General features: G+C 44.8%; 1 protein-coding gene across 7 annotated transcripts; it reads right to left on the bottom strand.

Annotated features, from left to right (window-relative positions):
• Positions 1–35221: 35221 nt before the first annotated feature.
• Positions 35222–65877, bottom strand: IL18BP (interleukin 18 binding protein). Of its 7 annotated transcripts, none has more exons than XM_063950888.1 (6): positions 65827–65877; positions 52685–52803; positions 51378–51449; positions 48884–48940; positions 38409–38538; positions 35222–37030 (listed from the first exon to the last, which is right to left on the bottom strand). In XM_063950888.1, exons 2-6 carry the CDS (start codon positions 52794–52796, stop codon positions 36820–36822), a joined length of 582 nt encoding a protein of 193 aa, XP_063806958.1. In that variant the 5' UTR covers positions 52797–52803; positions 65827–65877; the 3' UTR covers positions 35222–36819. The 7 variants fall into 7 exon arrangements, with proteins under 7 accessions (XP_063806958.1, XP_063806959.1, XP_063806952.1 ...); XM_063950889.1 differs by lacking the exon at positions 65827–65877 and adding an exon at positions 55363–55412; XM_063950882.1 differs by lacking the exon at positions 65827–65877 and adding an exon at positions 54431–54487.
• Between the last annotated feature and the right edge of the window lie 6212 nt (positions 65878–72089).

Here is a 72089-nt window from a genome sequence, read left to right as displayed (position 1 = left end):
ATTGACTTTAACGCTGTGTCAACCTTACGGTCTGACGCATCCTTTAAAGTAGTTACGTTAGGAATTGGTAAGATTGTCTTCTTTGACAACCTTCCTAGGGAAGCATCCACTACCGGTGGAGTCTCCCACTTATCCATTACACCCTTAGGCAGGGGATAAGTTACCTGAAACCGTTTCGGAAATTGAAAGTGTTTGTCAGGTTGTTTCCAAGCCTCCTCCATCTGAGATTGAAGGGATTTAGGAATGGGAAACACTGCTGAATGCGGCTTTTGGGATTCGAACAAATCGAAATCTTCCGGCTCCCGGATTTCCTCTACCTTAAAGTTTAGGATCTCCTTTACCGCGTCAATTAACGAATCCAGACCTGAGATTGCCGTGTCCTCCTCTGGAAATCAGCGTCTAGGTTAGATTCAATTAACTCACGTTCCTCTGTTTCAAGAAGAAGAAGACATACTTCCTCCTCTGATTCCGGTATAATAGAGAGAGTTCTTTTAACAGTCTTGCGCACACTCGTTTCTGCGTGTGCGGGCGGCGTTAACTTGATGAGAAATTCCTCCATCGTCTTTGAGAATCCGGCAGCCCATTCCGATTGCTGCTTGCGCGATTCCGCCATCTCCTTGGAGATTCTATTAGCAAGGTTGACTTCCCATGACCTAGCCAGAGCACTGTTCCCGGGTGGAGCGTCCTTGTCTAAGCAGGAGTCGGACACCCCGGAGCTACCAACCCGCGTGCTCTTCTTGTTACATTTCGTACACACATAACAGGTCTTGGAAGTCTTGGTTGCCTTAGACATGCTGTTTTTAAACCCCTTACCAGGGTGTTACGCAGCGCTCTCACCCTTTAAACTAGGAAGAGAAAGACTGGGAGATGATGGAAGCGAAGGTATTGGATCAGGCTGGATTACCTGTCCCTTTCTTATATAAAAGGAGCAGGCCAAAATATTTTTACATTAAAAATAAAATAAATAAAAAATAAATAAAACACCAGCAGACTCGCAACTCTCACACCCCAACTGTAAATCAGCTACGATGTCAGAGTTGGTATCCCTTGCTTCCGTGTATTTTTGTTCAGGATCTTTGAAACAGAAGTCCCTTGAAAATATAATTTGTAAATTTTGATTACTTTTCAGTAGTGATGAGCGGATTCGGTTTTACTCGGTTCTCAAAACCGAATCTTATTGGCTATCCAAAACACGTGACATCAGTGAGCCAATAAGATTCGGTTTTGAGAACAGAGTAAAACCGAATCCGCTCATCACTACTTTTCAGGAGATCCTCATATACTGTATATAATATATATATTTTACACCAGCAGAGGGAGCTGTTACCATAACGATCTCTCTACTAATATTAATATGTGCACTATCCAGGCAGTGCAGCAGGGGGAGCTAGTTCTTTAATAAAAAACCTTCCCCTATGTACTTTACTGGAGGGAGGGGGAGGACCCATCCTTTACCTCAGACTGGCCCCATAAATGATATTAAACATGGCCCCCACTAAATGTCTTTAACAAAGAGCCTGCAGCAGTGTTATTTTTTTTCTTTCTACTATGCTATATCGCCGCACGCTGCATTGATATTTCTCTGACTCTCACCCGCTGCCTGCTGGCCGGCGCGCGCCGGGACCATTTCCCGTAGCGGCGCCTGTGCTCCGCTTCATCTCCGCTCTGCAGCGCGCCGCTCTACCGTCTCTCCCTGCTCACAGGGAAGACAGGCTGAGTCCCGCGCTGCACTCGGCTCCCGCGCGCCGGCTGCTGTAGACAGCTTCTAGCAAGAGGGGATTTAAACTCCAATCCATTACAGGAGACAATAGAGAGAGATAGAGAGAGAAACAATTAAATAAGGAAATAGAAAAAAAAAATATCTACATGAAAGACCCTAGCCTAAGCTACCTCTTCTCTTCGACCAGTACTCACTATTAGAGGACTTGGAGGATCTCCTGTGGAGAGATGAAGGGATCTTTGTCTCTCCAATATAAAGCGGCCTTGTCTCCCTTTTATTAGGTGGACGCAGCACACTGGTTTAGACGTTTTAGTCAGGAGCTCAATGCTCCACGTGCTGTACCTCCAGCACAATTTTTCAAACTGAGGGAGGAGGGATGTGAAGGGGGAGGAGCCAGCTGTGCAGACCATGCTAATTTTAGATTGTGCCACACCTCCGGTTGCAAGCTTCACACCCCTACTGTATAGGACTCCAGTGTCCCCTAGTGGATGAAAGAGAAATGGGATGTAGTAGAGCATTTAGATGCCGGGATCCCGACCGCTAAAATGCAGACGGGGCTGAGGGCTATTCCCAGTCGTGGGTGTCCACGACACCCATGCAGTAGGAATAGATCCTGTGACGATCACAGCAAGCCCGCAAGGGATTTCATTGCACTCACCCCCCTGCCGGCATTCTGGCACCCGAAACATTCTACAGGTTTGAGATGCCACCTCTACATTTAATTAAGGGTGGCACAGTGGCTAGCATTGCAACCTCAGCACTGAGTTTGCTAACTCAACAGTGTCCTATCTGTGTGCAGTTTGTATGTTTTCCCACACTCAAAACATTCTGCTAGGCTAATTATATTTGGAATAAATTAAGTTGTGTGTGTTTGTGCGCGCGCACACTTGTGTATAAGGGAATTGTGACTTGGGGGCAGTGTGGGTGTGAATGACATGTCGGCACACCAGTGAGGCAGTGTGGGTGTGAATGACATGTCGGCACACCAGTGGGGCAGTGTGGGTGTGAATGACATGTCGGCACAGCCCTGTGTAAATTGCTGTTGCTATATAAACCGTTAAAATAATTTACTTTTTATTTACATTTAGACGTAGTGAATAAATTTGCCGACTTCCCGAGATTTAAGGTTAATAATTCTCCTACATTTTTAAACCGCTCCCCGTATGGTAGTAGGTGAGGTCATGTGTTTCTTAGGTTTAAGAACGGGGTGCAAAATGTGTAAATATTAGTTCATTGTTAATCTGTAAGAGTGGGTGATGTCTGTTGCAACAACCAGGTTCAGTGATATAATGGGAATCAGGAAGACTTGCACAGAAATGCAATAACAACGTATTTAGAGAAACATGTATATAAACAGATAAAGGATTAAGCAGCTGGAACACTCGGGCTTTCCCAAGGGTTAATGTCCTGTGATGTGTTGTCTCGGAATGGTCAGGCAGTTTCCAGGAGTCCCTTCCGATGATGACTCCGCTGCAGTTGGATCAGCCCCGGCTTAGAACTGAGTTTTCTCTGCATCCCCCCAGTATGTAGGCTTACCACACCTCTACCCCATCTGCGTCACCCCTGTCTGCCTTCCCTCCCCTTCAGAAGGTAAGCTCTCACGAGCAGGGCCCTCTGCCCTCATGTGCTTTTCCCTCTTTTTAGGTCTTCTACTCCAGCGGCACCTAGCCCTCTGCGTCTGCCACCCTGATTATTATTTTCAGTGTTCTGTCCCTGGATGTAGCAATGTTAATATACCATGTATTTGTCCTACATTGTCATGTGCTGTAAGTCATTGTTTCTGCTGTGGGGTACACTGGGCTCCACAAGGAAATGGACAATGGGGTGTAGAGTAGGATCTTGATCCGAGGCACCAACAGGCTCAAAGCTTTGACTGTTCCCAGAATGCATAGCGCCGCCTCCTATATCACCCCGCCTCCCTGCACAGGATCTCAGTTTTGCAGTAGCAGGCACTTAACAGAGGGGCTGCTCCAGGCAGCCCTAAGAAGAGCTTTTTTTCTGAGGAAAAAAGTGAAGACTTCAAGGGCAGCAGCAGTGTTACATGTCAGTGGACATTCACGGCTGCTGCTGCTCCGGCTCTCCCCAGCGGCGCTGTACACTCCCGAGCCCTGGTTGCCGGGTACCTACAGCAGGAGGCTCCGGTTTTCATCTTGTCAGGCACACACGAAAGAGTGCACTTAGGGTTTCCTAGTACAATTACCCTGTGATATACATCCAGTTCTTACTGTGTACTGTTATATCCAGGGCTTAAAGTGGTCCTGGAGAGGTGGGGGAACTCGTCTCCCACATGACCCCTCCCGCTTAGCGCACGCCGAAGGTGCGTGCTGCAAAAAGGGGTGTGGTCTCATAAGGAAGGGGCGTGGCCACACAAAAGTACCCCCAATTCAAAATACTGTCTCACAGTAGCACAATCTTCTGGGGGCTGGGCACTATGGTCAGCTAGCAGCCTGGGGATGGAGAAGACAGTAGCGGATACCTTCACAGTGTGGTGCTCTACATGGCTGTGCACCTGGCGTAATGGTCGGAACGGCCCTGAGTACATTGCTTGTGATTAATATTACACCACACAGTAGGATTATACAAGCAAGCAAGCAGCAAGCCTAACTCTGCTACTATGGCCCTGCACAGTGGCTGCAACACATGTCCCACAGGCAGCTAACTAGCTCCAGTATACTGCCCACCCTATGAATATTACTTTTGGAGCTACTAGCATTTACTTGAATTCATTCACAATCTGCAAGCCTGCTTCACTATCCAGTTCATGTGACGCAGTAAAGAAGAGAAAAGTGGAGGTGTGCTGTGAAAAAGGAGGGAGAGAAGAACACATACAATATACACACAGACACACATTGGAATTGTGGAGGAAAAAGCAGAGGCTAGAATTTAGGAAACAAAATGGCAGGCAGAGAGAGAAGGGAGTGTGCCAGTCAGAGTGAAGAGGGGTGCTGTGTGGGCACTGCCACTCTTACCTTAGCCGTTGCCAGGATGATCCTTTTCTTGAGACCGGGCTCATGCAGCTGGCGCTCTGCTCCTCGGTCCCCAGGTTCAACATGCTGGCACATGGGGGTGGTGACTTTGCTGGGCTGTGTGTGCGGGGTGCTGTCGCTGGGTGGGCTGCGTGTGGCGTTTTCCTGGCTGTGGCTGGTAGAGGGGTGTGTGAGTCTCAGTGACTCAGAGTCCCAGCCGCTTGTAACTGCTGCCGTGTAAAGAGGCTGCTGCTGCCCCCAGCCAGGAGAGAAGGGGCGCGATGGACTTAACGCCTCTGCTCCTCCTGTAAAGGATCCGGGCATCCATGCCTAACAAATGGCAGCGGCGGCGCTCTGCACAGTGCAGTCCTCTACGCGGCATAATGGTCGGGCCGGCCCTGGGTGAGCTGCTCTGATCCCCTTAGCATGCCTCACCCAGGGAAGAGCTGATACAGTGACCAGAAGCGAGAAGCCGCCGGACTTTGAATCTGGCGCCGATTGTGCGCCATTCACGGCACCCGGACCACCAGCTAATGAGAAGCTGCCACTTGGCAGCTTCTCATTGGCTGGCGGTCCGCGAGCCGTGATTGGCTCACACCAGACTTTGAAAAAGCTGCCTCTTCTTTAGATTGGTGCTGCAGCTGGTCCGCGAGCCGGGATTGGCTGGCGGCTGCACCCAACTTCACAATGCAGCAGGGACCTGATGCTGTGGCCGGGCGGAGGCGGAACTGGTTCCGCCTGCAATTAGAGGTGACGGAACGCAGTTCTGGCCCACTTTAACCACTGGTTATATCTATTGTTATATAGCTGTGTAAGCTAGTCCAGTGCAGTATTATTGTTGATCTCGTGTCTTTCACTCAACCTGCTATCCCTATATTCTATAACCTGAGGGGGCTTGGTGCGTCAGGTTTTATCTAATATAGGATTTTCACAAAGATATACTGTATTACGTATTTTTCTCTGTGATTTAGTCACCATATCTCTCCTTTATCTCTGCTCGTGCTGACTACACTGCGCAGGGGTTTGGGCTAGAGGTATTGTGCTGCTGACAAATTGTACTGTGTTACCGGATACTGCAAGTTATATCATGTCTACTTCTGAGGGTAACAGTTCTGGGGCTGAACACACTGCCGGTGTTGCTGAAGCCGCAGATACCTATGAGGAGAATATAGCAGCTTTGGGCTCTGGTTCTGGGGGCTCCTTGCCCCCCAGTGGGACGGTGGCAATGGGGGCAAATAATGACCCGCCGTGGGCTGCTTTTTCCACGCTTCTGCATATGCTAGTTCATAAACTAACACCCCCTATGGGACCCCCAATGCCGGTGCAACCGTGTGTGGTCCTTGCAGCTAACCCACCGTGGGCGGACGATTTATCTGCTCAAATAAAGAAGTTGAACCAGTCCCTGACTAATAAAAAAGTCTGACCGTCGCTCGCCTACGTCCAAGGGGTCCTCTAAGCGAGCGCTTGTCTCCTCACAATCCACTGCTGTCACTGACACCTCGTCGGATGAAGACGGCACACTGATCCCACAGGTTCTGATTCAGATACGGCTGATGGGGAGGGTGGTTCACATGTGGATGTTCCTGATCTTTTGGAGGCTATTAAATTAATTTTACAGATTACGGATGATCCCGAACCATCCGTTCCTCCTAAGAAACCAGATAGGTTCAAGCGTCAGAAGGTGATTAAACGAGTTTTACCTCACTCTGACCACCTAATTTATATACGTCAGGAACCCTGGGAAAACCCGGGTACGCAGTTTGTTCCTCAAAAGAAGATGCTGGCTCGCTATCCCCTCGCGCCGGAGCTGTCTAAGAATTGGGAAACGCCTCCTCCAGTGGACTCACATGTGGCTAGGATGGTGGTTTCCTCAGCTGTACCGGTCACCACCGTCACGTCTCTAAAAGAGCCTACGGATAAACGTGTGGAGGGTTGTCTGAAAGCGATTTACACCCTCACGGATGCTGCACAAAGGCCCACTATTGCAGCTACATGGGCTGCAGAGGCCATTGAAGCATGGGCCTTGGAGTTAGATGCTGAAATCTCCTCTGTCCATGCTAGACAATGCTTGTCATATATTGTCACAGCTTCTCGTTATATTAAAGAGGCGGCTTCTGATGCCGGCATCCTGGCAGCCAAGGCCTCTACTACGTCAGTCCTGTCTCGCTGGATATTGTGGCTGAGATCCTGGTCTGTGGATCTGGACTCTAGAAAAACCCTGGAGGTACTCCCTTTTAAGGGAGATATTCTGTTTGGGGAGGATTTAAATAAGATTGTGGCTGACTTGGCTACTGCCAAAACTGCCTGTCTGCCAAGTACTGCTTCTTCTGTGTCGAAGGCTAATAGTACTTCCTTTCGCCCCTTTCGTCCTTCAGTTAAAGCAAAAGGTCAGGCGTACAACAAGCAGGCCCGCACTTCCAAACCTGGTAAGCCTAAGCCCAAAAGAGCCTGGGCGGCCCGTCAGCCATCTTCCAAGACAGATAAGCCTGCCGCATGACGGGGCGGGCCTCCCTCTGGGGGATCCCAGGGGTGGGGGGCCGGCTTCTAGGGAAGACCACTTCAGATGCCTGGGTACAGGAAGTCGTCACTCGAGGTTACGCCGTAGCCTTCAGAAACCGACCCCCTCATCGAATTTGCCAGACAGATGTCCCGTTGGACAAGACAAAGGCAAACACTCTACATTCGGTGGTACAGACCCTCCTGGATACAGGAGTCGTAGTACAGGTGCCTCTTGCGCAGAGGGGCCGGGGGTACTATTCTCCGCTGTTTCTAGTCCCGAAAACGAATTGGTCCTTCCGGCCCATTCTCAACCTCAAGGCATTGAACAGGTTTGTGAAGGTTTCCAAGTTCCGGATGGAAACCCTTCGCTCTGTAGTTCTGGCATTGGAACCTGGGGACTTCATGGTCTCCCTGGATATACAGGATGCTTACCTGCATATTCCTATAGCAGTGTCTCATCAGCAATACCTGAGATTTGCGATTGGCAACTGCCATTACCAGTTTCGGGCGTTACCTTTTGGTTTAACAATGGCTCCGCGAGTCTTTACAAGAGTCATGACGGTGGTACTCCGCCGTTAAGGGGTCAGGATACTGCCGTATTTGGACGACTTGTTAATCCTGGCAAATTCCCCAGAACTTCTCCTGCGTCATCTAGATGTGATGGTCCGGTTTCTGCAAGCCCACGGGTGGCTCATCAACTGGAACAAGTCATCCCTGATCCCTGCTCAAAACATGGTGCATCTGGGAACACTATTGGACACTCACAACCAGCGGTTGTTCCTGTCTCAGGAGAAAGTCCTGAAACTTCAGGACAGGATTCGTTGCTTCCTTTCTCGTCCACAAGTGTCGATACATTCGGCGATGCAGGTGCTGGGCCTCGTGGTGTCAGCATTCGACATGGTGGAGTACGCTCAATTTCACTCTCGCCCTCTCCAGAGGCTGATTCTAGCCAAATGGGACGGCCTGCCTCACCGGATCAGGTCTCAAATGATCTCATTGACTCCGGAGGTCCGTCTGTTGCTGCTCTGGTGGCTCCGGGACCAACAACTGTGCAGGGGCCGTCCGTTCTGGATATCCGACTGGGTCCTGTTGACGACAGATGCCAGTCTAAGAGGTTGGGGCGCGGTGCTGGAGCAACACTCCCTTCAGGGGCGGTGGACCAAGGAGGAGTCCTTCCTCTCGATCAATATTCTGTAGTTGCGGGCGGTCTTCAATGCCTTGAACCTAGCCCAGCATTTAATTCAGAACCGTCCTGTTCAAGTACAGTCGGACAACGCCACCACAGTGGCTTACATAAATCATCAAGGCGGCACTCGAAGCCGCCTAGCAATGAAGGAAGTCTCACGGATTCTACAGTGGGCAGAACGCCATCTACTGGCCATATCGGCAATATTCATTCCGGGAGTCCTGAATTGGGAAGCGGACTTTCTCAGTCGTCAGGACGTGCATGCCGGCGAGTGGGGCCTCCATCCAGAAGTGTTTCAACTCCTAGTGGAAAGGTGGGGCCTTCCAGACATAGATCTGATGGCGTCTCGACACACAAGGTTCCGGTCTTCGGAGCAAGGACAAGGGATCCTCAAGCAGCATTCGTGGATGCGCTGGCGGTACCGTGGAGGTTTCGGCTGCTGTACGTGTTCCCTCCGGTGTCACTCCTGCCCAGGGTAATTCGGAAGTTCAAGCAAGATAAAGGAATTCTGCTTCTCATAGCTCCAGCGTGGCCCAGACGGCACTGGTTCTCAGACCTGCAAGGCCTATCGTCAGAACGTCCAATTCTACTTCCACAACGCCCAGACCTCCTCGTTCAGGGCCCCTGTGTCTACCAGGACCTAGCCTGGCTGTCTTTGACGGCGTGGCTCTTGAAGCTTCCGTCTTAAGGGCTAAAGGGTTTTCTGAGGCGGTCATTCAAACTATGTTGCGGGCCCGGAAACCGGCTTCGGCTCCGATTTACTATAGGGTCTGGCATTCTTACTTTGTTTGGTGCGCATCTAACGATTATGACGCTTCCAAGTTGTTGGCTTTTCTTCAGCAGGGCCTGGACTTAGGCCTGCGTCTGGCCTCCCTCAAGGTTCAAATATCTGCATGTCGGTGTGGTTTCAGAGAAAAATTGCGACCTTACCTGATGTGCATATCTTTACTCAGGGCATGTTGCGTATCCAACCTCCCTTTGTCCCGCCTGTGGCTCCTTGGGACTTGTCGGTGGTTTTGAAGGCGTTACAAGAATCTCCGTTTGAACCTCTTGGTTCAGCTGACCTTAAGTGGCTTTCCCTTAAGGTGGTGTTTCTGCTGGCTATTGCTTCAGCTAGAAGAGTGTCGGATTTGGGTGCCTTGTCCTGTAGTTCCCCATATCTGATATTTCACCATGACCGGGCGGTTCTTAGGACTCGTCCCGGCTATCTACCTAAGGTGGTTTCTTCGTTCCACCTTAATCAGGAGATTGTAGTTCCGGCACTTGTTTCTCCTGATCTGTCTCCCAAAGAGCGGTCTTTGGATGTGGTACGGGCTCTCCGTATCTATGTGAAGAGAACTGCTCCTATTAGGAAATCTGATTCTCTTTTTGTTGTGTTTGGGTTTCACAAACGTGGCTGGCCTGCTCACAAGCAAACTCTGGCCAGATGGATTAGAATGGTGATTGCACATGCTTATGTGAAGGCTGGTCTCTCTGCTCCTGATCACATTAAGGCCCATACTACTCGGTCTGTTGGACCTTCTTGGGCGGCCCAACGTGGTGCAACCCTTGAACAATTGTGCAAGGCGGCTACGTGGTCCTCTGTGAACACGTTCATAAGGTTCTATGCCTTTGATACTGCCGCTTCCCAGGATGCTTCCTTTGGACGCCGGGTTCTTGTGCCCGCTACAGTGCGTCCCCTCCCATAAGGAACTGCTTTAGGACATCCCCATTGTCCATTCCTTGTGGAGCCCAGTGTACCCCGCAGCAGAAAACGAGCTTTACGGTAAGAACTTACCTTTGTTGAAACTCTTTCTGCGAGGTACACTGGGCTCCACAAGGCGCCCACCCTGACGCACTTAGCTTCTTTGGGTTGGTATGGCATTAGCCGCTGACACGTCTCATGTCGTGAGAATGCGGTGTTGTGGCTACTAACCGTTGTCGTCTCTTTTCCTGCTACTGCATTGGACTGGTTAACTAAAAACAGATCCTGTGCAGGGAGGCGGGGTGATATAGGAGGTGGCACTATGCATTCTGGGAACAGTCAAAGCTTTGAGCCTGTTGGTGCCTCGGATCAAGATCCTACTCTACACCCCATTGTCCATTCCTTGTGGAGCCTAGTGTACCTCGCAGAAAGAGTTTTAACAAAGGTAAGTTCTTACCATAAAACTCGTTTTTCTTGTCTTGCTCATTTATTATTATTATTATTATTAAATTTTATTTATAAGGCGCCACACGTGTTTCGCAGCGCCGTACAAAGGACAGTACAGGGGACAAAACATTGCATTACAGTAAATAAATAACAGAAATAGAGTACAGGTAAGAGAGCACCACACATTCTCAAGACATAATACAGCTAAGATGTAAGTATCGAGGGAGTGATCATCGTACTACTAGAGGCTGGTGGCCATAGATGGAGATGAGCCTTTACTAGCAGGATAAAGATGGTCGTTGAGTAGGGGAGAGCTGTGAGTGAAATGTGTTGAGACGAGGGCTTAGATAACAAGAGGAAAGAGGGCCCTGCTCTGAAGAGCTAACAATCTAATGGGGAGGGGCGACAGACAGATGACAAGAGGTGCAGGCAAGTGGGAGGTAGCCTGATGGCAGTATGCAAGCAAAGCTGAGATGTTCACGGCATGAGGCAGGGGGGTGGAGGCGCGGCTTCAGCACTGGGTTATGCATCGGGAGGGTATGCTTTGATGAATAGGTGGGTTTTTAGTGCCCGTTTGAAGCTTTGCAAGGTTGGGGAGAGTCTAATGGAGCGGGGGAGTGCGTTCCACTGCAGGGGTGCAGCACGGGCAAAATCCTGAACTCGTGCATGGGAAGCAGTGACCAGGGCGGTGGAGAGGCGACGGTCATTAGTCGACCGTAGAGGGCGGGAGGGAGTATGAAGGGAAAGGAGGTTGGAGATGTAGGGAGCAGTGGAATTAGAGATGGCCTTGTATGTGAGGGTGAGGAGTTTGAAGAGGATTCTGTAGGGGAATGGGAGCCAGTGTAGATTTTGTTGAAGGGGAGTGGCAGATGTGGTGCGGCAGGAGAGGAAGATAAGCCTAGCTGCGGAGTTCAGGACAGATTGGAGGGGAGCAAGCGAGGCCAGTGAGGAGGACATTACAGTAGTCAAGTCGTGAGATGACCAGTGAGTGGATGATGAGTTTAGTTGCACTCTGGGAGAGATATGGTCTGATACGAGCAATGTTGCGTAGCTGGAAACGACAGGATTGTGCCAGAGCTTGGATGTGGGGTGCAAAGGAGAGGGAGGAGTCAAGAGTGACGCCCAGGCAGCGGAGTTGGGGAACGGGGGAGATGGTGGTGTTGTCAACAATGATGGAGATATTGGTCGGGGGTGTTGCTCTGGATGGGGGTTATGTACTTTAAGCGCCGCGGAACCCTTGTGGCACCATACAAATAAAGTTTATAAACGATAATACTACTATCACTTTAAACCAGGACACTCATGCATTACACAGGTTCTGTGTCTGCTGACTCCAAGTCTACATTTCACATTCGCTCCAGAACCTGTGTAATTCATGAGGGTCCCAGTTTAAAGGGACAGTGTTGTCAGACGAGATGTACTAAGTTTACCTGTTGTTGGAATCCCTACACCTGCTGATAAACAGTCGGAATCCTGACGCCGGACCGGTATTCCCACTTGGTTAGTGTATCCACACCACCAACGTAGTGGGAATAGAACCTGGGGTGAGCAGACTCGCTGCTGGGACTTTGCGGTCGGTATAGTGACAGCTGGCGTCCCATATGTCGGAATATCGTATGTATCCCTGTAAGCCTACAAGTATAAATGCAGCAAATAAAATACTATCATTGGGGCAAGACGAGGAAAAGACCAGATAGTGCCAGGTCCCCGTTATTAGCTCTTTCCCCCGTAACCTCAGCTATGTGCTGTAACGATGGAACATCTGCCCCAGCTTCAGGGGGGAGTGGGCATAGATGTAAGGGGTGGTATTCATGTGACCGGCGGTCTGCTGACCGACAGTCACATGGCCTCCTCCACCATCCCGACGGCTCAGTATCCTGATGGTCGGCATGCCGACCAACAGGGACTATTTCCACTCGTGGGTGTCCACGACACCCATAGAGTGGGAATAGAACCCGTGGCGACCACAGGTCGCCACCGAGCCCGCAAGGGGCTTGTTGCACTCGCCCCTCCCCGCCGGGATCCCGGCGTCCGGTATGCTGCCGGGATCTCGGCGTCGGTAAGCTGACCAGCGGTCAGGAGACCGCCGGTCAGCCATACTACACCCGATGTAAGTACGGTCACCCACACCAGACAAGTAACTCATAGATGATGGATGAACCTTTAAGTCCATAATTAAAATGGAATTTATCATTTTCAGATTGTACTCCAGCTATTGACACCTGGCCCAGCATATTCACCACCATGTTCTGGAGCATTTCACCTTTGGGAGCAAAAACGTAATAAAAAAGCCTGGGTAATAACAGAGAGGGAAGAGGGCCCTGCTCGCAGGATTACACTCTATAGAGCCTTAAGGATGTAGGGTCTTCCATGTCCATATAGGGTTGGAACATGTGACACAGTTCTGCTAGGAGGACAGTGTTGATGGAGGATCTCCATTAGGGAGGTAGAACTATCGGTGTTGTTACTGAGGTGGCAAAGGTGAAACTTAGGGCCTTCAGACAGCTAATCTTCAGACTGCGATCGCCACTGTTGGGACTACAGATCTCTGGATGCTCCTTCTAGATGTGACATAGGGTTCCCGCTCTGGACCATCATGTCAAACGTGCGCTTAATTCTTTATGGGAGTTCTGTCCGCTACCACCAGCCAAGGACTGAGATGCTGGTAGACCTTGCTTCTAAGTGACCAGGACTCTCTCCTCGGCCTCTGAGTATCTCCGCAAGCCCCCAGAGTTCTCCCCAATATAGCATCCAAAGCCTATGATTTCAGAGAAGTCTTCAATGGGTGTAGTTCCCTCCCAGGGTTGACCCCAAACTCCCTTTCCTAGATGATGATCTGATCATTTGCATAATAATCTGATAGAAGGAGAACTTTTCCATGAGATCTGAGTTTGTGACCAGCCGGCTGGCAGACCCTGAGGACACCCCGCGTGTGGCCATAATCTGAAAGAACTTGGTGTCAAACTTGGATGTGATAATAGAGGGGATGGGTAAGATGGACTGGCTGTAAGTGTGCTGCTCCAACTGTCCATGGGGTGCTTTATTGTAGTTGTGTATCCCATGGAGTTATATCAGGGTATTTTATCAAGTGTCGGATGATATGAAGTGACCCCATTGCTTGACTGAGTCTGCTCTCAGCCGCCCCAAACCTTGAGACCGCAGCACACCCTGATAATAGCTAGAAAATCGTGGGAGATCCAAACCACAGGAGCAAGAAGTATAAATAATGAGAGGTCATGCTCCTCCGGGTCAGGTTACTCTGTTGTTCCTGAGTTCAAGATGGCCATTCTCTCTCCGCCATCTTTTCTCTGTTCTACCTGTCACTTTATGCTCCAGTTATTTTAATCCGGGACTGTTTTGTATTGTTTATGTGCCCGGATTTGTTATACGGTTGTAGTAGTGAAAGGGGTGTGGGTAGTGCAGTGCCCTCTAGTGGTCGGTCCATTTTGTACCGTTACAAGTGTTTTGTTTTTTTAAATTGCTTATTTAATGAAGTTCTCTGAAAAACAAGCATCTTTAGGAGCACACAAAGTTGTAAGAGTAACCTCATCTGGGTCATTTATGTGAGATCTGTTTGGAATAAGAGTCATGTACGCAGGAGAGGACAGTGCAGTCCCCTTCCCGTCTCCAGATGTCACATTGAGTAGTTATGAGATAATAAGATAAGCGTTGGGAGGACTTGTCGGTGGGTAAAGCCAAATGTCCCCCAGTGAGATTAGACACTGTCAAAGTCAGAAAAATATCTCTATGCACACTGCCATATTTGCACCTCACACAGGTCTGCGCTGCGCATGCGTGCGCTCTCCCGTGCGTGCGCATACTCGCTGTTGCGGGCGCGCAGTATGTGCATTTACGGTAGAGTTCATGTGTTCGTAGCGTGCGACTCTTTCGTTACATATTTCCACTATATAATGTATTTTGTAGATCATGGTCCCTTTGATAGATTCTGAAAGTTTGGTTAATATAGAATGTTCATGAACAGAGAAATCCCCCTTTGTTTGATACGAAGGGTCAGACAGGAGTAATACAGTGGTGTTTAGTATCCATCGGAAGAATATTTAATTAGAAATATTCCGGTGTTGGTTTGAAGCGGATTAATCGCTCGTGCGAATAGTTATGGACATAAGAAGTTTATGAACATTTACTGTATTTGCACTTACTTATCCATGCGGCGGGAAACCCAGTTTCCCTCCCACCTGAGCTGTTGGAAATAGTCACAGCCCACCTGTATGAATCAACCTATGACCTTTTGTTATAATGCGAGGAGGAATTCCTGTGTCCAATGAACAATGAGATTGTAGGGACCATTGAATTGTATTGTGTGTGGGGCATAAATAGACAAGCCGATCACATCCAGCTCTCACTCTTCAACGGTTATCATTGCTGAAAATCGGGAGCTGGATGTCCAGAGGCGCATGCGATCGTTTCCTTTGTGCGTAAGTTTTCTCCGCAATCATATTGTCTTTCTTGATGTTATGGGCCATATCTCTCTCTCTCTCTCTTCTTCTTCTCTTTCTCTCGTACTCTCTTAAATGTAATAGTATTGTATTGTATTTCCTGTGTAGTTATCTGGTTAGGTAGTCTATGTTATATTGTAGTGTATGACTTGTATTGTATTAATTCTTTTGCAAGTATAACATTCATAATATATATATTAGGCGTTGGACCCTAAGCACGGTATCTGTGTATTTCTTATAGTGTTAAGTATTCACAGAGCGTCGGTGACGCTCAAACAGCTTTTAAGTTAATAAGGTTACACTGTGTTGCATCTACACCCTATCTCTACACTAAGGTTTTACAGCATATTACATTGTTTTTGGTTTAGATTTAAAGGTTTAACATTGTGAGCGTCAGCGCCGCTGGTGATCTCCTCGTGGTCCCGAGCGTCCGCTACGCTATAGCGAATCATTACGTTAGCCGGCAGCCAATAGCGTGCCTGCCTGTGATCTCTCGGCCGTGAGCGAACGTGACGCTTGAGCGTCTCGACCACGGCTAAGCGATCGTTACGCAACGAGCGTACCCTTACGGTACTCCATACGTAAATAGCGTACAGTGTTCTTAGACCTCATAAAGGGTTTTATATAAGATAAATATTTAGCTTTATCAATTGGCGGCTCGTCCTGTCCTTCACATATCTCTGCTAGGTAATTTCAGCAGACATTATCCAGCAGCAAAGGGCGGGAGGTCATATTCCTCGTAGTGCTGTTTGGATAAGCGTCTGCTTCGCTTAGTAAAGGGTGCTGAAGGAATCCGGAACCGGAGGTAAGAACAACACGCTAGTGTCTTTTAAAAAACTGTTTATTTCTGTCTTGCGTACACACGCACATATCTGCATTTCTTTTTCATTTGTGTATTTTCATATATCACTCTCCTGTTTGCCATTTTATAATTGATAAAACGTGCTAAGAGAGATTTGTCGCTATTTCATAGTTAAAGTGTAAAACCCACATGCAACTCTACCTAAGGTAAAAGGAGAGATTGGTGTGTTGTGCGGTAGACGATCGAGGATCATCTACATTGATAAAAGTGTTAGTTGTGTTGCGGTGGACATTGGTTTTGTGTACACGTGTCTCTAACAAAGGGCTGAGACTCGCGTACGCCAAGGCCGACGCACGCAGCGTAAATTACGCAACGGAGCGTCTGGGTACGCCCACGTAACTCAAGTCACACGACAGTTGATTTTTAAGTAGCGCAACAGGCGATAAGTAGCGCAACAGGTGATAAGTAGCGCATCAGGCGATAAATAGCGCAAAAATCAATTTTTAGTGTCCGAAATTTAGATTAACAGATCCTTCTCCAAATTCACAACACATCTGGTCTAAAGAAAATTTCTGCGCAGAAATAGAAATAGAAGCAAAAGTGTACGTGTGGTGAGTGAGTGTTTTGTATATATAAGTTTATACAATTTTACAGGTTGAACCACAAGAAGTCGAGTTCTCGCAGAGGTACATACATGTAAGTGACGTGCATGGTGGCTAGGGAGGCATCTCTGGTTAAACATAAAATTTGAGCAGTAGAGAATAGTAGACCAGGAGGTCATACTACAGACCGGGAGGTCCAGGTACAGCAGACTAAGAAGTCTGCCATAAAAGAGAAAAGGGCACAACCCAGGGGGTTGGTGCAAAAAACCCATATAGGCCAATAAAGCTCTGGCTGAAGGAATTCGCAGCCGAAATTTTCGATTCCACTGGTCGCTCAGTACATAAGATTAGTTGCTTATGTGCTGAACGATTGTACCGCACGTAATTGTGTACATTAGTTAAATCTGACCAGTACCATTTGTGTACGATCCCGGTCATAAAACTATTTGTACACTCTGATGTGATTTGTGTAATTTTTTATTTTCTGAAGGGAAGTTCGCTGGTCACTCAGGAATTGTCCAACAACCAATAGTTACTGGAAAGAGTAAGTGTTCTGCGGATATCCCTCGCATGTTCCAGTAAATAGAGGTTCATAGGGGCCCTGGGTTGAGTACGCCAGCACTAAGGCAGTGTGTGGGTCGTATTGGTCGGCGTGGGCGAGTGAGTGGGGTACTCGGTAAACCGCCACCGTCAGCCTATCGTGAACATTTTGGTTTTTGTAAGGGTTCGCTGAAGACCCTGAAATAAGGTCAGAGGTGGTGAAAGCAACGCCTGCAAGTTATGGGGGCCAATTGTTCAGGAAGGGGGCGATCAACCTCGGTTCGGGTTGATTCAGTAAACCGACCAGTCGGGTCGGCAAGGTACGTAATGTGTGAAAAATATGGCTCACATACAGAGGTTTTATGTGATGAATGGGAGAGAATGACAGTGCATGACGGGGAGAAATTCCCAAGAGTAGGTAGCTTTAGATCAGAAGTGTTGCAAAATTTAAGGAGGAGGATATGTCTCATTAAATCAACAGAGACGAATCCAACATTATGATTATTTGCAGTTATGGCAACAGGAGGGTGAAATACAGAGAGGATTGGCTCTGGCGGCAGGATCTAATCCTATCAAGAAATTGATAGCGACAGCCCCGCCGCCACCATACATATCAGGAGAGAAATTGGTTGCGGAGAATGACGCATTAGGGTGTAACAAACAAACACTTAGCAACTGTGTAAATGTTAATAAGTTAACTAATGCAAGTATTAACCCGTGCAAGTTGTACCCTGTTTTGAACTTTCCCCAGGAGTGTGATCAAGAGGACGAATCGGCAACAATATCGGCGCTCTCTCTAGCAGCCACCATAGCAGAGACAACAGTAGGCACGGCTCCACCCACGAGATTAGTAACAAAAGCCCCTAGCGGAGGGATAGGTGAGGTCGTATCTACAGGTAAGTACGGCACCATACACTACGCTGAAACCATTTCACCACAGGCTGTAGAACCTACACAGAGTGATGTTAGTAAACTTAATCCTGTTAGGGTAATAGCAGTGCCAAATGGGAAAACTGACACGACAGGAATCACTCCTGTTAGGAACATTGCCATGTACAGCCCATTTTCCCGAATGGAACTAAGAACCATAGTGTCTGAGTTCCCTGACCCTAGGAAAGACTTAGTTGCCAGCCAGAAATACATCAGAGACCTAGGGAACACTTTAGAGCCCAATAACAAAGACTGGCAGGTATTGCTGAGGGCATGTTTACCCTCAAATGTCGACGCAGCTCAATTTTTGGCTGACTGTGGATTAGATCAGGATGTACCTCTTACAGATGTGTACAACAAAGATAACGTAAAAAGAATAAGTTTACAGTTAAAAGAGTATTTCCCAGCGGTAGTTAAGTGGAACAAGATTTTCTCCATTAGACAGAGTCAGAAACTGCCATTTCTAGTAATGCCCTGTGAAAATATTCTGCAGCAAAGTACACAGGTATAGAGGACATTAAAACAAACATAAACCATCGAGAAGTAGCAGTATCTGTACTAATGGATGGTTTAAAAGAGACATTAAAGACAAGAGTACAGACCACGCAACCATGTTGGCGAGGTCTGTCGGTGGCTACTTTGAGAGAGGCTGCTATTGATCACGACCGGAATATCACCCGACACAGGGAGTCCCAAGGGGATAAGTTAATGGCCGTAAGTATACAGGCCCTGACCACAAGGCAGCCTTTGTATAAATCACCAAACCCTGTGGGTAAGTCAAATGTGGTAACTTGTTTTTCTTGTCATAGACAGGGACACATGGCACGAGACTGTAGAGTGAAAAATTCACAAAACTCATATCAACCCCCTAGACAACGACACGACACACGACATTGGGAGCAAGGTCCGCAGAGACGGAGTTATGAGCCACATACAGGGGAAACAAAAAGATACCCCCCGAACAGAGACTGGCAAGCCACTGGTAGTTCCCATTTAACCCCTTCACAAGCAGTTGCTGCCAGCGGGATTCAGGGAGGTCACCATACCCAATAGGGGTGTGGCCATACCTGTAATCTGCAGCCAGTAAAATTGATTGCAAGTCTTGGGAGTGAACCTGAAATTGCAATCAATGTAGCTGGTAAATCATTAAACTTTCTTGTAGATACAGGGGCGGCCAAATCAGTGATAAATTCGACAGTGGGCATGAGAACCACTGGTAAGACAATTCCAGCCATAGGGGTAACGGGAGTAGTCCAGCACTACCCTGTTAGCAAACCAGCCGAGATTACAGTAGGGCCGTTACATACCAAGCATTCCTTTTTGCTAGCTGCATCGGCACCGACTAATCTCCTGGGAAGAGACTTATTGTGCAAAATGGGGTGCGTCATTTATTGTACTCCTGAAGGTGTATTCTTGGACATACCTGAGAATCACGCTCAGGAAGTGCAAGACATGTTAGACTCCCCATCAAAATTAATGTCACATACCATTATGACAAATAGGACTCCATCCCAAGTAGAAGAAATTACATCCCAGATACCAGAGTCACTTTGGACTAAAGATGGACAGGACACTGGATTAATGGCAAACGTAGCTCCGGTAGTTGTACAAGTAAAAGATGGTAGGATAGCTCCAAAAATCCCACAGTACCCTCTGAAGCCAGAGGTGGAGTTAGGAGTGTATCCCGTAATAGAGCGCTTGCTACAACAGGGCATTCTGGTAAGAACGTCCAGCACTGCCAATAGTCCCATCTTCCCTGTGAAAAAGAGTGGGGGGAGGGGTTACCGGCTAGTGCAGGATCTAAGGGGGATTAACAAAATAGTTGAGTCAGTTCCCCGTAGTGCCAAATCCAGCTGTCATCCTTATGCAAATCCCTCCCACTGCGAAATTTTTCACTGTTATTGACCTCTGCTCCGCTTTCTTTTCGGTACCTCTGCACCCTGACAGCCAATATTTGTTTGCATTCACATACAGAGGAGTCCAATACACATGGACTCGATTACCACAAGGTTTCATAGACAGTCCAAGTATCTTTTCCCAGGCTTTGCATGATTGTTTACAGTCTTTCCAACCAGAGAGTGGATCAGTATTAATACAGTACGTGGATGATCTACTACTGTGTTCTGATTCATTGGAAGCATCCCTGAAGGATACGAAACAGCTCCTGTTTCATCTTTCAGACACAGGACACAAGGTTTCCAAAGACAAGTTGCAATTATGCCAAACTAAGGTAAAATATTTGGGACACTGTCTAACACAAGGACTGAGACACCTGACCGCTGATAGAATTCAAGCAATTAGAGACATGACTCTGCCACAAACCCAGCAACAGATCAGAACATTTTTAGGAATGTGTGGGTATTGCCGTAACTGGATCCCAGGGTTTTCCATTCTAGCATTACCTTTGCAGGAGATGGTCTCCTCAAACAAACCTGAGCGGATTTCGCATACAGACGAGTCCGAGATGGCATTTGAGAGACTTAAACAGTGCCTAACGCAGGCACCAGCATTAGGTATGCCTGACTATGGGAAACCCTTTGAGCTGTACGGAACAGAAAGTGCTGGTTGCGCGGCAGGCGTCTTAACCCAAAAGCACGGTGATGCCAGCAGGCCGGTAGCATACTACAGCGCTCAGCTAGACACGGTAGCGCGATCCCTCCCCACATGCTTGTGAAGCGTTGCTGCGATAGCATTGCTAGTAACGAAAAGCGAAGATGTAGTGCTAGGTCACAACCTCACAATTCATACACCACATGCAGTGTCAGCCTTGCTAAATTCTGCCCAAACCAGGCACGTCTCATCAGCGCGGTTTACAAGATGGGAATTGGCACTAATGGCCCCCATAAACATCACCATAAGGAGATGCAGTGCATTAAATCCTGCAACATATCTCCCAGGTGTGCCTGGACAGGCACAAAGGGTGGAGGATGAGAGTGGTGGGGAAGGAGAATTTAACACAAAGGAAGACACACATGATTGTATGGAATATTTGACCCAAAATTTTACCGCAAGGCCTGACATCAGTGACAATCCACTGGAAGATGTAGATCTAACTTTCTACACGGATGGTAGTTGTCACAGACAGTCAGACTCGGGAGACTTGTGTACTGGATACGCAGTCGTAGATGACCAAGGCACCATAGAAGCGGAACCACTAGGCCCACCTCACTCAGCCCAGGTTGCTGAACTGGTCGCCCTAACCAGGGCATGTGAATTGGCTAAGGGCAAATCAGCCAATATCTACACCGACTCTAGATACGCATTCGGGGTAGTCCATGATTTCGGAGCCCTATGGCGCCTCAGAAATTTCATGACGGCAGCTGGTACACCGGTAGCGCATGCAGCCCACATCAAAAGGCTTCTAACAGCGATACAGGAACCCGACAGAGTGGCTGTTATCAAGTGTAAAGCACACACATATAGCCAAGACCCAGTATCACTTGGTAACAGCCGAGCAGACGAAGCAGCTAAGTTAGCAGCTGGTATCCCCAGACAGACAGACACCACGCAACTGATGGTATTTAATACCATCAACACACAGAAGTTGTGTGAAATGCAAAATTTGTGTTCCACACAGGAAAAGGCAGTCTGGAAGGCAAAAATATATGGCCAGGAGTCCTCAGGACTCTGGACGGATGGACAAGGTAAACCGGTGGCCCCCAGAGCATATCTCCCATGTTTAGCTGAGGCAGCTCACGGGCTGACTCATCTGGGCAAGGAGGGAATGTGCAAGTTGGTAAGAGCATATTGGTGCGCCCCAGGATTTTCATCTCATGCAAGTAAGAGAGCAATGTCATGCCTTACCTGTTTGAGAAAGAACATCGGAAAAGCAATACCAACAGAACCATCTCATATCCCACCTGCAGGCGGCCCTTTCCAGGTAATACAGATTGACTTCATTCAATTACCCCCTTGTCAAAATTTGAAATATGTACTTGTTTGTATAGATGTTTTCTCAAATTGGGTCTGTCACGATCCGGGTATCTGGACGCCATTTCTTACCCATCAGATGCCTCCTAAGGCTGGCTCAGCGCTCCAGGACCGGATCCCATCTGTTATCCTGATGTGTACATTCCTGTATCCTCTCCTGTCACTCTGGGACGCTGTCACAGTAAACGCCATATTACACCTGGCATGGCGTCTCCCGCGGCCTCCGCCGCCGTCCCTGAACTTCTGCATGCAGAGTGTCTGAGTGGCGATTACGTCAGCCGCGGCCTCCGCTGTGTCCGCGTGGTTGGATGTGCATCTGTCAGCCTGGCGCCTCCTGTCTCCGGTGGCCGGCGCCGCCATTACTGTTTTCATTACCACATGGATTACAAACCAAACTTCCCTCCAAGTGTCTGCATGGGCGCAGCCATCTTGGATTCTGTCAGCTGATCATTTCCACCAATCTGTTCTCAGTATTGATAATCTGCATAATTGCCTAGCCAATCCCTTCCTTGCTGCAGGTATAAATACACTGTGCCTGAGCAAGGAAGGCGTCAGTGCTTTGGTTGTCAAACCTAGTTCCTGTTTGTCTCTCTCCTGTGATTGTCTTCCAGGTTCCAGCTCCTGTCTCAAGACTTCCACCATAGAGACCCGCACCAGCATTCCACCTGCGGTGTAGCCTGACTCTCCAATCCATTGTGGATTCATCTGTTTCCAGCTACAACATTACCTGCTTCCAGCTCAGCTTCCAGCAGAGTACAGCTTCCCTTAAAGGGCCGGTGTCCTTTCTACACTTTACCACTCTCCACCGGTATTATTATTTCTCCGCTCTCAAGTTCTACATTTCAGTTCATATTTCATCGCTCCCAAGTTCATTTATTATTTAACTGGTTCCAGCTAGTATCCACTCCGTGCTAACAACAGTCTGGTTCCAGCCAGTATCCACAGCAGCTGTTTTATCTTCAGCAACCCAGCTTTTCCTGGAACACCAGCTGGCACAATCCTGGGTTATCTCCATTGCTACAGTCGGGCCTGGTAAGGACTTTCCATCTAGAAGATCATAAGAACTATCTCACACTACCAGTGCCCTGTGGCTCCTGCCATCCTGTAGTACCCAGGAACTGTATTTATTATTTGCTGACTTTTACGTTTTCTTTTACTGCTGCTGTGTTGCGGAGTTGTCATAATAAACATCATTGACTTTTATCCAAGTTGTCGTGGTCACGCCTTCGGGCAGTTATTATTTATGTTACTTACATGTCCAGGGGTCTGATACAACCTCCCAGGTTCCGGTATATCTCAGCCCCTACAACTGAGGCTGCCTCCCGTCAGCTCAGGCCCTCAGTTGTGACAGTAAGCACTGACCTAATGAATCCAGCCGGAGACCAGGATCAAGCGGCCAGGCCGATGCAAGAACTGGCAGCCCGACTAGAACATCAGGAGGCTGCACAGGGCCACATCATCCGCTGTCTCCAGGATCTCTCTACTCGGCTGGATGGGATTCAGACAACTCTCCGTGGATTAGGCGTGTCTGGTGCGTCAACCACAGTGACTCCAGCTATAACCCCACCCACCTTACCCATTTCTGCTCCACGTCTTCATCTTCCAACGCCAGCAAAATTTGACGGATCTCCAAGATTCTGCAGGGGATTTCTCAACCAGTGTGAGATTCAGTTTGAGCTACAACCTGGCAATTTTCCCAGTGACCGTACAAAAATTGCCTACATTATTTCTCTTCTCAGTGGCTCAGCCCTTGATTGGGCATCACCGTTATGGGAGAGGTCCGACACCCTGCTATCTTCCTACACTGCCTTCGTGTCAACATTCAGGCGCATCTTCGACGAGCCAGGCCGGGTAACCTCAGCTTCATCCGAGATTCTCCGTTTACGCCAGGGGTCACGTACTGTAGGACAATATCTGATACAGTTCCAGATCCTGGCATCCGAACTGGCATGGAACGACGAGGCCGTGTATGCTGCATTCTGGCATGGCTTATCTGAGCGTATTAAAGATGAGTTAGCTACCAGAGACTTACCTTCTAAGTTAGATGAGCTAATCTCACTCTGCACGAAAGTTGATTTACGTTTCAGAGAGAGAGCAACTGAGCGTGGAAAATCATCTGCTCCAAAATCTTCTGCTCCTCCTCCTCGTCAACTGTCACCATCTAAAGATGAGCCCATGCAACTTGGCCGTTCCCGTTTAACTCCTGCTGAGCGCCGAAGACGTCTCTCCGAGTCTCTCTGTCTCTATTGTGCAGCTCCGTCTCACACCATTAATGCCTGTCCCAAACGTCCGGGAAACTCCAAATCCTAGCTCGCCAAGGAGAGGGCCGGCTAGGAGTAATGATCTCCTCTCCATCTCCTCAAGATTGTAATCTCCCAGTCTCGCTTCAAGTTGCTCAACGTTATCGGAACGTCATTGCCCTCCTTGATTCCGGAGCAGCTGGGAACTTTATTACCGAAGCCTATGTTAAACGGTGGTCCCTACCCACCGAGAGACTTCCTTCGTCCATTTCTTTAACTGCCGTGGATGGCAGCAAAATTTTTGATGCAGTTATTTCTTTAAGGACTCTACCAGTTCGTCTGAGAGTGGGAGTTCTACATTCCGAACTTATTTCTTTTTTAGTGATTCCAAGAGCCACACATCCTGTGGTCCTGGGCCTTCCATGGCTCCGTCTTCACAATCCTACAATTGATTGGACGACTACGCAAATCCTGGCATGGGGTTCCTCCTGTGCTGAGACATGTTTGTTTAAAGTATTGCCTGTCTGTTCTTCCTCCCCCAGGTCATCTGATGTTCCACCTCCTCCATATCAAGATTTCACGGATGTGTTCAGTAAAGCTTCTGCTGATATCCTTCCTCCTCATAGAGAATGGGACTGTCCGATTGATCTCGTTCCAGGGAAGGTTCCACCTCGAGGCCGAACTTATCCGTTGTCTCTGCCTGAGACGCATTCTATGGAGGAATATATTAAAGAGAACCTAGCAAAGGGGTTCATTCGACCTTCTTCTTCTCCAGCCGGCGCAGGCTTCTTTTTTGTAAAAAAGAAAGATGGTGGTCTGCGGCCGTGCATCGACTACAGAGGTTTGAACGACATTACCATCAAGAACCGTTATCCTTTACCCCTGATTACTGAGCTCTTTGACAGAGTTAGCGGAGCTACCATCTTTACAAAGCTGGACTTGCGAGGTGCATACAATCTCATCCGGATCCGTGAGGGTGACGAGTGGAAGACCGCCTTTAACACCCGTGACGGACATTATGAGTACCTCGTCATGCCCTTCGGATTGAGCAATGCTCCAGCTGTCTTCCAGCATTTTGTCAATGAGATCTTCAGAGACATTCTATACCGTCATGTCGTGGTCTATCTAGACGATATCCTCATTTTTGCCAACGATTTAGAGGAACATCGTTTTTGGGTTAAAGAGGTTCTGTCCCGTCTCCGTGTCAATCATCTCTATTGCAAATTAGAAAAATGCGTCTTTGAAGTCAAGTCCATTCCGTTTCTAGGGTACATTGTGTCCGGTTCCGGACTAGAGATGGATCCTGAGAAACTACAAGCAATCCAAAATTGGCCGGTACCCTTAACCCTCAAAGGGGTCCAGAGGTTCTTAGGGTTCGCCAACTATTACCGAAAGTTTATACGAGACTTTTCCACCATTGTGGCGCCTATTACTGCTTTCACTAAGAAGGGTGCTAACCCGTCCAAGTGGTCTGAAGAAGCCATGCAAGCATTTCATCTTTTAAAACAAAGGTTCATCTCTGCGCCTGTTCTGAAACAGCCTGACATCGACTCTCCTTTCATCTTAGAGGTGGATGCCTCCTCCGTTGGAGTAGGAGCGGTGTTATCTCAGAGGGCTAAAGATGGCCATTTACACCCTTGCAGTTTCTTCTCCCGGAAGTTCTCCCCAGCTGAGCGCAACTATGCCATTGGCGACCAGGAGTTGCTAGCCATCAAGCTCGCTCTAGAAGAGTGGAGGTATCTGTTGGAGGGAGCTTCTCATTCAATCACCATACTTACAGACCACAAGAACCTTTTATACCTGAAGGGCGCACAATGTCTCAACCCTCGTCAGGCCAGATGGGCACTTTTCTTTTCCAGGTTCGACTTTAAACTCCAGTTCTGTCCGGGCTCTCAGAATCGCAAGGCCGATGCCCTTTCCCGCTCATGGGAGCAAGAAAATGAGTCAGAGTCTTCAGACAAGCATCCTATTATAAATCCGTTGGCATTCTCCACGGTAGGGATGGACTCTACGCCCCCATCAGGGAAAAGTTTTGTGAAGCCGATGCTAAGGAAGAAGCTCATGCATTGGGCCCATGCTTCCCGTTTTGCCGGACATACAGGTATCCAAAAAACCCTGGAGTTTATCTCTAGGTCCTATTGGTGGCCAACTCTGAAAAAAGACGTCTTGGAGTTTATTGCATCTTGCCCAAAGTGTGCCCAACATAAAGTATCCCGCCAGTCGCCTGCGGGGCAACTGGTTCCACTATCCGTTCCCCGTCGACCATGGACCCACTTGTCGATGGATTTCATTACAGACTTACCCATGTGCAACAAGTTCAATACCATCTGGGTGGTAGTTGACCGGTTCACCAAGATGGCACACTTCATTCCTCTCACCGGTCTTCCGTCAGCTTCCAAGTTGGCTCAAGTATTCATACAAGAGATCTTCCGACTCCACGGTCTTCCTGAAGAAATTATCTCAGATCGAGGAGTTCAATTCACAGCCAAATTCTGGCGAAGTTTATGTCAAGTCCTCCAAGTCAAGCTAAAGTTTTCCACGGCTTACCATCCTCAGACCAATGGTCAAACCGAGAGGGTGAATCAGGACTTGGAGGCCTTCCTCCGCATCTATGTGTCCTCCTCTCAAGATGACTGGGTTCAATTACTTCCCTGGGCCGAGTTCTGTCATAACAACCAGTATCATTCTTCATCTGCTTCAACACCATTCTTCACTAACTTTGGATTCCACCCTAAAGTCCCTGAGTTCCAACCGCTTCCAGCAACTTCTGTTCCCGCAGTGGATATCACCTTGCATCAGTTTGCCAATATCTGGAAGAGCGTACGATCAGCTCTGCTCAAGGCATCGTTCAGGTACAAGAAGTTTGCGGATAAGAAGCGTCGAGCAGTTCCTGCTCTCAAGGTGGGTGATCGGGTATGGTTATCCACGAAGAATTTGAGGTTAAGAGTTCCCAGTATGAAGTTTGCACCTCGCTATATCGGTCCTTTCAAGATTGAACAAGTCATCAATCCTGTTGCTTACAGACTTCAGTTGCCTCCCTTCTTAAAAATACCCAGGACATTCCCTGTTTCCCTGTTGAAACCGCTGATCTTGAATCGGTTTCATTCCTCACTTCCTCCAACTCCGAAAGTCCAAACTCAACGAGGCGTTGAGTATGAAGTGGCCAAGATCCTGGACTCACGTCACCGTTACGGTCAACTACAGTATCTTATTGACTGGAAGGGTTACGGCCCTGAGGAACGTTCATGGACCAATGCTTCTGATGTCCATGCTCCTGCCTTGGTCCGGAGATTCCATTCCAAGTTTCCTCAAAAGCCAAAGAAGTGTCCTGGGGCCACTCCTAAAGGGGGGGGGGGGTGCTGTCACGATCCGGGTATCTGGACGCCATTTCTTACCCATCAGATGCCTCCTAAGGCTGGCTCAGCGCTCCAGGACCGGATCCCATCTGTTATCCTGATGTGTACATTCCTGTATCCTCTCCTGTCACTCTGGGACGCTGTCACAGTAAACGCCATATTACACCTGGCATGGCGTCTCCCGCGGCCTCCGCCGCCGTCCCTGAACTTCTGCATGCAGAGTGTCTGAGTGGCGATTACGTCAGCCGCGGCCTCCGCTGTGTCCGCGTGGTTGGATGTGCATCTGTCAGCCTGGCGCCTCCTGTCTCCGGTGGCCGGCGCCGCCATTACTGTTTTCATTACCACATGGATTACAAACCAAACTTCCCTCCAAGTGTCTGCATGGGCGCAGCCATCTTGGATTCTGTCAGCTGATCATTTCCACCAATCTGTTCTCAGTATTGATAATCTGCATAATTGCCTAGCCAATCCCTTCCTTGCTGCAGGTATAAATACACTGTGCCTGAGCAAGGAAGGCGTCAGTGCTTTGGTTGTCAAACCTAGTTCCTGTTTGTCTCTCTCCTGTGATTGTCTTCCAGGTTCCAGCTCCTGTCTCAAGACTTCCACCATAGAGACCCGCACCAGCATTCCACCTGCGGTGTAGCCTGACTCTCCAATCCATTGTGGATTCATCTGTTTCCAGCTACAACATTACCTGCTTCCAGCAGAGTACAGCTTCCCTTAAAGGGCCGGTGTCCTTTCTACACTTTACCACTCTCCACCGGTATTATTATTTCTCCGCTCTCAAGTTCTACATTTCAGTTCATATTTCATCGCTCCCAAGTTCATTTATTATTTAACTGGTTCCAGCCAGTATCCACTCCGTGCTAACAACAGTCTGGTTCCAGCCAGTATCCACAGCAGCTGTTTTATCTTCAGCAACCCAGCTTTTCCTGGAACACCAGCTGGCACAATCCTGGGTTATCTCCATTGCTACAGTCGGGCCTGGTAAGGACTTTCCATCTAGAAGATCATAAGAACTATCTCACACTACCAGTGCCCTGTGGCTCCTGCCATCCTGTAGTACCCAGGAACTGTATTTATTCTTTGCTGACTTTTACGTTTTCTTTTACTGCTGCTGTGTTGCGGAGTTGTCATAATAAACATCATTGACTTTTATCCAAGTTGTCGTGGTCACGCCTTCGGGCAGTTATTATTTATGTTACTTACATGTCCAGGTGTCTGATACAACCTCCCAGGTTCCGGTATATCTCAGCCCCTACAACTGAGGCTGCCTCCCGTCAGCTCAGGCCCTCAGTTGTGACAGGGTCGAAGCATTTCCTGCGGCCACAAATACCGCTATGTTTACTGCTAAGAAAATTGTGCAGGAATTTGTATGTAGATATGGTATCCCTAGAATAATTGAAAGTGATAGGGGTACCCATTTTACAGGTGATGTCTTTCAAGGAATGTGTAAATTGATGGGAATTGATAGCAAGCTGCACACTCCATATCGTCCACAGGCGAGTGCGAAGGTAGAAAGAGTGAACAGCACTATTAAAAATAAACTGAGCAAAGTTATGGCAGAGACAGGATTGACATGGCCAGAAGCTCTACCCATTGTACTGTACAGCATCAGAACCACTCCCAGGTCCCCTCTTAATCTGTCTCCCTTTGAAATCTTGATTGGTCGACAACCGCATGTTATGATTAACCCTCAGGATGATTTGAAGTGTAACAATGAAGTGACTGTAAAGTACCTGGTTAATATGAGTAAACAGCTAAGGAATCAAAATGATAATTTGAAATTAGTGATTCCTGATTTACCAGATAGTAATTGTCATGACATTGAACCTGGGGATTATGTAATGATACTGAATTTTCTACGCTCAGGTTGCCTTATTGACAGATGGGAAGGACCATACCAAGTCTTATTGACTAGCACTACAGCATTGAAAGTTGCCGAGAGAGAGACTTGGGTTCATTCGTCCCATTGTAAGAAGGTTGCTGATCCAGAGAGGTCCCGTGATAAGGAACAGACGGTAGAGGAAGTTGTATCACTGGAGTGTCTGTTCCAGGAGGACTGAGGCGGCACCTGAGCATTGAGAATCACAAGATCAAAAGCAGTTGTCGATTCCCTGTTCCCTTTTATTGTTTTTCTCCACTTCCCATCCCCTCTCCCTCAAATTATTTTTCCCCCTTCTCATTCTTCTTCGTTTCCTCCTATAAGATGGACTTGCCCCAAGAGACTGTGATCCGGATTTTCCTGTTGACCATGATGTTGACCAGAGCAATCTGTTCCGGCGAGAGTACCATGGAGGTCGAGAGAGGTTCTGGAATGGGTTCTGATGACAGAGATGGAGGCGTAGTTTCCCAAGAACAACATAATCAACAAGCAAAGGCGAGTATCAGAAAACGATCCGATAGCATTGACCATAGAAGGAATTGTGAAGGATTGTTAGCTGAAGAAAACTGTATCTGTAGGCTCTGTGACAACGTAGTTGAGGATGGGTGCATTAAGAAATGCCAATCCAGTTTTAATATCCACATGGACCGGCATCCCTTGAGTGACTATCACTCTTTAGTGGGTAGTGTGTTAAATCAAACAGATTGTTGGGTATGCTCTCAAGTACCTCAAGGTCATAGCAAATCAGGACTAGTACCATTTCCTTTAACGATAGGGGAGGTACTTGAGCTAAGTGGTGGGAGGCCGGTGGACAGGAGGTTTAATATCTCCAGTCCTCCTAGTTTGAAGCTCCACCAATATCATGTGGATAGATCCCTCATATGTTTTAACATTTCCAATCCCCGAAAGCCGGGAAATTGGGAAGTGTCATGGAGTAACCAAACCATGACCTTTTCATATAGAGCAGATAGAATGCCGACAGATACAGAGCTTGTACGCCACATAGCCAGTAGAGGAAAATCTTTCCGATATAGGTATACCCTAGGAAATAGGATTACGAGAGTTGGAGAGGTATCACCAGGATACTGTGCACATATCGTACAAGCCGATACGTGTACTAGACAGATGGGAGAATTAGGGTTAGGAGATTTCACATGGAAGATGTGTAATATGGTTATGTCCTACTCCGTCCCATATGTTCTCCCCGATGATGCATATTTCATATGCGGGAGGAAGGCGTATAAGTGGCTTGCCCCAAACTCTGAAGGATTGTGTTATATTGGAAAAGTACTGCCTGAAGTAATGACTGTATCACATGCCAAAATGAAGGATATACACCGTGTTGCCCAAGCTCCTTATACTCACACCCATTACGAGCACGTAGTTAAACGGCACCTGATAGAAAGAACAGAGCATCCGGCCTCTGACATGATCCATGAATCCACCGGGATTCAGGTTCTAATCGCGTTAGATTTCACTCGCACCGCCAGAGGAGTGTTGAATTATAAATACATATCTGCGCTCGCAAATTTGTTAGACAATATCACAGAAATGTATGATGACACGTTTAGGTATACTGGAAGAGAACTTCAAGCTTATAAAACAGAACTGGTTCAGCATAGAATGATTCTCAATTATCTCACAGCAGTAACAGGTGGATATTGTGTCACACTGGCAACGCAGTACGGCGTGAAATGTTGCACATATATTACAAATAGTACCGAGGACCCGGTCGAGGTCATAGACCAAAAGATGGACGATATTCTCCAACTGAAGTGGGAATTTCGCAGGAGACACAATCTCACCCTTGCTGCTGTGAGTAATGAGCTGACTGGTTGGGTGTCATGGTTGAACCCGCGAAATTGGTTCTCCGGTTTAGGAGAATGGGCTCAAGGAGTCATAATGGATGTTGGGAAGTTTCTCCTATGTATCTTAGGTGTTATCATAACGATTGGCTTGATATTTAGATGCGGTCAGGCTTTAACGAAGTGCAAACGAAGTACCAGGGTGATGAGTTTAAGGAGTGAGGAAACTGTAATTCCAATGGATTTGATTTATGACCCAAATGTAGAAACAATGATGTAATGAAAATGCGATTTCTACGGTCCGTTTCTTTCACCTGTTTTTCCGTTTTCTCCAAGGTAAAAAGACCCACTTGGACGAGGAATTTGATGAGCCGATATACAGACAACAGATGGATTAAAGAAGAAGTTTTGACAACCTGATACGCAGATTTTTGATGAACTTTGCCATAGATCCCCAGTTTCCCTAGAAATTTTAAAATGACGCTAGCCCAACACTTTTGTAAATCTATGGACATTGACAAAGCTTTTGCTCGCACCTTATGGGCAAAAGCACAAAGAAGACTGCATTCAACAGACACCGAACAAGACTTCAACCGACAAATGTTCATTTACCTGACATAGAATACCACTGCATTTACCGTAATTATGTCTTTTCTTCATCTCTACAACCTTCAGGTAATTACACACATAGTATAAGGAATACAGGCACAGATATCAGCAATCACATGTTCCCCCATTCATGTATCATCAACTAAAATGTGCTCCCCATTTTGTTCAAAATCCGAAAAGAGCTCGGTAAAGTTTGACAGCCCATCCACAGACCCGTACCACGGGATAAGAAGGAATTCAAATGTATACTTCGCAATACCTCGAAGCTTGATTTAAAACACGTACGGCACGATGATACATGACCCCCAAGCACGGATTCATACACACATGCTTCTGCTATCACACTAGGTCATACCCTTTTCCTACCTTCTCCTCTCCTCCCCTACCCAACCATGTAAATGTATTAACCCCTGACATATATTTTTCTCTTTTTGAAATGTTTTAGGAAGTGGCAGTTATTGTTGACTGCCAAAGGGTGGACTGTCAAAGTCAGAAAAATATCTTTATGCACACTGCCATATTTGCACCTCACACAGGTCTGCGCTGCGCATGCGTGCGCTCTCCCGTGCGTGCGCATACTCGCTGTTGCGGGCACCCGCGGGCGCGCGGTATGTGCATTTACGGTAGAGTTCATGTGTTCGTAGCGTGCGACTCTTTCGTTACATATTTCCACTATATAATGTATTTTGTAGATCATGGTCCCTTTGATAGATTCTGAAAGTTTGGTTAATATAGAATGTTCATGAACAGAGAAATCCCCCTTTGTTTGATACGAAGGGTCAGACAGGAGTAATACAGTGGTGTTTAGTACCCATCGGAAGAGTATTTAATTAGCAATATTCCGGTGTTGGTTTGAAGCGGATTAATCGCTCGTGCGAATAGTTATGGACATAAGAAGTTTATGAACATTTACTGTATTTGCACTTACTTATCCATGCGGCGGGAAACCCAGTTTCCCTCCCACCTGAGCTGTTGGAAATAGTCACAGCCCACCTGTATGAATCAACCTATGACCTTTTGTTATAATGCGAGGAGGAATTCCTGTGTCCAATGAACAATGAGATTGTAGGGACCATTGAATTGTATTGTGTGTGGGGCATAAATAGACAAGCCGATCACATCCAGCTCTCACTCTTCAACGGTTATCATTGCTGAAAATCGGGAGCTGGATGTCCAGAGGCGCATGCGATCGTTTCCTTTGTGCGTAAGTTTTCTCCGCAATCATATTGTCTTTCTTGATGTTATGGGCCATATCTCTCTCTCTCTCTCTCTTCTTCTCTTTCTCTCGTACTCTCTTAAATGTAATAGTATTGTATTGTATTTCCTGTGTAGTTATCTGGTTAGGTAGTCTATGTTATATTGTAGTGTATGACTTGTATTGTATTAATTCTTTTGCAAGTATAACATTCATAATATATATATTAGGCGTTGGACCCTAAGCACGGTATCTGTGTATTTCTTATAGTGTTAAGTATTCACAGAGCGTCGGTGACGCTCAAACAGCTTTTAAGTTAATAAGGTTACACTGTGTTGCATCTACACCCTATCTCTACACTAAGGTTTTACAGCATATTACATTGTTTTTGGTTTAGATTTAAAGGTTTAACATTGTGAGCGTCAGCGCCGCTGGTGATCTCCTCGTGGTCCCGAGCGTCCGCTACGCTATAGCGAATCATTACGTTAGCCGGCAGCCAATAGCGTGCCTGCCTGTGATCTTTCGGCCGTGAGCGAACGTGACGCTTGAGCGTCTCGACCACGGCTAAGCGATCGTTACGCAACGAGCGTACCCTTACGGTACTCCATACGTAAATAGCGTACAGTGTTCTTAGACCTCATAAAGGGTTTTATATAAGATAAATATTTAGCTTTATCAACACCTATTTCCGTACAGGAAGTGCTCAGTATGTATATAAACACTACATGTATAAGCGAAATAAGTTATAATGTCAGATATGCAGAGTGACCTATATATAACCACCCGGTGGGTCCTTCTTTAGAGGACGAGCAGAGTAAGATAAAAGGCAGGTATGTAGTTATAATGTATGTGTGTGTATATGATCTGCGCCTAATGCTGTACAGCATGATGTTGGGGAATCAGTGATTATACACATTCATATTATTCGGATTTGCATCTTTTATTTCTTAGGCGCCACTAAGTGTGGGCAGCGCCGTACGTGGAGTGAACATAGAAATAAGTCACAGGGTATTATACACAACACATAACCATAACATAAATACCATAGTAAGAGCACGATCATTACCCACAGGATGTAGCAGACACTTACAGGGGATGGGCCGGGGCCCTGGCTGTAGCTTGTAGGGGCGGGCAGTGATGAGGCGCAGAGGGGGACTACAGGTCTCAGTGGTGCTGTATCACCCATATGGGTGAGCGGGCAGTATCAGTGTCACTGAAGGGGACAAGGTGAAAAAACAATAGGGGCACTGGCGGTAAGGATAGTGCTAGGGGAGAAGGTCATTGCGAAGTTCTTACATCTACAGTGATGAGGGTGACCTGGGAGGCAGGAGAGAAGAGGAGGGCTGCTGGGCTTCAGTATATAAGGTTATGTAACGCTGGTGAGACTGGCAGAAAGTCTGACAGATGAAGTGGGTGTGTTATAGGGGTGGGGGCCACAATGCGGGAGAAATCTCACAGGTGGACATGAGAGAAAGTGACCAGAGTAGAGGGGGCGAGAGATGAAGTCTGAGGCGTAGGTGGGGAGGAGTGATTAAAGGCTTTATAGGTGTGGGGTATAGGAATCCAGTGCAGGAGGTTTCAGTGTGGGTGAGAGAGGAACATGAGATGAGCAGCAGTGTTCCGGAGAGAATGCAGATGGGGAGGGTGAGGGAGGACAGAACTGAGAAGGTTACAGTGGTCTATAAGTGGGAGAAGATGTGAGCGTTTTGTGGCATCAAATAATGAAGGGCTGGATTCTAAGATGTTCCAGAGGTGGAAGCGGCATAATGGAGAGAGGCCTTATTCTGAGGAGAGAAGGAGAAAGTGAAGTGAAGAACCAAGGCAGCAGATATGGGCACGAGTGGTGAGAGGGGGGACACAGTTCCGACTGGTCCATGTGACGTTCCATGAAGCACTAGTACATCCTGGAGAAGATGGCGGACAGGCACTGGGAGGAGATGTAAGAGAGGATTAAGGGAAGGTGGCCGGGGATGGAGGGGTAGATGCGAGGGTCATCAGTGTATAGCTTGTATTGGTGGTGTACAGGGAGGAGGTTGAAAGGTGGAGGTGTAGAGTGAGAAAGAAGTGGAAGAGAGGAAGTGTAGAGGGAGAAGGAGTTATATAGGGAGGAGGTGGAAGGGAGAAGAAAGTGGAAATGTAGAGGGAGGAGGTAGAGGTAGAAGGAGTTCTATAGGGAGGAGGTGGAAGGGAGAAGAAAGTGGAAATGTAGAGGGAGAAGGAAGTGGAAGAGAGGAGGTAGAAGGGAGGAAGTGTAGAGGGAGAAGTAGTTATATAGGGAGGAGGTGGAAGGGAGAAGAAAGTGGAAATGTAGAGGGAGGAGGTGGAAGGGAGAAGAGGGAGGAGGTAGAAGGAGTTCTATAGGGAGGAGGTGGAAGGGAGAAGAAGGTGGAAATGTAGAGGGAGAAGGAAGTGGAAGAGAGGAGGTAGAAGGGAGGAAGTGTAGAGGGAGAAGTAGTTATATAGGGAGGAGGTGGAAGGGAGAAGAAAGTGGAAATGTAGAGGGAGGAGGTAGAGGGAGAAGGAGTTATATAGGGAGGAGGTGGAAGGGAGAAGAAGGTGGAAATGTAGAGGGAGGAGGTAGAAGGAGTTCTATAGGGAGGAGGTGGAAGGGAGAAGAAGGTGGGAATGTAGAGGAAGAAGGAGTTATATAGGGAGGAGGTGGAAGGGAGAAGAAGGTGGAAATGTAGAGGGAGGAAGTGTAGAGGGAGAAGGAGTTATATAGGGAGGAGGTGGAAGGGAGAAGAAGGTGGAAATGTGGAGGTGTAGAGGGAGAAGGAAGTGTAGAGGGAGGAGAAGATGTAGAGGGACAAGGAGTTATGCAGGGAGAAGGTGGAAGGGAGAAGAAAACTGAGGGCAAAACTGAGACACTTAGGGGACACCTACACTTGGTGGGAGGGAGGGGAGGTAGCACTGACATCCCATACAGCTCAGCAATGTGCCTTTCCTGTCGCTGGCTCTGGTTGGTGTAAGTATAAATGCAATCACTGATGATAGAAATTGAGTTTGTTCCTCTGCACTGAGCCAACAGGAATATAAAACATCATATTTGGAGATAAAGAACAAAAATAGAAATATCCAAAGGGATGAGGCTCCTCTCTGGGGGGAGTATAATACCATGCCAGGCTGAATATGCCCTAGCAGCGTACAGCGGATTGTTACATTACTAGGCACGCACACATCTTACCACTGTGCTAAGCATGGTGACCGATCAAACAATCTATGTGCTAAACCATTGTTCGGTTCTAGTGATCCCCAAGTGGTACCAAATATACTGAAATAAAATAATACAACATATATACTGTGTGTGTATATAAAATATATATAATAATTGCAAAGGTAGTTGATTTGCAGACTTGCGCTATGCCTACATAGTCTGGAACCAGACTTAGTCTTACTTGTGAATATTTGGTAATAATTATGTTAGGAAGCGCAGTCCACAGTGAGGCTGATCCTCTCGGCTCAGCACCAGCTCATGTAACATCATAGTTACATTTCTGATCCACTATATGATAATTCTAATAATAATACCATCAGGGTGAATGTTTTCTGCTGTAAGATATTATAGACGATGTTGCGCATTTTACTGACGTTAATGTGTCACACCGCTTTTATAGATTCCTTTCACGCTCATTATTGAGGTTTGCTACATATATACAGCTTTCTATGAGTGATCTGTCGCCTACGCCTATTGCCGTGCCTCGTACCTCAGTGATGTGACTCTTTCCTTGATAGGCAGTGTCATAATGAATTTTGGTTGATGTAAACTAAGCCGTTGCCACACACTAAATCATGTTTCTTATTTTACATCAGTGTCGTGTGGACCCCAGGTCACGGCGGTAAGTCCCTGATAACCGAGCAGCGCCAGAGTTGCGTTTCCCATCAGCCTTTATGTCGGTCCATTGCCATCATATCACATTAGTACTTTGGAACGTAGTGTTGAATTACAGAGTATTAAGTTGGAGTTCGTTAGCGTTTCTGCTCCTCACGCGTTTCGCTCCAGTTTCCTGGTTGGAGGCCACTTTCAAGGCCAACTAACGCCATGAGACTGAAGTGCTTGACATCAACGCCTGATGGGTCCTGGATCACACAGGTGAATGTTCTCGTGAAGTCTTCCGGTTGAGTGGACGTGAACTCCAGAGGCTTTTCCACGTAACAGGGCATCTCGTCTTTGCGTAGGCTGCAAGGAAACAAGCGGTCAGCAATCTACAGCCGCCATTATAAAAACGCGTGTGTGTACACTATATTTATCTGTCTAAAAGGTCTGGCCACCCGCACATAGTGGAAGAAGCCATTTCTCCGGCAGGATCCACAGGTTATCCACAGGATAACATTGGGATATGATGGAGCGACAGCGGATTGGTACCAAACCATCACAAGCTTTCTGGCCTCCCAGAATGCACCGGGCTCGTCCATATAATCCTGCCCACTGACTCAGTCAAATCAGTTTTTTGTTTGGTGCGGCAGGAGCCGGACCATGGTCACAGGGCTGCTGTTCTTTGGTAGCCCTAAGCTTTATTTGATTTATTTTTATAGTCTCACTATGTTTTCTGAGGGATCTTTCTTAACAGTGTCTTAAACGCATATTGGAAAGAATCGCTCCAACAACTCTCCGCCAGGTCGCAACAACGCTTACCCACGGTACAAGTGCTGTCTCGACGGGCGTCTGTGTCGGATATTACTAGCAGGTCCAGCAGACGTTACCAGGCTGTGGCCGGAGCACGGGGAGAAGGTAAGGAATCGGTTCCGCTTAGAGGGGGAATACGGACACAGCCGCACTGATTTGGGAGGAGACTACCAAACAGTAGCTGGCGTGCCATCACCAAGGGTGCTCTAGCGCTAGGCTTTAGGGATCATAAGGCGCCAGGATTAGTTGAGGCTGCGATCCCTAGGGTTGATGTCAGATGCTCTCCTGGTCGCCCCTCCCCCAGTTCATGACCAGTTACCGTGCGTCTCCCGCCATGAACTGATTACCTCACTTCCATTTCAGACGCTACCACGAGGGGACTCGGTCGCAGCATAGGCCGCTGCGTCTGTATACACTAAGGTTTACCGCTAAGAGACTAGGTCGCAGACATTTTAATATGTAATGATGACAACCAATGTGGGGCTCACTTACATCAGGACTGAGTTTTGTTTTTTTAACTTCGTGAAATTGGCTTCTATTTAATTTTTTTTCTATTAGTTTAAATGGGCGTGTTATTTAGACCCAATGAAGCTCTTAATTGACATCCCAAACATTATTTACTGATCTGACTAATATTCATGAATATTTTGCAGTACAATGGCAGGGTGACACTGAACAGCGTATTTCATCTTCATGGCTAATGTCTGGAAAATGACTCATCTTTACCTAAAAGTCTCAGATTTCTACGCCGCAATGTTGGGTGTATATTGTAAACGTTAATAACAAGTGCCATCCAATCAGCTCCTAACTGCCATGCTACAGGCTGTTTGAAAAATGACAGTTGGGAGCTGATTGTCTGGTACTTTATCACCGTACAATTTATCACTCTCCAAGGCTTGATAAATCTGGGTCACAGAGAGCAGCATCTCACCTCTCCGCTTGCTCCCTCACCCGGCCGTCGGGGTACGCGTCCTCAATGAAACTGTTATTTACCAACCAGTAGACCACGTGGAACCTCGGCCATCGAGTTTCCGCTGTGCACAGTATCCTGCAGCTGTCACCTGGGGAGGGGGCAGAATGTACATCTCGGTGACAAGTAACCAATCAAAGGACAGCAACACACCTACAGGTAAGGTGGGGACTATCAGGGAGTCATTATAGCGGCACAACTATCCAGGGAGCATTTTACTTTAATACATTGTGATGACACTTAATGCACAGCTTTTTGTAGGGTGTTATAATTATAAAGTTATGACCATTAAGGACTGTAGAGGGCACGCACCAATTGCAAAACACATCTTGCTGCCTTTTTTTGACTGGGTCACTAAAATAATAGTAATATAAGTAAGGCTTTTGACAGGGTCCCACATCACAGACTGCTGAATAAACTGGGATGGGATTGGATACTAAGATGGTTAAATGGATAAGAAACTGGTTGCAGGATAGGAAACAGTTGTAGTAAATGGAGTGCAATCTATGGAGGGAAATGTTACCAGTGGAGCACCCCAGGTACTTGGACCAGTGCTTTTTAATATGTTTATTGGTGACATTGCAAATGGCATTAAAGGGAAAGTATACCTTTTTGCAGATGACAGAGATATGCAACAGGTTAGACACACCAGGTGGGGTAAAACAAATGACTGAGGATCTAGGTAGACTAGAGGAATGGTCACGAGTGTGGCAAATACAGTATAATGCCACAAAAATGCAAAATCATGCACTTGAGTCTCAAAAATCCAAAGGCTAAATACAGTATAAATGGCACTATACTGGGAACTACTGAGGAGGAAAGTGATCTAGGAGTCACTATCTCAGGTGATATAAAGGATAAATATAGTATTAATGGCACTATACTGGAAACTACTGAGGAGGAAAGGGATCTAGGAGTCACTATTTTATGTGACATAAATGATAAATATAGTATTAATGACACTATACTGGAAACTACTGAGGAGGAAAGGGATCTAGGAGTCACTATCTCAGGTGACATAAAGGATAAATATAGTATTAATGGCACTATACTGGGAACTACTGAGGAGGAAAGGGATCTAGGAGTCACTATCTCAGGTGACATAAATGCTAAATATAGTATTAATGGCGCTATACTGGGAACTACTGAGGAGGAAAGGGATCTAGGAGTCACTATTTCAGGTGACATAAATGCTAAATATAGTATTATTGGCACTATACTGGGAACTACTGAGGAGGAGAGGGATCTAGGAGTCACTATTTCAGGTGACATAAAGGATAAATATAGTATTAATGGTGCTATACTGGGAATTACTAAGGAGGAAAGGGATCTAGGAGTCACGATTTCAGGTGACATAAAGGATAAATATAGTATTAATGGCAGGAAACTGGAAACTACTGAGGAGGAAAGGGATCTAGGAGTCACTATTTCAGGTGACATAAAGGATAAATATACTATTAATGGCACTATACTGGAAACTACTGAGGAGGAAAGGGATCTAGGGGTCACTATCTCAGGTGACATAAAGGCTAAATATAGTATTAATGGCTCTATACTGGGAACTACTGAGGAGCAAAGGGATCTAGGAGTCACTATTTCAGGTGACATAAAGGATAAATATAGAACTAATGGCACTATACTGGGAACTACTGAGGAGGAAAGGGATCTAGGAGTCACTATTTCAGGTGACATAAAGGATAAATATAGTATTAATGGCACTATACTGGAAACTACTGAGGAGGAAAGGGATCTAGGAGTCACTATTTTATGTGACATAAATGATAAATATAGTATTAATGGCACTATACTGGAAACTACTGAGGAGGAAAGGGATCTAGGAGTCACTATCTCAGGTGACATAAAGGATAAATATAGTATTAATGGCACTATACTGGAAACTACTGAGGAGGAAAGGGATCTAGGAGTCACTATCTCAGGTGACATAAAGGATAAATATAGTATTAATGGCGCTATACTGGAAACTACTGAGGAGGAAAGGGATCTAGGAGTCACTATCTCAGGTGACATAAAGGATAAATATAGTAATAATGGCACTATACTGGGAACTACTGAGGAGGAAAGGGATCTAGGAGTCACTATTTCAGGTGACATAAATGCTAAATATAGTATTAATGGCGCTATACTGGGAACTACTGAGGAGGAAAGGGATCTAGGAGTCACTATTTCAGGTGACATAAAGGCTAAATATAGTATTAATGGCGCTATACTGGGAACTACTGAGGAGGAAAGGGATCTAGGAGTCACTATTTCAGGTGACATAAAGGCTAAATATAGTATTAATGGCGCTATACTGGGAACTACTGAGGAGCAAAGGGATCTAGGAGTCACTATTTCAGGTGACATAAAGGATAAATATAGAATTAATGGCACTATACTGGGAACTACTGAGGAGGAAAGGGATCTAGGAGTCACTATTTCAGGTGACATAAAGGATAAATATAGTAATAATGGCGCTATACTGGGAACTACTGAGGAGGAAAGGGATCTAAGAGTCACTATCTCAGGTGACATAAATGATAAATATAGTATTAATGGCGCTATACTGGGAACTACTGAGGAGGAAAGGGATCTAGGAGTCACTATTTCAGGTGACATAAAGGCTAAATATAGTATTAATGGCGCTATACTGGGAACTACTGAGGAGGAAAGGGATCTAGGAGTCACTATTTCAGGTGACATAAAGGCTAAATATAGTATTAATGGCGCTATACTGGGAACTACTGAGGAGCAAAGGGATCTAGGAGTCACTATTTCAGGTGACATAAAGGATAAATATAGAATTAATGGCACTATACTGGGAACTACTGAGGAGGAGAGGGATCTAGGAGTCACTATTTCAGGTGACATAAAGGATAAATATAGTATTAATGGCACTATACTGGGAATTACTACGGAGGAAAGGGATCTAGGAGCCACGATTTCAGGTGACATAAAGGATAAATATAGTATTAATGGCTCTATACTGGGAACTACTGAGGAGGAAAGGGATCTAGGAGTCACTATTTCAGGTGACAAAGGATAAATATAGTATTAATGGCGCTATACTGGAAACTACTGAGGAGGAAAGGGATCTAGGAGTCACTATTTCAGGTGACATAAAGGATAAATATAGTATTAATGGCGCTATACTGGAAACTACTGAGGAGGAAAGGGATCTAGGAGTCACTATTTCAAGTGACATAAAGGATAAATATAGTATTAATGGCACTATACTGGGAACCACTGAGGAGGAAAGGGATCTAGGAGTCACTATTTCAGGTGACATAAAGGCTAAATATAGTATTAATGGCGCTATACTGGGAACTACTGAGGAGCAAAGGGATCTAGGAGTCACTATTTCAGGTGACATAAAGGATAAATATAGAATTAATGGCACTATACTGGGAACTACTGAGGAGGAAAGGGATCTAGGAGTCACTATTTCAGGTGACATAAAGGATAAATATAGTAATAATGGCGCTATACTGGGAACTACTGAGGAGGAAAGGGATCTAAGAGTCACTATCTCAGGTGACAAAGGATAAATATAGTATTAATGGCACTATACTGGAAACTACTGAGGAGGAGAGGGATCTAGGAGTCACTATTTCAGGTGACATAAAGGATAAATATAGTATTAATGGCACTGTACTGGAAACTACTGAGGAGGAAAGGGATCTAGGAGTCACTATTTCATGTGACATAAATGATAAATATAGTATTAATGGCACTATACTGGGAACTACTGAGGAGGAAAGTGATCTAGGAGTCACTATTACAGGTGACATAAAGGATAAATATAGTATTAATGGCACTATACTGGAAACTACTGAGGAGGAAAGGGATCTAGGAGTCACTATTTCAGGTGACATAAAGGATAAATATAGTATTAATGGCACTATACTGGAAACTACTGAGGAGGAGAGGGATCTAGGAGTCACTATTTCAGGTGACATAAAGGATAAATATAGTATTAATGGCATTATACTGGAAACTACTGAGGAGGAAAGGGATCTAGGAGTCACTATTTCAGGTGACAAAGGATACATATAGTATTAATGACATACTGGAAACTGCTGAGGAGGAAAGGGATCTAGGAGTCACTATTTCAGGTGACATCAAGGATAAATATAGTATTAATGGCACTATACTGGGAACTACTGAGGAGGAAAGGGATCTAGGAGTCACTATTTCAGGTGACATAAAGGATAAATATAGTATTAATGGCACTATACTGGAAACTACTGAGGAGGAAAGGGATCTAGTAGACACTATTTCAGGTGACATAAAGGATAAATATAGTATTAATGGTGCTATACTGGGAATTACTAAGGAGGAAAGGGATCTAGGAGTCACTATTTCAGGTGACATAAATGCTAAATATAGTATTATTGGCACTATACTGGGAACTACTGAGGAGGAGAGGGATCTAGGAGTCACTATTTCAGGGGACATAAAGGATAAATATAGTATTAATGGTGCTATACTGGGAATTACTAAGGAGGAAAGGGATCTAGGAGTCACGACTTCAGGTGACACAAAGGATGAATATAGTATTAATGGCACTATCCTGGAAACTACTGAGGAGGAAAGGGATCTATGAGTCACTATCTCAGGTGACATAAAGGATAAATATAGTATTAATAGCAGTATACTGGAAACTACTGAGGAGGAAAGGGATCTAGAAGTCACTATTTCAGGTGACATAAAGGATAAATATAGTATTAATGGCGCTATACTGTAAACTACTGAGGAGGAAAGGGATCTATGAGTCACTATCTCAGGTGACATAAAGGATAAATATAGTATTAATAGCAGTATACTGGAAACTACTGAGGAGGAAAGGGATCTAGGAGTCACTATTTCAGGTGACATAAAGGATAAATATAGTATTAATGGCGCTATACTGGAAACTACTGAGGAGGAAAGGGATCTAGGAGTCACTATTTCAGGTGACATAAAGGATAAATATAGTATTAATGGCGCTATACTGGAAACTACTGAGGAGGAAATGGATCTAGGAGTCACTATCTCAGGTGACATAAAGGATAAATATAGTATTAATGGCACTATACTGGAAACTACTGAGGAGGAAAGGGATCTAGAAGTCACTATCTCAGGTGACATAAAGGATACATATAGTATTAATGGCACTATACTGGAAACTACTGAGGAGGAAAGGGATCTAGGAGTCACTATTTCAGGTGACAAAGGATAAATATAGTATTAATGGTGCTATACTGGAAACTACTGAGGAGGAAAGGGATCTAGGAGTCACTATCTCAGGTGACATAAAGGATAAATATAGTATTAATGGCACTATACTGGAAACTACTGAGGAGGAAAGGGATCTAGGAGTCACTATCTCAGGTGACATAAAGGATAAATATAGTATTAATGGCACTATACTGGAGACTACTGAGGAGGAAAGGGATCTAGGAGTCACTATCTCAGGTGACATAAAGGATAAATATAGTATTAATGGCACTATACTGGGAACTACTGAGGAGGAAAGGGATCTAGGAGTCACTATCTCAGGTGACATAAAGGATAAATATAGTATTAATGGCACTATACGGGAGACTACTGAGGAGGAAAGGGATCTAGGAGTCACTATCTCAGGTGACATAAAGGATAAATATAGTATTAATGGCACTATACTGGAAACTGAGGAGGAAAGGGATCTAGGAGTCACTATCTCAGGTGACATAAAGGATAAATATAGTATTAATGGTGCTATACTGGAAACTACTGAGGAGGAAAGGGATCTAGGAGTCACTATCTCAGGTGACATAAAGGATAAATATAGTATTAATGGCACTATACTGGAGACTACTGAGGAGGAAAGGGATCTAGGAGTCACTATCTCAGGTGACATAAAGGATAAATATAGTATTAATGGCACTATACTGGGAACTACTGAGGAGGAAAGGGATCTAGGAGTCACTATCTCAGGTGACATAAAGGATAAATATAGTATTAATGGCACTATACTGGAAACTGAGGAGGAAAGGGATCTAGGAGTCACTATCTCAGGTGACATAAAGGATAAATATAGTATTAATGGTGCTATACTGGAAACTACTGAGGAGGAAAGGGATCTAGGAGTCACTATCTCAGGTGACATAAAGGATAAATATAGTATTAATGGCACTATACTGGAGACTACTGAGGAGGAAAGGGATCTAGGAGTCACTATCTCAGGTGACATAAAGGATAAATATAGTATTAATGGCACTATACTGGGAACTACTGAGGAGGAAAGGGATCTAGGAGTCACTATCTCAGGTGACATAAAGGATAAATATAGAATTAATGGCACTATACTGGGAACTACTGAGGAGGAAAGGGATCTAGGAGTCACTATTTCAGGTGACATAAAGGATAAATATAGTAATAATGGCGCTATACTGGGAACTACTGAGGAGGAAAGGGATCTAAGAGTCACTATCTCAGGTGACAAAGGATAAATATAGTATTAATGGCACTATACTGGAAACTACTGAGGAGGAAAGGGATCTAGGAGTCACTATTTCAGGTGACATAAAGGATAAATATAGTAATAATGGCGCTATACTGGGAACTACTGAGGAGGAAAGGGATCTAAGAGTCACTATCTCAGGTGACAAAGGATAAATATAGTATTAATGGCACTATACTGGGAACTACTGAGGAGGAAAGGGATCTAGGAGTCACTATTTCAGGTGACATAAAGGATAAATATAGAATTAATGGCACTATACTGGGAACTACTGAGGAGGAAAGGGATCTAGGAGTCACTATTTCAGGTGACATAAAGGATAAATATAGTAATAATGGCGCTATACTGGGAACTACTGAGGAGGAAAGGGATCTAAGAGTCACTATCTCAGGTGACAAAGGATAAATATAGTATTAATGGCACTATACTGGAAACTACTGAGGAGGAGAGGGATCTAGGAGTCACTATTTCAGGTGACATAAAGGATAAATATAGTATTAACGGCACTGTACTGGAAACTACTGAGGAGGAAAGGGATCTAGGAGTCACTATTTCATGTGACATAAATGATAAATATAGTATTAATGGCACTATACTGGGAACTACTGAGGAGGAAAGTGATCTAGGAGTCACTATTACAGGTGACATAAAGGATAAATATAGTATTAATGGCACTATACTGGAAACTACTGAGGAGGAAAGGGATCTAGGAGTCACTATTTCAGGTGACATAAAGGATAAATATAGTATTAATGGCACTATACTGGAAACTACTGAGGAGGAGAGGGATCTAGGAGTCACTATTTCAGGTGACATAAAGGATAAATATAGTATTAATGGCATTATACTGGAAACTACTGAGGAGGAAAGGGATCTAGGAGTCACTATTTCAGGTGACAAAGGATACCTATAGTATTAATGACATACTGGAAACTGCTGAGGAGGAAAGGGATCTAGGAGTCACTATTTCAGGTGACATCAAGGATAAATATAGTATTAATGGCACTATACTGGGAACTACTGAGGAGGAAAGGGATCTAGGAGTCACTATTTCAGGTGACATAAAGGATAAATATAGTATTAATGGCACTATACTGGAAACTACTGAGGAGGAAAGGGATCTAGGAGTCACTATTTCAGGTGACATAAAGGATAAATATAGTATTAATGGCGCTATACTGGAAGTGACTGAGGAGGAAAGGGATCTAGGAGTCACTATTTCAGGTGACATAAAGGATAAATATAGTATTAATGGCGCTATCCTGGAAACTACTGAGGAGGAAAGGGATCTAGGAGTCACTATTTCAGGTGACATAAATGCTAAATATAGTATTATTGGCACTATACTGGGAACTACTGAGGAGGAGAGGGATCTAGGAGTCACTATTTCAGGGGACATAAAGGATAAATATAGTATTAATGGTGCTATACTGGGAATTACTAAGGAGGAAAGGGATCTAGGAGTCACGACTTCAGGTGACACAAAGGATGAATATAGTATTAATGGCACTATCCTGGAAACTACTGAGGAGGAAATGGATCTATGAGTCACTATCTCAGGTGACATAAAGGATAAATATAGTATTAATAGCTGTATACTGGAAACTACTGAGGAGGAAAGGGATCTAGAAGTCACTATTTCAGGTGACATAAAGGATAAATATAGTATTAATGGCACTATACTGGGAACTACTGAGGAGGAAAGGGATCTAGGAGTCACTATCTCAGGTGACATAAAGGATAAATATAGTATTAATGGCACTATACGGGAGACTACTGAGGAGGAAAGGGATCTAGGAGTCACTATCTCAGGTGACATAAAGGATAAATATAGTATTAATGGCACTATACTGGAAACTGAGGAGGAAAGGGATCTAGGAGTCACTATCTCAGGTGACATAAAGGATAAATATAGTATTAATGGCACTATACTGGAGACTACTGAGGAGGAAAGGGATCTAGGAGTCACTATCTCAGGTGACATAAAGGATAAATATAGTATTAATGGCACTATACTGGGAACTACTGAGGAGGAAAGGGATCTAGGAGTCACTATCTCAGGTGACATAAAGGATAAATATAGTATTAATGGCACTATACGGGAGACTACTGAGGAGGAAAGGGATCTAGGAGTCACTATCTCAGGTGACATAAAGGATAAATATAGTATTAATGGCACTATACTGGAGACTACTGAGGAGGAAAGGGATCTAGGAGTCACTATTTCAGGTGACATAAAGGATAAATATAGTATTAATGGCACTATACTGGGAACTACTGAGGAGGAAAGGGATCTAGGAGTCACTATCTCAGGTGACATAAAGGATAAATATAGTATTAATGGCACTATACGGGAGACTACTGAGGAGGAAAGGGATCTAGGAGTCACTATCTCAGGTGACATAAAGGATAAATATAGTATTAATGGCACTATACTGGAGACTACTGAGGAGGAAAGGGATCTAGGAGTCACTATTTCAGGTGACATAAAGGATAAATATAGTATTAATGGCACTATACTGGGAACTACTGAGGAGGAAAGGGATCTAGGAGTCACTATCTCAGGTGACATAAAGGATAAATATAGTATTAATGGCACTATACGGGAGACTACTGAGGAGGAAAGGGATCTAGGAGTCACTATCTCAGGTGACATAAAGGATAAATATAGTATTAATGGCACTATACTGGAGACTACTGAGGAGGAAAGGGATCTAGGAGTCACTATTTCAGGTGACATAAAGGATAAATATAGTATTAATGGCACTATACTGGGAACTACTGAGGAGGAAAGGGATCTAGGAGTCACTATCTCAGGTGACATAAAGGATAAATATAGTATTAATGGCACTATACGGGAGACTACTGAGGAGGAAAGGGATCTAGGAGTCACTATCTCAGGTGACATAAAGGATAAATATAGTATTAATGGCACTATACTGGAGACTACTGAGGAGGAAAGGGATCTAGGAGTCACTATTTCAGGTGACATAAAGGATAAATATAGTATTAATGGCACTATACTGGAGACTACTGAGGAGGAAAGGGATCTAGGAGTCACTATTTCAGGTGACATAAAGGATAAATATAGTATTAATGGCACTATACTGGAGACTACTGAGGAGGAAAGGGATCTAGGAGTCACTATTTCAGGTGACATAAAGGATAAATATAGTATTAATGGCACTATACTGGGAACTACTGAGGAGGAAAGGGATCTCAGGTGACACAAAGGCAGGTAAGCAATGTAACAAGGCAATGAGGAAGGCTAGTCAGATGCTTGGTGCATTGGGAGAGGAATCAGCAGCAGAAAGAAAGAAGTAATAATGCCACTGTATAGGTCATTGGTACGGCCTCATCTAGAATACTGTGTCCAGTTCTGGAGGCCATATCTTCAGAAGGATATTAATACATTAGAGACTGTACAAAGAAGGGCAACTAAAATGGTGCATGGCCTACATCACACAACATACCCAGAAAGACTAAGAAATCTCAATATGTATAGTATGGGGCAGAGAAGGGAAAGGGGGGACATGATAGAGACTGTCACATATATCGGATATCACCAGGGTACAGGAGGAGACATTCCTCACAGGGAGAGAAGTGATAGGACACGAGGACATGCACTGAGACTGAAGGGGGGAGGTTCAGGGGAAATTACATCACAGAAAGGGTAGTGGATAAGTGGAATAGCCTCCCGTCAGAGGTGGTATATGGTAAGACAATAGAACAATTGAAACATGCATGGGATAGACTGACATAAGGATATTGTGAGTGAGACCTAAGGAAGAAATAGGGTTGAGGTTACAAAAAGGCTAAAATAATAAAGTACAGGCTAGAGGGGCAAAGTGGTTCTATGTTTCTAGGAATAATACTCTTGTCTCTGTAGCAATGTCGCGGCAGCAGCACTAGGGGGCACTGTTACTCCTGTCAGCGCGTGGAATACTGCACTTACCTTTCTTTGTGGTGACCGTGCTGTCTTCTGGGTACAGAATCTTCGGTAGATGTGAGGCTGAAATGAGAGACCAGTACATGTCATATCCACAAGGCGAGGGACAGATAAATAGCTGTCACTGGCATATATCTATATCTATATATATATATATATATATATGTTCCCTGATCACCTATGTGTGTACACCTTATTCATCCATGTTCTGTAAGCCAGAGTCTGTATCTTATAGACTGACTATAGCCATTGCTGGACTATCTTCTGTTATCAGGTGCACTGGGGGTGTCTGGGTTCTGGCCCAGTTTGGGGGTCCTCCTGGATTTATGGAGCAGCAAAGATTTGGAAACCAATGTATAAGATGCCTTTCTTGCTGCGGTGTTCACACCGATAGATCTACAGTTATTACAGTCATAATACTCGTCTTCACACACCGTTATAGTCTATGTATGAGACGGTGACATGGGCCCCCATTCTGTCCAGGGGGGCCCCACACGATGTACCCATATTGTTGTAATACTTACCAGAGTCCCATGATGGGTGCTGCAGCAACAATTACACCAAAAAATGCGCAGTACGAGGTTGGTCTCCGGAACATGGCAGACGCCATGTTACTGGGGACATGCACAGTAGACTCCGATGCCATGGGGAGGAGGGGGCCCACCTGGAATCTGCACACTGGCCCCCTCCTCTCTTAAAACGCCCCTGTCTAGAAGCCACTGCCAATCCCCTCGTCGCCAGGTGCACCCACTGGACAACGCGGCGGACGAATGAGGAACCGCCATGTCGCTGGTTCCAGGAGGCTGTGTGGCGGGCTATTTAATCCACCACATCCGTGCCGCCCGGGTCTTTTCTTTTGGAGCTGCCGGAAGAGGAGATTGTCCTGCGGCCAGGAAGATCGTCGGAGGAGATGTAGATCGGGCCCGCTGTGGTCTGACCACGTGCACCGCAGTGAGGTCCTTGCAGGCTTCCCTTCCAGAGCTCTCCCCAAATCACCCACCCTGCCCGCTACGCCAAATTACATATACATAGTGTACAGCGACTCCTGACACCCCCGGCATATATACATTATATACACAGTGTACAGCGACTCCTGACACCCCCGGCATATATACATTATATACACAGTGTACAGCGACTCCTGACACCCCCGGCATTTATACATTATATACACAGTGTACAGCGACTCCTGACTCCCCCGGCATATATACATTATATACACATTATACCGTGATATCCAGCATATATACATTATATACACAGTATACCGTGATATCCAGCATATATACATTATATACACAGTATACCGTGATATCCAGCATATATACACAGTATACTGTTATATCCAGCATATATACATTATATACACAGTATACCGTGATATCCAGCATATATACATTATATACACAGTATACCATTATATCCAGCATATATACACAGTATACCGTTATAGCCAGCATATATACATTATATACACAGTATACCATTATAGCCAGCATATATACATTGTATACACAGTATACCGTGATATCCAGCATATATACATTATATACACAGTATACCATTATATCCAGCATATGTACATTATATACACAGTTTACAGCATATATACATTATATACACAGTATACCGTTATATCCAGCATAAATACATTATATACACAGTATACCGTTATAGCCAGCATATATACATTATATACACAGTATACCGTTATAGCCAGCATATATACATTATATACACAGTATACCGTGATATCCAGCATATATACATTATATACACAGTATACCGTGATATCCAGCATATATACATTATATACACAGTATACCGTTATATCCAGCATATATACATTGTATACACAGTATACCGTTATATCCAGCATATATACATTATATACACAGTATACCGTTATATCCAGCATATATACATTATATACACAGTATACCGTGATATCCAGCATATATACATTATATACACAGTATACCGTGATATCCAGCATATATACATTGTATACACAGTATACCGTTATATCCAGCATATATACATTGTATACACAGTATACCGTTATATCCAGCATATATACATTATATACACAGTATACCGTTATATCCAGCATATATACATTATATACACAGTATACCGTTATATCCAGTATATATACATTATATACACAGTATACCGTTATATCCAGCATATATACATTATATACACAGTATACCGTGATATCCAGCATATATACAGTTTCACACCTGGCCTCAGGGCCTCATTCGCTCTCTGTATGGCCATGTGGGATAATAGGATTTTGGATCTGGGGGTCAGTGTATATGCCAGGGATCACGGTACCTGGGGTCAGTATATATGCCAAGGATCACGGTACCGGAGGTCAGTATATATGCCGAGGGATCAAGTTACAGTATGTATGTACCGGGGGTCAGTATATATGCCGGTTGATCACAGTACGCTGTGTAATGGGGGTAGGTATAATTTTGCGGTGCCTTCTTACCTGCTGTCGTGCTGATGACACTGTTCATGATGAGTAGAGATAATAGATATATTCCACCTGCCCTCTTCTCACCTGAAACAACAGGGGGCAGCACTGAGCTGGGTCCTCCCACAGCATTACGTGGTAATTTCATACTGGAGATACACTGACTGAGCCTCCCCCTGCTTTCTGCTCTCTGCGGCCCACAGCCCCATATAACGGGTGACCTAATATTGGGGGTAATTCCAAGTTGATCGCAGCAGGAATTTTGTTAGCAGTTGGGCAAAACCATGTGCACTGCAGGGGAGGCAGATGTAACATGTGCAGAGAGAGTTAGATTTGGGTGGGGTGTGTTCAATCTGCACTCTAAATTGCAGTGCAAAAATAAAGCAGACACTATTTACCCTGCACAGAAATAATATAACCCACCCAAATCTAACTCTCTCTGCACATGTTACATCTGCCCCCCCTGCAGTGCACATAGTTTTGCCCAACTGCTCACAAAATTCCTGCTGCGATCAACTTGGAATTACCCCCTTTGTGACCCTATTGAGAGATTATACAAGGAAGGTACTCCCAGCACTGAGCTACATCAGGCAGGCGTACTTACTAGAACTATTCTGCTTAATCTGCCCACAATATACGCGAATCACTTGCACAGTACAGTGTACGATAATGGTGGTCATTCCGAGTTGTTCGCTCGGTAAATTTTTTCGCATCGCAGCGATTTTCCGCTTAGTGCGCATGCGCAATGTCCGCACTGCGACTGCGCCAAGTAAATTTGCTGTACAGTTAGGTATTTTACTCACGTTTTTTTCTTCGTTCTGGTGATCGTAATGTGATTGACAGGAAGTGGGTGTTTCTGGGCGGAAACAGGCGGTTTTATGGGCGTGTGGGAAAAAACGCTACCGTTTCTGGGAAAAACGCGGGAGTGCCTGGAGAAACGGAGGAGTGTCTGGGCGAACGCTGGGTGTGTTTGTGACGTCAAACCAGGAACGACAAGCACTGAATTGATCGCACTGGCAGAGTAAGTCTCGAGCTACTCAGAAACTGCACAGAGAAGTCTTTTCGCAATATTGCTAATCTTTCGTTCGCAATTTTAAGAAGCTAAGATTCACTCCCAGTAGGCGGCGGCTTAGAGTGTGCAAAGCTGCTAAAAGCAGCTTGCGAGCGAACAACTCGGAATGAGGGCCAATATGTATATCACATGTATGGCTAACATGTCATTATATATATATATATATATATATATATATATACACATACATACACACTTACACACATATATATTATATACACACACACAAATACACTATGAGGTTCCTTACCTGGTGCTGTGCTTTGTGTCATGGTGTCTCTGTGACATGCCCGGCCTGGGACCTTTATATCCCGCTGCCTGCGATGTGTCACCACTTTCACTTTGTATGTGACTGTGCACATTCATTTCCTATAGGGATGGAATATAGGAAATGCAACCTGGTGTTCTATTGTGAAATCAGCGTACAAAGGTCTGTATCATGCAGGGGGGTGATTATAAATACAGAAGCCACATTTCTGTGCTGGATACAGAGTAATATAAATATATACACATGTATATGGAAAACAGCAGCTGCCATACACCAGAAGGAAAGTCTCCTCATAGACACAAAAGTAGTAGAAAATAACCATGAAACATATAGTGAATAAGTCACAAAATATCACATTTATTAAAAACATTGAAAATACACATGCAAGTACAACACAGTAACAAGGAAACAGCAGTATATCATATTATATATTATATATTCTTACTGCAATAATACTGTTGGTGCCTTGCAGCTTACGCATAGTGTGATAGCCAACAAGCAGCCGTGTCGCTGCGACCTGTAATCCCTGAATGATGTGGACAGTATGGTGCCAGGGCTCTTATAGAGACACAATAGGCGGCTGTATTATAGTAATTAACTGATAGTGATGTATATAGCCTAGGTAGTGTGAGCCAGGATCACTGAGTGTATAGAGGAGAGATCACCAGGTGAGAGTGACTGCTGTACAGGGCTCTTATAGAGACACAATAGGCGGCTGTATTATAGTAATTACCGGGTGGTCTTCAGTATGCCGGCTCTTGGAGCCCGATCGCCGGCATACCATACTACACCCTAATTACCTGATAGTGATGTATATTGCCTAGGTAGTGGGAGCCAGGATCACTGAGTGTATAGAGATATCACCAGGTGAGAGTGACTGCTGTACAGGACTCTTATAGAGACACAATAGGCGGCTGTATTATAGTAATTACCTGATAGTGATGTATATAGCCTAGGTAGTGTGAGTCAGGATCACTGAGTGTATAGAGATATCACCAGGTGAGAGTGACTGCTGTACAGGACTCTTATAGAGACACAATAGGTGGCTGTATTATAGTAATTACCTGATAGTGATGTATATAGCCTAGGTAGTGTGAGCCAGGATCACTGAGTGTATAGAGAGATATCACCAGGTGAGAGTGACTGCTGTACAGGGCTCTTATAGAGACACAATAGGTGGCTGTATTATAGTAATTACCTGATAGTGATGTATATAGCCTAGGTAGTGTGAGCCAGGATCACTGAGTGTATAGAGATATCACCAGGTGAGAGTGACTGCTGTACAGGACTCTTATAGAGATACAATAGGCAGCTGTATTTTAGTAATTACCTGATAGTGATGTATATAGCCTAGGTAGTGTGAGCCAGGGTCACTGAGTGTATAGAGATATCACCAGGTGAGAGTGACTGCTGTACAGGTCTCTTATAGAGACACAATAGGTGGCTGTATTATAGTAATTACCTGATAGTGATGTATATAGCCTAGGTAGTGTGAGCCAGGATCACTGAGTGTATAGAGATATCACCAGGTGAGAGTGACTGCTGCACAGGGCTCTTGTAGAGACACTATAGGTGGCTGTATTATAGTAATTACCTGATAGTGATGTATATAGCCTAGGTAGTGTGAGCCAGGATCACTGAGTGTATAGAGAGATATCACCAGGTGAGAGTGACTGCTGCACAGGGCTCTTATAGAGACACAATAGGTGGCTGTATTATAGTAATTACCTGATAGTGATGTATATAGTCTAGGTAGTGTGAGCCAGGGTCACTGAGTGTATAGAGATATCACCAGGTGAGAGTGACTGCTGTACAGGACTCTTATAGAGACACAATAGGTGGCTGTATTATAGTAATTACCTGATAGTGATGTATATAGTCTAGGTAGTGTGAGCCAGGATCACTGAGTGTATAGAGATATCACCAGGTGAGAGTGACTGCTGTACAGGACTCTTATAGAGACACAATAGGCAGCTGTATTTTAGTAATTACCTGATAGTGATGTATATAGCCTAGGTAGTGTGAGCCAGGGTCACTGAGTGTATAGAGAGATATCACCAGGTGAGAGTGACTGCTGTACAGGACTCTTATAGAGACACAATAGGTGGCTGTATTATAGTAATTACCTGATAGTGATGTATATAGCCTAGGTAGTGTGAGCCAGGATCACTGAGTGTATAGAGAGATATCACCAGGTGAGAGTGACTGCTGTACAGGTCTCTTATAGAGACACAATAGGTGGCTGTATTATAGTAATTACCTGATAGTGATGTATATAGCCTAGGTAGTGTGAGCCAGGATCACTGAGTGTATAGAGATATCACCAGGTGAGAGTGACTGCTGTACAGGACTCTTATAGAGATACAATAGGTGGCTGTATTATAGTAATTACCTGATAGTGATTTATATAGCCTAGGTAGTGTGAGCCAGGGTCACTGAGTGTATAGAGAGATATCACCAGGTGAGAGTGACTGTTGTACAGGACTCTTATAGAGACACAATAGGTGGCTGTATTATAGTAATTACCTGATAGTGATTTATATAGCCTAGGTAGTGTGAGCCAGGGTCACTGAGTGTATAGAGAGATATCACCAGGTGAGAGTGACTGCTGTACAGGACTCTTATAGAGACACAATAGGTGGCTGTATTATAGTTTTTACCTGATAGTGATGTATATAGCCTAGGCAGTGTGAGCCAGGATCACTGAGTGTATAGAGAGATATCACCAGGTGAGAGTGACTGCTGTACAGGACTCTTATAGAGACACAATAGGTGGCTGTATTATAGTAATTACCTGATAGTGATTTATATAGCCTAGGTAGTGTGAGCCAGGGTCACTGAGTGTATAGAGAGATATCACCAGGTGAGAGTGACTGCTGTACAGGACTCTTATAGAGACACAATAGGTGGCTGTATTATAGTAATTACCTGATAGTGATGTATATAGCCTAGGCAGTGTGAGCCAGGATCATTGAGTGTATAGAGAGATATCACCAGGTGAGAGTGACTGCTGTACAGGGCTCTTATAGAGACACAATAGGTGGCTGTATTATAGTAATTACCTGATAGTGATTTATATAGCCTAGGTAGTGTGAGCCAGGGTCACTGAGTGTATAGAGAGATATCACCAGGTGAGAGTGACTGCTGTACAGGACTCTTCTAGAGACACAATAGGCGGCTGTATTATAGTAATTACCTGATAGTGATTTATATAGCCTAGGTAGTGTGAGCCAGGGTCACTGAGTGTATAGAGAGATATCACCAGGTGAGAGTGACTGCTGTACAGGGCTCTTATAGAGACACAATAGGTGGCTGTATTATAGTAATTACCTGATAGTGATTATAGCCTAGGTAGTGTGAGCCAGGGTCACTGAGTGTATAGAGAGATATCACCAGGTGAGAGTGACTGCTGTACAGGACTCTTATAGAGACACAATAGGCGGCTGTATTATAGTAATTACTTGATAGTGATGTATATAGTCTAGGTAGTGTGAGCCAGGGTCACTGAGTGTATAGATATATCACCAGGTGAGAGTGACTGCTGTACAGGACTCTTATAGAGACACTATAGTGTCTCTATATTATAGTAATTTCCTGATAGTGATGTATATATCCTAGGTAGTGTGAGCCAGGATCACTGAGTGTATATAGAGATATCACGTAACGTATTGATCGATCTTGGAAGTGAGGTGAGTCTCCCTGTATCCCACTCTACTGAATAAGGGTTATACAGCACTAAGTTTCTATATACTTTTGTCAGTATGAATAGTTAAATTTAGTGCCTATTGCATATGAGTCTGTGTACACTACTGTGGTTTTCTTCGCAATGCATCTGAATATGTTAAGATCTGTATAATTCAGAATTCAGTAATATGTACTCCTACATACTTTACAATATGTTTGTAGTTGATATTATGCTCATATGACTAATATATAATATGTGACTGACTGCTAGTGTAATTACTGACTATATATATATATATATATATATATATATGTTTGTCAGTTGATCTTCTGATCCTCAATGCTGGGTGCATAAGTAGGGTCGGATTGATGTCACTTTAGTGTAGTGATGAGCGGGTTCGGTTCCTCGGAAACCGAACCCCCCCGAACTTCACCCATTTTACATGGGTCCGAGGCATACTCGGATTCTCCCGTATGGCTCGGTTAACCCGAGCGCGCCCGAATGTCATCGTCCCGCTGTTGGATTCTCGCGAGATTCGGATTCTATATAAGCAGCCGCGCGTCGCCGCCATTTTCACTCGTGCGTTGGAAATGTTAGGGAGAGGACGTGGCTGGCGTCCTCTCCGTTTATTCATTGTTGAGTTGATGCAAATATTTGTGCTTGCTTATATCATTGTGGGGACTGGGGAGCAGCTTTATATTAATATAGGAGGAGTACAGTGCAGAGTTTTGCTGATCAGTGACCACCAGTATTATACGTTCTCTGCCTGAAAAAAAACGCTCCATATCTGTGCTCAGTGTGCTGCATAATATATCTGTGCTCACACTGCTTAATTGTGGGGACTGGGGAGCAGCTGTATTATATAGGAGGAGTACAGTGCAGAGTTTTGCTGACAGTGACCACCAGTATTATACGTTGTCTGCCTGAAAAACACTCCAGATCTGTGCTCAGTGTGCTGCTTTATTGTGGGGACTGGGGACCACCAGTATAATATTATATAGGAGGAGTACAGTGCAGAGTTTTGCTGACCAGTGACCACCAGTATTATACATTGTCTGCCTGAAAAACACTCCATATCTGTGCAGCATTGTAGACAGTATATAGTAGGAGTACAGTGCATAATTTTGCTGACCACCAGTATATAATATATAGGAGTACGGTACAGAAGGACACTGCTGTACCTACCTCTGTGTCATCAAGTATACTATCCATCCATACCTGTGGTGCATTTAAGTTTTGCACAGTTTGCTGACCACCAGTATATAATATATTGCATTACGGTACAGGTTTTTCTGTACCTACAAGAGAGCGGCAATCCTAAATAAGTTTACAAACGAGCAGCAAAGATATGGGTTATGCTTTTGGGGCATCAACCTTAACAATAGCTGCTAACAGATCAATTTGCTTAATACAGGCAAAGCTGATTCAGAATCAAAGGAGGTTCTGGTAACTTGACTTTGGTTTAGTCTCTGTTGAGTAAGCAGATAGTGGGGAGTCAGAAGCAGACTCCAAGAAGGTCACGTTTCCTTCCACATATAACCCTTAGTTAGGGGTCTGGTTTAGGCCTTTTTTGTTCATAAAGAAAAAGCAATAGGTTCGTAACAGAGTCCAGAGGGCCAGCTTCCAAACCAGAGGATAATCCATCAGCATGATGGTACAGGCCTTTTTCTGGGGGATCCCAGGGAAGGGGTCCGACCTCTTAGGTTGCACAGATCTGGTAACAGATGCTGGGGTGCAAGAAGCGGTAGCTCTAGTTTATGCTTTACTTTTCAAGAGCATCTTCCTCGAAGATTCTTCAGCTCCAGCCCATTCCGGGCAAAGGCGAAGATAAGGGGATTGCAGGCAGTTCAGAAATGGCTTTTGTCAGGCATAGTCATCCCGGTAACCCATGCAATGGGGACAGGGGGTTCACTCCAACCTGGGGTTGATTCAGAAGGATTATTTACTCCATTCTCAATCTCTAAAATCCTAAACAAATAGTAATTTAAACTATGCTGAAAGCCCGGAAACCGGCTTCGGCTTGAATTTATTACAGAGTGTGGCATGCTTACCTCACTTGGTGTGCTTCTAGGAAATATGACACCTCGAAATTCAGAACTTCCAAACTTCTGGCTTTTCTTCAACGAGGATTAGATTTAGGACTTTGTCTGGCCACTCTCAAGGTACGGATATTGGCCTTGTCTGTATGGTTCCAGCGCAAGACTGTCTCCATTCCTGATGTACATACATTCCTCCAGTGGCTCCATGGGATCTGTCTGTTGTATTGGAGGCTCTTCAAGAAGCTCCGTTTGAACCTGTAGAATCTTTGAACCATAAATGGCTCATGGTTCCTGCTGGCAATTGCATCTGCAAGGATGGTTTCGGACTAAAGTGCATTGTCCTGTCGTCCATCCTTGTTGATATTTCACCGGGAAAGGGCAGTTCTTCGTACTCGCCCTGGTTATCTGCCTAAGGTGGTGTCATCCTTCCACCTCAATCAAGAAATTGTAGTCCCCGCCTTTATCTCTCCAGACCTATTGGTTAAAGAACGTTCTTCGGATGTGGTTAGGGCTCTCCATGTCTATGTGGACGGTCTGATGCCCTCTTTATCCTCTTCGGATTTCACAAGCGGGTTGGCCTGCTAATAATCAAACGCTGGCCAGATAAATTAGAACGGTGATTGCACAAGCTTATACTCGAGCTGGTCTTCCAGGTCCAGCTACTATCAATGCCCATTCTACTCGGTCTGTTGGACCTTCTTTGGCGGCACGCCATGGGGCGTCCTCTGAAAAATTGTGCAAAGTGGCTACGTGGTCTTCAGTGAACATGTTTCTTAGGTTCTATGCCTTTGATACCTTTGTCTCCGAGGCTGCTTCCTTTGGACGCCGGATTCTCATGTCCACCCAGGCACATCCCCTCCTTTGAGGTACTGCTTTAGAACATCCCAATGTTTCCCTGTGGAAACCCTATGTACCCTGCTGCAAAAAATAAGAGTTATGGTAGACTTTCTTAACTCTCTTTCTGCAAAGTACATTGAGTCCAGAGGGCGTCCACCCTGACGCACCTGGCTTCCTTGAGTTTGTATGGCATTGGCCTCTGGTTACTCTCTACTGTTGTGAGAATGTATTATTGAGTGCCTAACATCTTCCTTCTCTCTTGCCTGCTTCCCGCATTAACAAAACTGAGCTCACAGTGCCTGGAGGTGGGCTTATAGAGGAGGGCCCCAATGTATCCTGGGACAGCTAAAGCTTTAACCTGTTGGTGCCCTGGATACAGATCAATCTCTACACCCCGATGTTTCCCTGTGGACCCTATGTACTTCGCCGAAAGAGAGTTAACAATGGTAAGTCTACCATAACTCTTACTTTTATATTTCAAGGGGAGTTTTATGTACAGTGGTGTGGGACAGTTTCACCAACCTTTATTGGGGGGAAATAGGAAATGAATAATGAAACCAATAATCCCTTTCTGCCACATATTAAGCTATGTGAATGGTATATAGAGGACAATTGTCTGGCAAGGTGATGAAATCTCGTTTTATAGTCTATCTCATTTGAATGGTCACACTTATAACCTGAGATTCACTTCTCATTTTAATGAAAGCAAGATTGATTATTATTTTTATTTTGGTTTAGGATATGAGTATTTGGACATGGGGTAAATATGTAGAGACCTATACCCATATCAAAAGGATGACCGTAACAGCCATATACACTATGAAAGCTGCCATTTAAAAAAAAAAAAAAAGGGTATATAATAAATCGTATTGCCAATTTATTAGGGTTAGAAGGAATTGTTTAGAGGATGTGACGTAAGACGAGCAGACAGAAGTCTATAGTGAGAGGTTTCTGGAGAAAGTGTCCTAATAAAACGCTGAATAGACGGGATCTTCTGGTTTATAAGGAGCGAAAGGACCTAAATAAGAAGAGTATCCGGTCTTTAGGAGTCTAGGTCGGTTCTGGTATGAATGGTCGACCACTATTGGTTGACATAGACATGGTCGACGTGGAATAATAGTTGTCGCATGAAAATGGTCGAACGGGGCAGGTCAATACATGGAAAGGTCAACATGGATTTTTTTAACTGTTTTTGGTGTAATTTTTTCCGTAACATGACCAGGAACCCCAATTAGTGTACCGCGCCCCTTGCATGGCTCGCGAGCTGGTTACCGCTCCCAATCATAGTCCACGTGGATGGTAAAGTATGAAAAAGTTAAAAATCTATATTTAAAAAAAAAAAAAAAAAATGTCGAGCTGTCCTGTGTAGACTGTTTTCATGTGTCGACCATTTGTCCATGTTGACCATGTCAGTGTTGACCAATAATGGTCAACCTAATGACTGTCGACCCTAACATGGTCGACCATCCAAACAGGTTTCGTCTAGGTCAGTAGTCACTAGGTCGACCATTGAAGGTCGACAGTAAGTAGGTCGACACTGACTAAAGGTCGACACATGATTAGGTCAACAGGTATGGAAGGTTGACATGGTTATTAGGTTGACACAAAAGGTCGACACAGGTTTTTATTTTTTAATACCAGCTAAGGGTAGTTACCAACCTGATATTGCCATAACTGTTGACAATGCAACTATCCACCCCACAAGCTCGTTGCCTAGGTGTCATCCTTGACTCTGAACTGTCGTTTGTTCCACACATTCAATCTGTCTCTAAATCATGTTACATGCACCTTAAAAACATATCCAAAATACGCCCTTATCTTACACAAGACACTGCTAACACTCTAATCCATGCTCTCATCATCTCCCGCATTGATTATTGTAATAGTCTCCTTACTGGTTTTCCCAAACATAGGCTCTCACCACTTCATTCCATTTTAAATGCAGCTGCGAGGCTAATCTTCCTCGCCAGACGTTCTTCGTCTGCTGATCCGCTCTGTCAGTCCCTCCATTGGTTACCGGTATTCTACCGTGTCAAATATAAAATACTTTTACTTACATACAAGGCTATTAACCAAACTACACCAACATACATCTCTTCACTCATCTCAAAATATCTCCCTACCCGACCTCTCCGCTCTGCACAAGATCTGCGTCTCTCATCCAGATGTATTACCTGTTCCCACTTAAAATTACAGGACTTTACCCGGGCTTCACCCACTCTGTGGAATGCCCTCCCACGCACAATAAGACTCTCCAATAGTCTCCAAACCTTTAAACGTTCCCTGAAAACTCATCTCTTCAGACAAGCCTATCAAATTCCTGACCCACCCACATAACCTTCAATGCTTCCCTATCCAGTTACATTCCCTCTGCACAGTCCCCATAACCTCACATTTTGTCTTCCAACATTGCTGGGTGATCATATCATATACAACCCACTAAGAAGCTAGCAATCTGGGGAAACATTGGCCCTCATTCCGAGTTGATCGCTCGTTATTTTTCATCGCATCGCAGTGAAATTTCGCTTAGTGCGCATGCGCAATAGTCGCACTGCGACTGCGCCAAGTAACTTTGCTATGAAGATAGGATTTTTACTCACGGCATTTTCTTCGCTCCGGCGATCGTAGTGTGATTGACAGGAAATGGGTGTTACTGGGCGGAAACACGGCGTTTTAGGGGCGTGTGGATGAAAACGCTACCGTTTCCGGAAAAAACGCAGGAGTGGCCGGAGAAACGGGGGAGTGTCTGAGCGAACGCTGGGTGTGTTTCTGACGTCAATCCAGGAACGACAAGCACTGAACTGATCGCACAGGCAGAGTAAGTCTGAAGCTACTCTAAAACTGCTAAGTAGTTTGTGATCGCAATAATGCGAATACATCGGCCGCAATTTTAGGATGCTAAGATACACTCCCAGTAGGCGTAGGCTTAGCGTGTGTAACTCTGCTAAATTCGCCTTGCGACCGATCAACTCGGAATGAGGGCCATTATGTAACAGGTTGCATCTATCCTTGTGTATCAATACCTATTTCCCTATAGATGTAAGCTTGCGAGCAGGGCCTTCCTACCGCTATGTCTGCCTTTGCCCTGTTTTGTTCTATAACTGTTGTTCTAATTGTAAAGCGCAACGGAATATGCTGCGCTATATAAGAAACTGCTAATAAATAAATAATAAATAAATACCTCCTCTTTCCAAGAGTTTGTTTTAAACCTTGTGGCAAGCGTAGCGAGCCACCGTGCCCGAAGCGTGGTGAGCGGACGCATTTCAACAGTCGATGGAAATCAGAGTCAAGAAACCCTCTACCCCCCCACAAAACTATGTCGACCTTTTGCGTCAACCTTTACCATGTCGACCTAATGACCATGTGGCGCCATATAAATAAAGGATGATAATAATAATGTCGACCTAGTCATGTGTTGACCTTCAGCCAGTGTCGACACACTGTCGACCTTCAGTGGTTGACCTAGTGACTGTCGACCTAGACAGGGCTGACCCGGTGATCCACACCCGATAAGAAGCCTGTATCCCCTGTGTGCCAGATATCATGCTGAAAGTAAAGTTACATTCTCTGTAAGCATTGGGATTTGTTCGTGCCAGAGCCTAAACCTAACCCCCCCTTCACGCAGCCTAACCCTTCCCTCGCAGTCTAACCCCCCCCCCCCCACACACACACACACACCCACACCCACATACTGCGGCTTACCTCTCCGGCGACCCGGGCAGTCACTGGATTGTGATCGTGGCTGTTGGGATGCTAGCATCAGTATTTCGACAGCCCCCAGACCCTATTTTAAAAGACTATTCCTGAGAAACCACAAGTTGTTTTTAATAAGGACATTGAAGAATGCACTAGCCCCTGGTAATGTAATAAGTGTACAGAAGGAGTACCGCCCCATCTCTCTTCTCCCCTTCACCCCCAAACTACTTGAACGACTGGTCTACAGCCGCCTCACAAGCTACCTCTCTGACCACTCCATCCTTGATCCACTACAATCTGGCTTTCGCCCACTCCACCGAGACTTCCCTGGTGAAAGTCACCAATGACCTGCTTTCGGCCAAATCCAAGGGCCACTTCTCTTTGCTCATCCTTCTGGACCTCTCTGCTGCCTTTTACACCATGGATCACCCTCTCCTCCTCCGCACACTCCAAAACGTTGGCCTCTCTAGCACCATCCTTGACTGGTTTACCTCATACCTCACTAACCGCTCCTTCCCTGTGTCTGCCTCCAGCACCACCTCACACCCTTCCATCCTTCCTGTTTGTGTCCCTCAGGGTTCTGTCCTAGGCCACCTTCTGTTCTCCCTGTACACCTCTTCCCTGGTTGCGCTCATTTACTCCTTTTGGCCTTCAATACCACCTCTATGCTGATGACACACAACTCTACCTATCCTCTCCTGATCTGTCCCCCTCTGTCCTCTCTCAGGTCTCCAGCTGCCTTTCTGCCATCTCCTCCTGGATGTCTGAGCGCTCTCTGAAGCTCAACATGGACAAAACTGAACTCATTATCTTTCCCCCAGCCAGAACTACACCCCCTACAAATATCTCTATCACTGTTGACAACACTATCATCTCCCCAGTTCCCCAACTCCACTGCCTTGGTGTCACTCTTGACTCCTCCCTTTCCTTTGCACCCTACATCCAAGCTCTGGCGCAATCTTGTTGGTTCCAGCTACGCAACATTGCTCGCTTCAGGCCATATCTCTCCCAGAGTGCAACTAAACTTATCATCCACTCACTGGTCATCTCACGACTCGACTACTGCAATGTTCTCCTCACTGGCCTCACTTGCTCCCACCTCGCTCCCCTCCAATCTGTCCTCAACTCTGCAGCTAGGCTCATCTTCCTCTCCCGCTGCTCCACATCTGCCACTCCCCTTCGACAAAATCTACACTGGCTCCCATTCCCCTACAGAATCCTCTTCAAACTCCTCACCCTCACATACAAGGCCATCTCTAATTCCACTGCTCCCTACATCTCCAACCTCCTCTCCCTTCATACTCCCTCCCGCCCACTACGGTCGGCTGATGACCGTCGCCTCTCCTCTGCCCTGGTCACTGCTTCCCATGCACGAGTTCAGGATTTTTCCCGTGCTGCACCCCTTCAGTGGAACGTGCTCCCCCGCTCCATTAGACTCTCCCCGACCTTGCAAAACTTCAAACGGGCACTGAAAACCCACCTATGTATCAAAGCGTACCCCTCCAATGCATAACCTAGTCCTTAGGCTGCTCCTCCATCCCCCTGCCCCATGCCTTGAACATCTCTGCTTTGCTTGCATACTGCCATCAGGCTTCCTCCTGCTTGCTTGCACCTCATGTCATCTGTCTGTCGCCCCTCCCCACTAGATTGTTAGCTCTTCAGAGCAGGGCCCTCTATCCTCTTCTAAGCCCTCTTTTTGACACATTTCACTCAGCGACCATCTTTACCTGCTTTTTCTCCTGCTGGTAAAGACTCTTCTCTATCTGTGGCCACCAGCCCCAAGGTGTACAATGATTACTCCCTCGCTACTTACATCTTAGCTGTATTATGTATGAGAATTGTGGTGCTCTTTGTTACCTGCACTCCATTTTTGTTATTTATTTACTGTTATGCTAAGTTTTGTCTCCCTGTACTGTCCTTTGTACGGCGCTGCAAAACACTTGTGGCGCCCTATAAATAAAATGTAGTAATAATAATAATAATAATAATAATAATAATAATGTGACTAATGGTTACTTATCCATCATACAATACCATCAGGGAAGCGTCTAACTGGCTCCAAGACAATGACCCAAAACACACAGCCAGTGTCATTAAGAACTATCTTCAGCATAAAGAAGAATAAGGAGTCCAGGAAGTGATGATATGGCCCCCACAGAGCCCTGATCTCAACATCAGCCTGTCAGGGATTATATGAAGAGACAGAAGGATCTAAGCAAGCTGCATCCACCGAAGATTTGTGGTGAATTCTCCAAGACATTTGGAACAACCTATGTGCAAGTGTACCTAGAAGAATTGATGCTGATTTGAAGGCAAAGGGCGGTCACACCAGATACTGATTTGATTTAGATTTCTCTTCTGTTCATCCACTTTACATTTTGTCAATTGATAAAAATAAACTATTAACACTTCTACTACTGAAAGCTTTCTTACCTTTCAGCATTTTTTTCCACACCTGCTTAAAACTTTTGCACAGTACTGTGTGTGTGTGTGTGTGTGTGTGTGTGTGTGTATATGTGTGTGTGTATGTGTGTGTGTGTATATATATATATATATATATATATATATATATATATATATATATATATTATTAGTGTGGGGTGTGGGGGTCACCTGAGTTAGCTAGAATGAAGGAGCATAGTAAGTCGTGGACGGGTCACTTCCTTCAGTGTCAGAGCCGACTCACCCAGAAGTTTGTCCTTTGTGTGTTTACATGTGATAATGAGTCACAAAGTCAGCAGTTCCTATAGTCACTAATAGTATTTAGTATACACACGTGAGCTTTAATCAGGTGTATCATTGTACAACATAACTGGCCGATCAATAACAAACTTATTTCTCAACACTGGTTGTATTGCTTTACCTACACAGATATCAGGAACTACCACTGGCTCACCGACCACGGCAGGATCACTGGCTTCCTGCAGGAAACTGTGTGCTGGGACAGAATACAGTTGCTGATATTGAGCAGTTCAAAGGTCAGGAGTTAGCAGCAAATGCAGGGTTTCTGGGAAAGGGGGGGGGGGGGTTTCCAAATGCAATCCACAATCTCCTGCTCTGGTGAACGTTGGAGTCTGGAGGAGTGGTAGAAGAACCTAGTAAAGACCCTGGGGGGAGGGTTTGGCTAGAAACTACGGGTCATGCAGTGAGAATAGTGGGGATGGCGGTAGTAAACAAAATGGGGGAGAAGTTTGGGGGAGGGTAAGAGCAGGCAGTAAGGTTACTAACATGGCTACTAAAAGAGATTTTACCAAAGCACTAACCAATGACGATTACAGGTCATCATTGCTACATAAGGTGAAAGATGTCCCTAACGCAAGGGAAAATACTTATCTTAGTTGTATGTATGTAAACGCCAGAAGCATTACTGGTAAAAAGGGCGAACTAGAAATACTTGCAGCAAGCAAACAGTATGATATTATAGGCATTACTGAAACTTGGTGGGACGAATCTCATGATTGGACAGTAAATCTAGAGGGCTATACACTGTTTAGGAGAGACAGACTAAATAAAAAGGGTGGAGGGGTGTGTCTGTACGTAAAGCCGTTTTTAAAACCTGATATACGGGAAGATATTCAGGAGGGGACTGTAGACACTGTCGAGACATTATGGGTAGAAATTGCATGCGGGGAAAAAGGAATAAAAAAGTTAGTATTGGGTGTATGCTATAGGCCGCCTGGTATTAACGTATCTGATGAGGAATTGTTACTAAAGCAAATTGAAAGAGCAGCAGGAGTAGGAGACATAGTAGTGATGGGAGATTTTAACTATCCAGAGATAAACTGGAAAAACGATTCATGTGATACTGCTAGGGGCAATATGTTTTTAAACACACTTAATGATAACTACTTAGTCCAACTAATTGAGGAACCAACTAGGTACAATGCAATCTTAGACCTGGTATTAACAAACAATGGGGATTTGGTATCCGGTATTATAGTAGGGGAACCCATAGGAAACAGTGACCACAATATGGTCACATTCAATATCAGTGTTCATAAACAGCCCTATACTGGCTCAACTAGGACTCTAAACTTTAGCAAAGCGAATTTTGAAAAGATGAGGGTATTTTTCAGGGATATTGAATGGGAAGGTTTGTTTTTAGAAAAAAATACTACGGAGAAATGGGAGGTACTAAAATTCCTGCTAGCTAAAAATACTCTTAAATTTATTCCTACGAGCAGCAAAAAAAGGAATAAAAATGATAAACCGATGTGGCTTAACAAAAAGATAAAGGAACTTATGGGCAAGAAAAGGCGAGCATTTAAAAAATACAAATCTGATGGGGAAGCAGAGTCATTTCAGCACTATAAGGAATGTAACAAACTATGCAAAAAGGAAATAAGAGCGGCTAAAGTAGAAACAGAAAAACTAGTAGCAAAGGAAAGCAAAGTGAATCCCAAAAAATTATTTAAATACATTAATAGCAAGAGATTAAAGGAGAATATAGGCCGTTTAAAAGACTAGTTGGGAGTCTTAAGCAAAAATGATAATGACATAGCGGACACACTAAATGAGTTTTTTTTTCAACAGTATTTACTAGAGAAGACCCAATTCAGGCACTAACACATAATCTCAATAATGAGAATATCCCACTGATAGGTACTTATTTAAGCGAGGAAGTAGTCTGTGACCGATTAAAACATTTAAAGATTAATAAGTCACCAGGTCCCGATGGTATTCACCCAAGGGTTCTAATGGAGCTTTACTCTGAACTTGCAAAACCGCTATTTTTGATCTTTAAGGATTCAGTAATATCAGGAATGGTTCCCAAAGACTGGCGTATAGCGGAAGTAGTCTATATTCAAAAAGGGAAGTAAAGCTGAACCAGGTAATTATAGACCAGTTAGTCTTACATCTATAGTGGGGAAAGTATTGGAAGGTATTCTAATAGATAGTATTCAGAAGTTCCTTGAAGTCAATAAGGTCATTAAAAGGAATCAACATGGGTTTATGAAGGACAGATCCTGTCAAACCAACTTACTTGGCTTTTATGAAACAGTAAGCGCAAACCTAGATCAGGGTAAAGAGGTGGTTGTAATCTTTTTAGATTTTGCCAAAGCATTCAACACTGTACCACACATGAGACTTATCTACAAGCTACAAGAAACAGGGCTAGGAAGCACAATATGCACTTGGGTCAAAAACTGGTTAGATAATAGGGAGCAGCGCATTGTGGTTAATGGATCTTTTTCAAATTGGACTGAAGTGCTAAGTGGTGTGCCGCAAGGCTCAGTATTAGGACCGCTATTGTTCAATATTTTCATTAACGATCTAACAGAAGGTCTAGAGAGCATGGTGTCAATTTTTGCAGATGATACCACATTGTGTAAAGTTATAAATGCGGAGGGGGATGCTGAGTCGCTTCAGAATGACTTAGTTAAATTAGAAGCTTGGGCAGCGAAATGGAGAATGCACTTCAATACAGACAAGTGTAAGGTAATGCACTGTGGTAACAAGAACAAAAATAACACCTACCTACTAAATGGGGTAAAATTAGGGGATTCTGTACTGGAAAAGGACGGTGTCCTCATAGATAGCAAACTAAGCAGTAGTACCCAAAGTAGGACTGCAGCAAAGAAGGCTAATAAGATATTAGCATGCATAAAATGGGGAATTGATGCTAGGGACGAGAGTATTATACTCCCGTTATATAAATCACTTGTGAGGCCACACCTTGAATACTGTGTACAATTCTGGGCACCATACTACAAAAAGGATATCCTGGAGCTAGAAAAGGTTCAGAGGCAGGTGACCAAACTAATTAAGGGTATGGAGACGCTGGAATACGAGGAAAGGCTTGCAAGACTAGGCATGTTTACACTGGAAAAGAGGAGATTAAGAGGGGACATGATCAACATTTACAAATATATAAGGGGACATTATACAGATCTTGCGCAGGACCTGTTTTTGGTTAGATCAACACAGAGAACTCGTGGACACTCGCTCAGGTTAGAGGAGAGGAGATTCCGCACAATGCGGCGTAAAGGTTTTTTTACGGTAAGGACGATACGTGTTTGGAATTTCCTGCCTGAGGGAGTTGTAATGGCCAACTCAGTCAACACCTTTAAGAATGGGTTAGATAAATTCCTAATGGATAAGGATATCCAGGGTTACGGGGCATAGTCACACACTATGGTTATTATAAAAAAGAGGGGTAAATCGTACTGGCAGTCAACAGCATCGGTCAAAATTTTATACAAAATAATGCTGGGAGACCACAAATAGGTTGAACTCGATGGACAATTGTCTTTTTTCAACCTTAGATACTATGTTACTATGTATTAATGTATACATTGGTCTTTTTATACACTGGATATTGTTTGGAATACTGTATTAATATTTAATGCTATAGATGGTCTATATTATAGGCTGTATCAAACATATTTAACTAATATAAATAAGATAAGTGGTGAGGAAAAGATTAAACATGCCATAATACATAAAGATAATAGATCCAGTACTGCACTTTCTAAGCACACATTCTCCCACCTCGTGGTAAGGCTCCTGTCTCTTCTTCCTGACAGCTGCTCTCTGGTGCAGCGCACTGATTGTGGACTCAGATCCACACACACAGCAAACGTAGTAGAAGAAGCTGCTATCACTGGGCATGTTCAGTAGTTCTGTGTCTCTTACACTGCATGTTGTGGTGGCAGAGGAGACACTGGTGGGTCAGTATCGCATACAATACAAATAATTACATAGATACTAGAGGTCTTTGTAAAAATGAACGGCTACTGGAGCCCCTGAATAATGCCGTTGATTAGTGCTTTGTTCTCTAATCAGATGTCGGAGGAGATTGGGGATTTAATGAAATCTGTTCTACAGTATCAGGACTCACAAAGGTGCAGTTGGAAATATGTCTGAAATGTAGAACAGAAGATGCACAATTTCCGGGGTATGGAGAATGAGTCTGCCAGATTAAAATTATGAGGACAGGTATTATACACACTCATCATAAAAGAAAACATTCAATTCCAGCCTCAATGAAAATCATCTGACATAGAAGAGAAACGAGAACTTTAACAAAATAACATCAGAAAATCAGTATAGACTTGAAAACGTAACCAAAAAGTAATCAAAAATATTTAGAAGTTTTTAAAGATTGGGCAATTGACTGCGGTGGGAGAACCTTTTCTATGTAGGAACCGTCCTCTAAGAACTTCCAAGCATATATGCAACTCAGCATGAAGAGTACGAAATAATGCAATGAGTAAAAGCTACAGCAGGTGAACTGAATTCTGGGACATATTCTGTAACACCCTTTGGGATTTCCAACTTAGATTTCTGAATAAAGAGCGCACCTTGCGCCTATAGCTGATCCTAATCATTTATTCTTTAATATATTTGCGCTTTCTGCAGAAAAGTGACACTAAGGAACTGAAAAAAAAGGCATAGATGGGGAGTCCCAATTGCTATAGCTACACATTGCTATAATACACATTTTGTTATTTGACATTGGACATGTGGGTGTTATATACAGAATGCACGTGTGTTATCCATGAATGCAATTGGAGTAGCTGTAGTGGATCCAATTTTCTGTATTGATGCAGGTATCTCAGACAGGCAATGTGGGCTCATTCTCACTCTCTCCATTACTTTTCATTTGATGAACACTATGATATAAAGACACTTGGTATGGCCATGGGGACCAGGTTTGCCCCACATTCTGCAATCCTGTATATGGGCAAGTTTAAACATTAATTTATTATGGGTGAAGGGAGGTACATAGTAAATATGGTCCTCCATGGCCGGACCATAAATGACCTTATTATAATTTGGGATGGAGATGTTGATTTGGTGAGAAAAGTTGTTTTACTTTTCTTTTCCAATTGCTTCCTTTTGAAATTCCCCTAGACATTAAGAAGGAAAATAACTACAGTTATCCCGTTCTTGGTTCATGGTTTGATGATGACCAAAAAATCTAATAACTATCTTCACTTACCAAGCTGAAACTATAAACCTTTGGTTACTAATGTCTATAAGGGACATGTGAGTATATTGAAACTAATTGTACTGAGCAAAATAAATTTGATTTACAAGCATAAAACATGTGCAGCCATTTTTTAAACAGTAATTATCCTAGAGACTGTCTAGATCATAGGTTCTCCAACTCTGTCCTCAGGACCCCCAACAGTGCATGTTTTCCAGGTCTCCCCACTGAATCACAAGTGAAATAATTAGCTCCACCTATGTATTTAAAATAAACAAAAACGTGTCAGTGAGTAATGAGTATACCTGTGCACCTGCTGGGTGACCCGGAAAACATCTACTGTCTGGGCTCCTGAGGACCGAGTTTGAGAACTTATGGTCTAGATTTTGAGATCCAAGTCTTTTCTTATAAGAAACCTGGTGGCACATGAAAGCCCAACACATCCAAATGATCCTTTAGAACATTTTTTAGACCAGATAATATTCTAGGAACAGGCAAAAAGTCAGTGGTAGTTTTAAAGAATAATAATGATATAACAGGCTTATTTGCACGTAGTTATTTACAAAGTATATAAAAGACATAATGATGAATAAAGGCTGGTTTCTAGTGTGACCAGTGAGCAATTAGGAATTATGAAACTCTGACACATCATTTGTAATTTATGGATCTCTGTGGCCATGACAAAAGCAGAATTCGGCAGGATTACTCGTTCTGTGGAGATCAGTTATTTTGGGGCATAAATACGCAGTGTGTACAGACGCTTTGCTTTACCGCAGGCAGGGAATCCCCTGAGGGCATATCACTAAGGGGCGTGGGGCTTATTAGTCATACTGTACATGGGAGTGACAGACTCAGTAGATCATGCACTAGAAAGGTCCTTGTGCCGATGTTTGTGGAGAAACACGTAAAGAAGTACACGTCTGGTGATGCTGTGATCTGCACTTTAAAGTCTGCCAGAGGGAGCTGCTTCCTAGTGGACGAAGGATACTCTTCATTATACGCTGCTCGGCTGGAGCGGGTGAGATCAATATGGGAGTGTGCCGCTAATTGTCCACGCCAACTTTGGAGCGCTTACCTGGGGACTGTATTTCGATCTATGACTTTGTCTCAGTTGGACCTATTCAATTCAAGGTCATATTAAACATTCTTATAAAGGTCACCATTAAATACTCGAGGAAACCAGCTGGTTACCAGCAG

The sequence above is a fragment of the Pseudophryne corroboree genome, chromosome 2, assembly GCF_028390025.1.
Source record: "Pseudophryne corroboree isolate aPseCor3 chromosome 2, aPseCor3.hap2, whole genome shotgun sequence".
Classification (NCBI taxonomy): Eukaryota; Metazoa; Chordata; class Amphibia; order Anura; family Myobatrachidae; genus Pseudophryne; species Pseudophryne corroboree.
The sequence above is the reverse complement of the archived record's forward strand: the minus strand, read 5'-3'. Positions and strand labels throughout refer to the sequence as shown.

Excerpts from the sequence above, each read along its gene's own strand:
- IL18BP (XM_063950888.1), bottom strand. The coding sequence starts at position 52,796 with ATGTGCACAGTCACATACAAAGTGAAAGTGGTGACACATCGCAGGCAG. Across the intron at positions 51,450-52,684 it reads GACACAAAGCACAGCACCAG|GTGAGAAGAGGGCAGGTGGA; the intron begins GTAAGGAACCTC and ends CTGTTGTTTCAG. Across the intron at positions 48,941-51,377 it reads TGTCATCAGCACGACAGCAG|CCTCACATCTACCGAAGATT; the intron begins GTAAGAAGGCAC and ends CTCTCATTTCAG.